This window comes from Mustela putorius, unplaced genomic scaffold (genome assembly GCF_011764305.1).
Source record: "Mustela putorius furo isolate JIRA1106 unplaced genomic scaffold, ASM1176430v1.1 tig00000580_pilon_pilon_pilon, whole genome shotgun sequence".
NCBI lineage: Eukaryota > Metazoa > Chordata > Mammalia > Carnivora > Mustelidae > Mustela > Mustela putorius.
In genome coordinates, this window is record NW_025421423.1 from 11,436,279 (window position 1) to 11,508,367 (window position 72,089).

Consider the following 72,089-nt stretch of genomic DNA (forward strand, 5'->3'; position numbering starts at 1 on the left):
GTCTGCAAGGTGTTCGACGACCAAGCTCCCTGATTCCTGACCCCGAGCCTACCTCCACCTGCAAACTCCCTTCTAGTACCACCTCCTTGCGTATTTTGCGTCTGTAACTTCCTTTCCCTAGGACGCTCTTCCCCAGACATCCAATGGTAGAGTCTCTCCATTTCAGGTCTTTGTTCAAGCACCAACTTCTTAACATAATGGGCCTTTAAAATAGTGCAATCCCAGGGTGCCCAGAGGGCTCAGTCGTTGAAGCCGCTGCCTTCGGCTCAGGTCATGATCCCAGGGTCTTGGGATCGAGCCCCACATCGGGCTCTCTGCTCTGTGAGGAGCCAGCTTCTCCCTCTAGCTGCCATTTCACCTGCTTGTGCTCTTTGTCACATAAACAAATAAAATCTTAAAAATAAAAATAACTGCAGGGCACCTGGGTGGCTTAGTGGTTAAGGACTGCCGTTGGCTCAGGTCATGATCCCAGGGTCCTGGGATCAAGTCCCACATTCCGCTCCCTGGTCAACGGGGAGCCTGCTTCTCCCTCTCCCTCTGCCTGCTATTCTACCTGCTTGCACTTAATCTCTCTTTGTTAAATTAAAAAAAATTTTTTTTTTTTTTGCAATCTCCACTTCCTAGACGTGGAAATCCCCATTCCTTTTGCTGACTATATTTTCTCCATATCACTTGTCACTATCTGACATATCATTTATTTTCCTTAGGGTTTTTTTCTTTTCTTTTAATTCCCTGACTCCCTCTCTAGAATAGAAGCTACACAACAGCTGCACTCCTGTCTGGTTCACTATTTGTCCTCCCACCTAAAACAGCTCTTGGTCCTTGGTTTAGTTACGTTTTGTTAATTGAATGAATGAATCTGCTTTTTCTGATAGCCTCTGGCTGACACTCCTTTCGTTTTTGCCCCCAGCCACTTCTGATGGGCACATTCCTTCCTTAGATTATCTTAATCCTGAATCAAATTTAACTTTGCTCTGGAGGAGCCATCCTATCTCTTCTCACTTTTGCATATCTTGTCCCTCAAGCTTCAGGGCACCTTACTCTCCCTGCTGACTCTAGCCCTGTGACTGGCCCACGTGAATTAAATGGCTTATTAGAATCAGGTCCTGCTGACACCCAGGCAGCTCTCCCTGCCTAGGGCCCTGGAAGAGGGTAAGAAAAGGTCAAGATAGATTTGAGAGCTTTAGAAAGAAGGTAGGGGGAGGGTGGGTAAAACGAGAAAGGAGGGCCCTTGGCTGGGTTAGAAATTCAGGGGCAGTAGTGGGTTGTTGAGGAATACGGGGAGGGCTGGGTTCATGACATTCATGTCCGTTAAGGTCAAAGCTCACTGAACAGAAGTGAATTCCACTTGAGGAGTTGATAGCTATCAGAGTGGGAAAGGTTGGGACCCACAGGCCTACCAGTCCTGTTAGAAGAAACTTCTCCAGTGACGGTCAGGGACCCACTGAGATGGCCACACCCAGGTTGCAGGCCTCCCCACTTGGGACTCCCTGCCTCCAGAAAACCTGCCCTCTGGGCTGGAGAAGGGAAAGTTTGAGACACCTGCAGCCACCTGTGTTACTGAGATCACTTAGCACAGGGCACTGTAACTGGTGCCTTATCTGTCTATGCCAACTAGACGGAGATCTCTGGGAGCAGGAGAGCTCGCATTTGCATCCCCCCGCCCCCTTTTTAAAGAACCATTTTAAATTTTTTTATTACTTACTTACTTATTTATTTATTTATTTTTTAAAGATTTTATTTATTTATATGACAGGCAGAGATCACAAGTAGGCAGAGAGGCAGGGAGAGAGAGAGGAGGAAGCAGGTTCCCTGCCGAGCAGAGAGCCCGATGTGGGGTTCGATCCCAGGACCCTGAGATCATGACCTGAGCCGAAGGCAGCGGATTTAACCACTGAGCCACCCAGGTGCCCCAAGAATCATTTTTTAAAGCAATTTTAGGCTCACAGTAAAATTAAAGGAGGGTATAGAGATTTCTCATATACCCCTGCCCCTACACATGTACAGCCTCCCTCCCCTATTCCCAATGTTCCCCCATTGGAGAGGCGTATTTGTAACCATTGGTCCTACATTGACACACAATCACCCAAAGTCCACAGTTTACATTACGGTTCACCCTTGGTGGTGTACGTCCCACGGATTTGGACAAAAGTATAATGACATGTATCCTCCATTGTCGTATCCTAGAGTGTATTCACTGCCCTAAAAATCCTGTGTGCTCAGCCTATTCATCCCTCCCTGCTCCCATCTCCGGCAACCACTGATCATTTCACCGTCTCCTGGGTTTTGCCTTTCCCAGAATGTTAAGTAGTTGGAATCTTGGAATCATAATAGTATGTAGCCTTTTCCCATTGGCTTCTTATGCTTACTAATATCTATTTACAATTCTTCCATGTCTTTTCATGGCTAGATAGCTTCATTTCTTTTTACTGCTTGAATTATAGTCCATTGTCTGAATGTACTATGGTTTATTTATCCAATCAGCTACTATAGAACATAAATTATTTTTTTAAGATTTTGGACGTAAATTTTTTTTTTTTTAATTTTATTTATTTATTTGACAGAGAGAAATCACAAGTAGACTGAGAGGCAGGCAGAGAGAGAGAGGGAAGCAGGCTCCCTGCTGAGCAGAGAGCCCAACGCGGGACTTGATCCCAGGACCCTGAGATCATGACCTGAGCCGAAGGCAGCAGCTTAACCCACTGAGCCACCCAGGCACCCTGTAAATTTTTTTTTAATTGTGGTAAAATACCCACAACACGAAATTCACCATCTTAAGCATTATTAATCGTACAGTTCAGAGTTATTAAGTATATTTGCACTGTTGTGTAACCGTCACTGTCCTCCATCTCCAGAACTTTTTTATTTTTCCAAATGGAAACTCTACAGCTCTTAAACACTAACCTCCCCTGGTGACTTCTATTCTCCTTTCTGTGTAAATTTGGCTACTCTGTGTACCCTGCATGGGTGGATTCATGCAATATTTGTCCTCTTGTGATAGGCTTATTATACTTAGTATAATGTCATCAAGGTTCATTCATGATGTAGCAGCTGTCAAAATTTCATTCCTTTCTAAGGCTGACTAATATTTTGTTGTATTTCTACACCCCATTGTGTTTATCTGTTATTTGTCAATGGATACTTAGGCTGTTTTCCCATTGGCCTTTGAGTTATCTTGTGTCCAGCATTTTGGGTAGGCATTCAGCGAGTGGTTAGTGGATAAACAATGATGGCACCTCGAGAAAGTCTGGGGTGGAGGAGAGCAGAAGGAAACTTCTTTCCTTGAAGTAGTGGGTGCAGTCCAAGGAAGGCTGCTATCACCAGAGCGGGAAGAAGCTGATGAGCAAATTTAGTTCTTTAAGAATTTTTTAAAAAGTTTATTTATTTATTTAAGCAATTTCTATACCCAGCGTAGCGCTTGAACTCATGACCCCAAGATCAAGAGTTGCATGCTCTTCTGAATGAACTAGCCAGGCGCCCTAGATGAGTGACTTTGTATCCTTTCTGAGAACTTCATCACTCCCCACCTTGTTCCTTTTGTCTTCTGTTTCTAGCCCTGCTTAGCAGTGACATTCGCAACACTCAGAGGGCCTTTGGATCTGTTTTACGAACCAAGGTCTGGGCCTGGTCTATTTATTCTTAGCCCGCTCCAAAAAGAAGAGGAGTTTCAAGATCAGGTGCAGGAATTCAGCATTTATTAAGCACCCTTGGGCTCCAGGCATTGTGCTGGCCCCTATCCATGAGGTTCTGTAGATTCCTAAGTCCACAGGGTTAGGATGATTCCTCCAGATGTTCGCTAAAGTCCAGAGGGAGTCAGAGCTGGCTCCAGGCCCCACGGCTCTTGGAGCCAGACTTGGGCTGCTGTGGCACCCTGGGCTTTCAACTCCAAATCCACTGCCCCCAGGTGGGCTAAGCCACAGCTATGGTTGGCATTTGGAAAATATTTGCCAGAATCTAGGACTAAGTTCCAAGGCCTGGCACCATAGAGGCCCTGGGGCCTGGTGTAAGATCAGTCAGGATGGGTTCCTGGACATTGTGGTTTCAGAGTGAGCCAGACAGCTTCTGTGGCCCTTCATCCAAGACCTTTAGCTCAGTCCTGGTGGCCTCTGGAAGGTCTCATAGCAGGCTCAGAGGCCAGTGAGTCTGGGTCCTGACCCTCTCTAACTGAGGATTCCTTGCCTACCTCAGGAGGTCTGCAATAGCAGGGAAGAGCCTGGGGACAACTGGAACTTGACCTGTCCTGGGGGGGAAAAACTTCTATCTTCTACTCCCTCATCCTAGATCCTAGACCCCGTAGCTCACCCCTGAGTCTTCTCTCAGGTGTTGAGAATGCAGGAGTCACTCCTGCTGGCGTTCTCATTCTGAAACTGTAATTTCCCAGGTGTGTGCCCTTGGGCAAGTCACTTATCTTTTCTGTCTCAATTGCCCTTTCTCTGAAATGGGGATAATTTTTGTCCCACCTTATAGTGTTTTTGTGGGGTTTGGAGAAATTAATACATATAAGGCCTTTAGGGTAGAATCTGCATGGTTCAAATAATAAATGTTAGCTCTCATTATTAGTAGTCCTCCTAGGTGTGACTTCTGGATCTGGAATGCCCTTCCTGTCATTTGTGCTACAGACCTAGCTCTCCTGTAGCCTCCTCCAGGAAGTTTTCCCAGATTCTAGGCAGAGGGACTTCACGTGCTTTTCAGCTTTTCATTCATTGTGTTTGCTGTCTGTGGGCCCAAATCCTCTCCCTTGCTGATTTGCCAAATTCTTTGGGCCAGGACCAGGTCTTTTTCACTGTGCACACTGTGAAGCACGAAGCATGTTTCCACTCCATCTCTGGGCCTTTGATCTTGAGGCCATGTGGCGATTACAAGCACTGCACAGGGTGAAGAGACCCAGGGCTTTAGGGGAGCAGTCAGTGAATAGCTGGGTGGGCCACAGCTCTTTGTTCTGGGCTTTAGGTTCTCTATCTGTGCAAGGAGGAAACTGAATTAAATGACTTCCAAAGTCCTTCCAGACTTGACCAGTTTATATATAAATAGAAGGCACTAAATCCTTCAGAAAGGAATTTCTCCCATCTGTCAAGCTGGACTTCCTACTCTCCAAAATTCCATCTTAACAGTCATGTGTTCCTTGTTGGCTTTTAGAGCCTTGGGTGTTGGAGTCACTGGGATTGAATCTTTGTCCTTGGTAATGGTGGCTACATGCAGATTACTTCCTCATTTCTAGGAAACTCCCTTTCCTGGTCTATATACTGTGGTAATAAGCTCAGAGTTATTATAGAGGGCATATTATGTGAGATAGTTTTTAAAGGGCTTACTACTGTACCTTAGATGGCGTCAATCAACTGTAGCTATTATCTTATTCTCTAAAAAATATGAGAAGAAAGATACCTGTGGCTCCCCTTCTGACTGAAGCTTTACATAGATAAATGGTTATGTTTAAAAATAGGATGGGGGGAGGGAATATAGCCCATCATTAATTAATATGCTAAGTTATTTTACTTATGGTAGTCCTTAGTTCTTAGGCTTTGTTATGTAAGTATATCTTAAAGAATAGAAACCTCCCAAAGAAAGCATTTTCTAGACCAATGCTTTCAACCATTGGACTTGGAATCCTTTCTACCATCTTGCCACTTCCACTTGCTCCTGTCACTGCTCTGTTTCATGCTCAGACCTCCAAACCCATCCAAAGGTAGGACTGAAGTTTTGTTCCATTGAAAACAGAGATGATCACAATTTCTTTTAAAATAAACTGTTAACATTACGGACCAGTAGAGATTAGCCTGTGCCAGGCAGTAGGATATGAGCCTCACAGGAATTAGCTCCTTACATCCTTCTTGATGGGCCTGGCAATCAGTGTTCCTGTTATCTCCACTATGCAGGTGGGAAAACCGAGCACCAGAAATACCAAAACACTTGCTTGAGATCTTAAGACTAATGTGAGTGGTAAAGTCAGGATTTAAATGCAGTAATCTGATTCCAGATTCTCCAAGATTAGCGCCCAGGCTTTATTCCTTCCCTTGATGGTAGATGAAGTTTACAGGTAGGGAAGGGCAGCCAGGTGAGGGATATGGGGAGCAGAGGGGGAAGAGAATGGCTATTAGTCTTCCCTCCTCACCTCTTCATGAGCCTGTTGTAATTTAGGCACTCACCCTTTCTCCTACACTGTGGCAACAACTGAACCTGGTCCACAGCCCCACCCTGGCCACCCCAGGTCAATCTGTCTTCCCAGGCCAGGGAGATATTTTTGATACCAATTTTTATTATTCAATTGCATCATTGGAACACGCACAATTGGGTAGGGAAGTGCACATTCTTCAGTTAATGGTGCTTTGAACAACTGGCTAGCATTCAGAATAAAGTTTACACACACACACACAGCCCACACTCCACTGGAGCTATCTCACACATCATGTAGAATAAACCCCAAAGCAATGTGAATATATAAAGATAACAAATGAAACCATATTAGGAAAAAATACATATAACCATTTTGATAATTCAACGTTATTGAGCTTTTCAAAGTATCTTGTAAAAATACAGAACTTACAAAAAAAAATACAGAACTTACAACAGATGGACAGATTTTACTATATAAACATTTAAAACTCATATATGTAGGGGAAAACCCATCACAAATAAAATAAAAGGGGAAAAATATTCAAGAAAATATTTGCAATGCACATACCAACTGAAAAGCTAATAACCTTGCTACACTACCCAGAGCGTTCTTTTAAAATTATAAGAAAAATCTCATGGCAAAGTGGAGAAAATGTGTGAACTGCCAATTAGAAAGTGAGATAAGGTTGCCTGGGTGGCTCAGTGGGTTAAAGCCTCTGCCTTCGGCTCAGGTCATGATCCCAGGGTCCTGGGATCGAGCCCCACATTGGGCTCTCTGCTCAGCAGGGAGCCTGCTTCCCCCCCCCCCCTGCCTGTCTCTCTGCCTACTTGTGATCTCTGTCTGTCAAATAAATAAATAAAATCTTTAAAAAAAAAAAAAGGAAAATGAGATTAAAATCACCAACAAATGCATTTTAAAAATGTAGTTTCACTGGAGTTCAAAGAGGTTAGTGAAACAAGATACTATTTTTTTTTTTTTTTTAGCAGCCAAGTTGATAAACAGAACATGTATATACACCTCTGGTGGAAGTATATGTGGTGAGTCCAACCTTCCAGGGAGGTTGGCAACTTTGCAACCGAACCTGTAGAGAAATAAAAACGAGTATCACTTCGAATTCTAGGATTTTATTTTGGGAACATACGGAGGAATGGTTAAAAAGTTAGGGTCTTCGTTTGGGATAAGGATCACGTGTTGTTTAGAGTGTGCGCCTGTTTGTTCCTCCAGGAGCTTGTGAGCGCAACCCGGTCAGAAACGGATCTTAATCCCAATCCTGTTCCTTATTTCTCCCAAGCAGAAAATACAGTCTTCCCTTTCTATCTGCAGTTTCGCTTCCCGCAGTTTCCGGGCCCACATCATCCCTGGTCCGGAAGCGGAAGCGGAAACGGAAGCCCTCCTTCCGACGAATCAGCAGATGGGGGATAGTAGCCTCCGACGATCTGACGTCACTACGCCGGCGTCATCCTCTTCCCTTGTCTCACCGCACGGGCATCTTATTGCTTCACCTTATCCCAAGAAGTAGGGTGAGTACAACACAGTAAGATAGCTTGAGAGGGAGACACACACACACACACACACACGTGTCACACTCCCATGATCTTCATTACAGTATTGTTACGGGCATTCTACCTTATTCTTCTTTTTTTTTTTTTTTTAAAGATTTTATTTATTTATTTGACAGACAGAGACCACAGGTAGGCAGAGAGGCAGGCAGAGAGAGAGGAGGAAGCAGGCTCCCTGCTGAGCAGAGAGCCCGATGTGGGGCTCGATCCCAGGACCCTGAGATCATGACCTGAGCCGAAGGCAGAGGCTTTAACCCACTGAGCCACCCAGGCGCCCCTCTGCCTTATTATTCTACTTTATTATTGTCGTCCGTCTCTTGCTGAGCCTTATTTACGCATTCACCTTTCATAGGTGTGTACCTGTAGGAAAAACCTTATGGAGGGTTTAGTACCATCCGGGGTCGCAGGCATCTCCTGAGGGTCTTGGAACGTATCCTTTGTGGATAAGGGGCGGGGGCTACTCTAAGGCTCAGGGGGTGCTTGATGCCACAGTGAATTGATGGGAGAGAAGAGAAAGAACAGGTTTGCAGGTACTTGGTGTTAACAGTTGTGGAGGCCGCCCAGCCACCCCTCCTCCCCAACGCCAGCGCATTCCCCTGGGAGCTGGGGAGAGAGAAAAATTGGAACGGATCCTGGTAAACAAAATTCAGTGGGCAGATGAATATTTACAACCAGCAGCGGTGTATGGGAGCTTATGACTCCCACTTCTTGTCAGCACTGTTACCTGACTTTTCCATTTTAGCCATTCTCTGGAGCATCCTTGGTAGTTTTAATTTGCTTTTCTTAGGCACCTTTTCATGTTTATTGGCCCTTTGGATATATGTGTGTGTGTGTGTGTGTGTACACACACATACATGTATATATACACAGACACACACACATACACATACCATATTTATATATGGGGTGTGTGTGTGTTTCTCCTCCTCTTCCTCCTTCTTCAGCACATTTTTTTTTTCTATTGGATTATCTGTCCTTCTGTAATTGATGGGTAGTTCTATATACATTTTGTTTACAATTCCTTTGTTCGGTATATTGTTGCAAATACCTTTACTCAATTTGTGCTCTGTGTTTTCAACTTTTTAATGGTGTCTTCTAATGAGCAGTTCTTATTTTCAAAGCAGTTTAATTTAAAATTAAAAAAAAAGGAAAAGACTAGAAAAAAGTAGTTAATTTATCACATTTTTCCTTTATGATTAATGCTTTTTTTTTTTTTTAAAGATTTTATTTATTTGACAGACAGAGATCACAAGTAGGCAGAGAGGCAGGCAGAGAGAGAGAGAGAGAGGAGGAAGCAGGCTCCCTGCTACGCAGAGAGCCCAATGTGGGGCTCGATCCCAGGACCCTGGGATCATGACTGGAGCCGAAGGCAGAGGCTTTAACCCATTGAGCCACCCAGGCGCCCCTATGATTAATGCTTTTTATATCCTGTGTATAAGAAATTTTTGCCTACCCCAAGTCCTATTGTTTTGTGTTTGTCTTTCTTTCTTCTTCTTCTTCTTCTTCTTTTTTTTTAACGAAGGCTTATTGTTGCTTTTAACATTTAGATCTATAATCCATCTGGAGTTGATTTTAATGTGTGGTTAAATTATTTTTTCATGTGTTTATCCAATTGATCTGGCACCATTTTTTTGAAAACATCATTCTTTCCCCTCTGCACTGCAGTGTCACCTATTTCATACATCAAGTAACCTATATTTATGAATCTGTTTCTGAATTCTCTCTTCCAGTCCATTAGTCTATTTGTGTTCAAACTATGCTGTCTTAATTACTGTGGTTTTATAATAGTAGTGTGAGACCTCCAGCTTTGTTCAAGATTGTCTTAGATATTTTTTGGCCTTTCACATTTTCATGTAAATTTTTGCATCAGTTGAGCCACCATGAAAACTGGCAGTATCCACTAAGCTGAACAATTATACTCTTAGGTAAATACTTAATAGAAAGAAGTATCCAGGAATGTTCCTTGTGACTCTGTTCATAAGAGCTCCCAATTAGAAAGAACCCAAATGTCCGTCACCAGTAGAATGGTTAAATAAATAACCGCACAGAGTGGAATGCTATGTAGTGAATGTGAACAAATGAACCAGTGCTACACAAAATAGCATGGTGTTTAATACAATAAGCCAAAACCAAGAGAGTTCATGTGATTCCATTTATACAAATTTCAACACCAAGCAAAGCTAATATACGGTGTTAGGAGTCAGGAAAGTCATGTCATTTGGGGAGGAAGGATCATGGAGCAGGCCTTTTTGGGTGCTGGATATATTCTCTTTCACTTTGTGAACATGCAAACACGATTGTGCCCCTTTTTATATGTACATTATACTTCAATAAAAAGCTTGTTTAGAAATTAATTCAATGCAACAATGAATTTTGAAGGCTTACTGTGTGCAGGGAGGTTTGTCTTGCCCAAGTTGGGGGTAAGTATCAGGACATAAATGAATACAATACTGCCCTGGAGGTAGTTCAGGGTTTGGGGGCCTGGTAAGGGATGGAGGAACAAGCCTGTAAAACTTTACAAAGCATTGTGGGGGCAGAAGGATCACTCAGTCTTGCCTGGGGGCTGGGGAAGTTTTGTCAGTTACAGAGTGCTAAGTAGGATTTCAACTACTGTAGTCAAGGAGCAGTTAGTGTTTTTGAGGCCAGGAAATAGAAACATATGAAACTAATGTGGTAAATTGTATTTTTAATTTGAAACAAGGTTAAAGTTTAATTTAAGGCTTGACTAATTTCCTTGGAACTCTAGTTTAGTAGGTATGTTGTAATCTGGATTTTGAATATAAAAGCTCTGAAATCTCTAATATGAAGGAAATTGATCCATGGATCCCTTTAACCTCTTTATTCTTGGGTACACTGAACAAGTTACTGACCAATGCCATTGGTTAAGTGCAGCTTCATCAATGAAGTTGTGAAATGTAGTTATATTTAATAGATTTTAATTTTTAATAATTTAATATTTAATTAAATGTAGTTACAGTTAACAAAAACAAGAGATCTCAAATTTCTCTGGATAGTAAAGAGTTGCCAAAGGAGTCCAAGAAGGAGATAGATTCATAGGTAAGTTATGGGGAAAATGCTGAATACTGTGAAGGAACCAGGCAGAGGGAGATGGAATTTTCTGTCTAATTGTTGGCAGTTTGGGGAACTCCCAGAGGACCAAATGTTCTGGAAGAAATTTTGTGCAGTAAGAGTGTCCCCATAAATTAGACCTCTCAATGTAATTCAGGCCTTCTGGAATCTTCTGGCTTCTCCAGGGTCGTTTGATTGCTTCCTGAGAAATGTAAACCAACTCAGTTCTACCAAGTGTGGGTGAAAGCCAGGCAAGGGAGGAGTGAAAGCCAGGCAAGGGAGGACGTCAGTACTTGTACAATGCCTACTGGTTGGGCAGACGTGGAACCAACTGCTATTTCACAGCCACTTTGTTGCAGAGGAACTCAGCCGCTGTGGAGAAGTGTGCAATGGAAAGGACTCTGGAGGCAGACACATAAGGGTTCCAACTCTGCCTTGGCTGTTCGTAGGTTCTGTGACCTTGAAATATCCTATCACAACTTCTCTGTTGCCTCAGTTTCCTTTCCTGAAGAAAGAGGATAATGCTTACTCCTTGAATCACACACACCTTGTGGAATGAACTCAAATATTTTTCCATCGCTTAGCACAGAGTTTGATACATAACAGGACTTCACTCAATGATCATGATATTATTATTTTTGCAGTGCTTTCTGGCTGACGTCATCCCGGACAATAAATGCAGCACTGAGCATCTCTTTTGCTAGGTCACTGTGTCCATAGAGTTCATACCGTGATTCCAATTAGGCAGAGTTCAAAAAACAAGCAAGGCTAGTGTAGGATGTTAAAAGTCAGGAAAGTCTTGTCTGTGAGGAGGAGGGGTCATGGTGCCCGCCTTCTTGGTGCATTCTCTTTCACTTTGGATTTGTTCTCCTTGAATATATTCATGAGCCTAATCCTCTGTTCCCCTGGAGCAGGGTTCAGTCCTCAGGCAAACAATGGGAAATTGCCAGTTAGGCAGGGAGTAGTACTCACTTACTGGTTGGTCTATCTCTGTTACTTGTTTGAAAGGGACTGTTGTCATTGGGTTCCTCAGACTGAAGATGAGGGATCTGAGGCACAGAGAGGGGAGAGGGAGTTGCTGGGGAAGGTGATTTGTGGTACGGAACTGAAGCCACAAACATGGACCCTGAAAGCTCTATTTCCATAAGCCACTGCATGAGAGTGCACTGCAAGTGTGCGAACGGCCGCGTTTCTAATATAGTAAGCTGCAAGGGGCATTTCTACTACTTCTCCTCCCCTTCCTCCCTCTCCTTCCTTTTCTCCTCCTCCTCCTCTTCCTTCTCCATCTTCCCTTTCTTCCCCTTCTCCGTCTTCTTCGTTTTAATTATTATGAAAGGCTCCAAAACTCTTAGGTACAGCCTTTTCTGGAGCAGAGTCACTGCTAAAAGGAGACCCTAGATCACCTTCTTCTGGAGCTCAGAGGTCCGCCTTCACCTGCTTCCAGGCAGTCTCTAGAACAGCCCAAGCTGGGGTCAGAAGAACTGTGTTCTTGAGGAACTGAGTAGCTCAAGAACTTGTCCTGCTTTCTGCAAATTCACAGAGCAGTTTGTCAGCTTGCCCCAGGCTTGCCCCTGTTTGCAGAGCCGGGAAAAGGATAAGAGGATGTCAGAGCGCATGTGGCATCTTTGTGGTGAAGCTGGGAGGGGTGGTGAGAGTCTCACCTACTGTTCTGTTGTGGAGTTGTCTGTGAGTCAAACTTGGCGCCTCTGCAGGTACAGAACGCCTGCCTTTATTTTAGCAGGGGCTTCTGAGTGTCTCCTCCAGGGCTCCCGGAGAATTTTGAACTTTGTGTTTTTCTTATTCGGGTCGTACTGTTCTGAGAGACATGCTCTGAATCGTGTTCATCCTGCTGTAGGACCTGGTCCGGTAAATGTGGGCTGAATCAAAGTGAGCTGTGCGTTTTCCCAAGAGTTTGTTTCTCTGGAGCTAGATTTTGTCTTCTGGGTTTTTTTTTTTTTTTTTTTTTTTTACTGTAAAGGACATGGACTATTTGGCCTTATAGTCATGGCTGCGCTGAAGCCCAGACATCGAATTGGCCATGTCTAATCAGCAGGTTTCTCCCAAAGATGCAGAATGCTGGTGTTGCTGAAGTCAAATTTAAAGGTTTCTGCTGTGGTAGGAGTCTCTTGTGCCAATTGCTACCTATTCTTCGGTCTTGGCTGCCATCCACTCTTTGGCTAAAATGCCTGAAATTCTGCCCAAATACGCGTGCGTGCACAAATCAGTCAGCTGGGAGGTGGGGCACTGCTGATTTGCCCCCTTACTAATCCTCTCCTTAGCAATTGACGTGTAATCCCTTGTTCCTTTTTCCTTAAATGCTTGAGTCCCTTGACAGTGTTTGGTTGCTAGAAATCTAGTGGCCCAAGTGAGACAGAGAGGGGCCCTGATGTTATGGTGTTTATATTTCCAGAGAAAGACATAATAAACATGTAAACAAATGAGGTAATTTTCGATATTGTGTGAGTATTAGGAGGAAGAGGAAAGAAAAAGGATAATGAAATGGAATAATATGGGCTGGTCCCAGGAAGGAGATAACAATTGACCAGATCATGTATCTGGCTGGGGTGAAGGGACTCCTCCCCCACCTACCCCCACCCCCAGGGTGTTGGGGACTGATGGGCTAGCCTAGTGCTAGAGGGGATGCTAGTGTGGGGAGAAAGCCGAGTGGACCTTGCAAACCTCCTATATTCTGGGAGGTGCTTTTAGGCTCCAAGAAGGTATATGGGTTTTGTTTCAAATTCTGTGGGAATCTGTCACTTCAATACCTTTTTGACCTCTCTTCCAGCAAGTTGCAGACTTCTGTCTCTGTCTGCCTAAGACTTGTTGCTTGAAGGCATCCTCAGAGCTTGCTGCTACTACCCTTCAGGGCAAGGCTTGTTTGTATCCTCTGTGCAAGCAACATGGTAACAGGAGAGAAAGGAGAAGCAGTCACCTTCCCAACCCTCCAGCATCATTAGCAATACAATTCTCATCTTTCATGGTCCAGTTCTTGCCAATATATGCACTTTTTGTGTATTTCGTGTGATAAGAATGACCTGTGGTACGGAGCAAAATATAAATTATTTACCTGTTAATACATTCTAATGCCTTCTGTCTTCCTTTCTCTAGCCTATCTACCTTCTGAGACTGACATTGTTAACCATTGCAAGGAGCTGGTCATTGCATGAATTGTTTTGAGCACATTATCTTGAATAATCAACATAACAACACTGTGAGGTAAGTGTTATTATTATTCTTTTTATGGAGGAAAAACTGGAGGCTCACAAAGATTAAATAAATTGCCTAAGATTATGTAAATTTCATCTCTGGTTACAGCAGGCAGGCTTTAAACCTAAAAATCCCAAAGTTGCTATGCTCTTGACCCTGATGGATACCCTCTCCATGTGGCTCCATTAATTACACGAAGACTTCACCAAACCACTTTTTTTTTTTTTTTAAAGAAACTTCTGCCTAGTTGGGCGAGAAATGGACTGTCATTAGGTTTCCTTCATATATATCTCACGTGCTTTCTGTAAATAATGCTGATCATTACCATGGTAAACAGCTTGGTAAACAGTGAAATGTTTACTGGTGTCTTTCAAATCTATGACCTCAGCTGCTGCTCATCCAGTAACCGTGTGGCAAGGGCTCTCTCATTGTACCCAGCTGACAGATGGAGAGAGAGGGAGGACAGGGAACTGAGGTGACCAGCCCAAGGTTGTCCAAGCCGGAGCCATCTTTAGCTGCCAGACCAGGAGGATGAGGGTGTGTGGGGAATGGCCATTGGCTCATGTTATGGGTAGATACGAATTTCTTTTTCCCTTGTCAGTGAATCTTTCTGTGGCAGATATTATTGCCAGAGAGGAGGTGAGGATGTTAATGTTAATGCTATTGACTGCCTCAAGACTCACCCCAGCCTCTCGACTTTTGGAAACTACCATTTCCTCTACCTCTAACTCCCAGGGAATCCTGTGAAGTAATGCAGACATCTTACGTCCAGAGTGACCCAGCTGAGTCAGGGCAAAAGTGGACTGCCGGATTCTTTGCAGTCCCAGTTTTTCTTTCTTTCTTTTGTCTAGCATAAGACATCAGTGCCGCCCGCCAAAACTACTCTCTTGCCCATTTGAGTAATAGTTTATAGCTCACAAAGGGCTTTCAGAAATCTGGTACCCTGACCATCCCTGGAGAGGCAGGCAGTAGTACTGTCATTTGTGCCCATTGTACAGGTGATGAAACTGAGTCCCAGAGAATACAAGGCTAGTAAGTGGTGCTGTCAGGACTAAAGTTCAATTTTGTCCAAGATGAATTTAAGTTTTTTTGCATTCTACGTCTTTGTTTTTACATTAAAAAAAAAAATATATATATATATATATATATGAAACATTCAGCTGCTCTAAAACTATTTACTGCAACTCTCCCCCTACCTCACATCCTATGGAGATAATGTGCATTATCGATTCATTCTCTAGGCAGCATGTAAGCATCTGGCAAATGGTAGGATCTCTTCCCATGGCAGCTGGAAACCACCAAGTGAAACATTTACCAACTTATTGACATAATAGTGCCCAGTGTTTGTGTAGGTATCAGGCAAAGTTCTAATTGCTTTTTAACATTCTGTTTAAAAATGGGGGCTCCTGGGTGACTCAATCAGTTGGGCAGCTGCCTTCGTTTCAGGTCATGATCCCAGGGTCCTGGGATCGAGTCCTTCATTGGGCTCCTTGCTCATCCGGGAGGCTCCTTCTCCCTCTGCCTCTGCGTGTATGCTCCTCTCTCAAAACAAAACAAAACAAAATAAAACCAAACCATTCTGCTTAGAAATAAAAATAAATGTGACAGTAAGCTTATTTTTGACATTCTGTCAAAAATATTTGACATTATTTGACATCATTATTTGACAGAATGTCAAGAATAATCAGAACTCCAGTATCATAAGTTTATGGGAGGGAACCCCAGTGGGGGGATGCCCATTGGTTATGTCTGTACAGGATGGGGCTTCAGCTTGTAAGGTGGGAGGGAGTTCAGGAGACCTCTGAGGAGAACTCAAGGAGGGGCCTCAGCCAGGGGTGAGGGAGAAAGGGAGCTAGAAGGGGGAAAGATCACTAACTTGATCTCATGCCAGTCACAGGATCTTTATTGGTGATAGCCAGAATAGCAGCACATTAGTGTGCTAGCTGCATGTCAATGAGGGAGACTTCTAAGTGGCCAGCTATAAACTAACAAAGCAGAGATGGGATCAGAGATATGCAGATCCAAAAAGGGATGGATGTCTGACCGGAGCTCAGCTATCTGGGATTTTAACATATCTAAAGAAGGATTGTGTCATTCTAAGCCAACTAGATTATTCCCGGAATCTTGGAAAACAGGAACTGCAGAGGTATATGGGTTCTTGGCCCCAGACCTGGGAGATTTAAGGTGAGGAGAGATGGATGCTCTGGGATGTGTTAATTCAACCTGCTAATCTTTCAGGTCACTGTACCTTCGACCCTCCCAGGTTCTACTGTACCTTTCCATGGGCAGGTTTGTTGGTAAAGAGGGCTTGTGCTGGTTATGTCTGGGGGTGAGTGGGTGATGGAGGGGTGAAGGTGAGGGTGGATGGCGGAGTGGCTGCCGAGGCCAGGAACCTATGGGAGCATTTGGGAGTTGGGGACGAAGTGTTAGGGTGGTGGAGTCGGCAGTGGCAGGAGGACAATGGGCGCTCAGACCAATCATGGGTTTGGCCAACAAAAGGCCAAGGTGACCTTGGGGAGACTGTTTCAGTAGCAGAATGGGCCTGATGCCAGCGTGGTCTGTGCAGGTCCACAGAGTAAGAGGCTTAAGCCTGGTGCAGTGAGTCCTCAGGCAGTAGCTGGAGGGGAGCTGGACAGAGTGTTCATCCTGCAGTGTGAGAGATGGGATCATGATTGAGTGCTCATGGAGGGGATTACTGTGAGGAGAGGAGCCTAGGGACAGAGTGGGCCCCTGGGGCTCGGGTGGGAGAAGAGAAGCTTCACTGGAGGGTGGTGGGAACCTGAGCATGCAGGATCCAAGTCTTCCTTGCTGGGGCTGAGTGAGCCAGTTTGGGGTGGGCACAGCTCTTCTTTGAGGAGGAGGTGGAGGCATGGAACCAGCTACTGAGGGGGTGGGCATCCTCAGCAGGGGTGGAGGAATCAATGTTTCAGACCCCCTGCCACCTGCCAAGCCCAGCAACACAGCTGGTGAGGGTCAGGGTAAGGATGCAATCTCTCTTCTGTCCCCACTGATGCAACTATGGGTGAGAGTCACCAACTCCTGTCTGCGATGTAAAAATGAAAGTGCTATTAGAAGCAGAGCCATGGGGCGCCTGGATGGCTCAGGGGGTTAAAGCCTCTGCCTTCAGCTCGGGTCATGATCTCAGGGTCCTGGGATTGAGCCCTGCATCGGTCTCTCTGCTCAGCGGGGTGCCTGCTTCCCTTCCTTTCAATATTTGCCTATTTGTGATCTCTGTCAAATAAATAAAATCTTAAAAAAACAAAAACAAAAACAAAACAGAGCCATTATGAAACCTAACACATCTTTTCTTCCCTGTTTATCACCTAGCACATGACTTTGCCAGCCCTATGTCTTTTCTCTAAGGGGGCGGCTCAGGGAGGGTCAAGGCCCCTCCTCAACTTGCCAAGGACCTCATGTCTATGCGCTCATTTGGGAGCAAAGGGAAGCAGAGTGAGCATGTGAAGCTCTAGTACCCGCAGTGGGAAATCTGGAAAGATCAATTTTCTAAGAACTCCAGTCTTGGAAGTGGCAGCTGGTAGGTGCTGATTTAAGCAAACCCAGTAGGTAGAGATGAGTTACTCTGGAATCAGCTTTCCTCTTCACTTTGGTTAATCATGGCCGACAGGGTTCCTCTAGATACCAAGGTTCCTAGTGCATTCCCAGTAGGATCGTAGTGTCTGCCAAGATAATTCCAGGAACACCTCCTGGGCAGGAAGAACATGGGCTATGTTAATGAGCCACTTCCTTGGGAGGCAGCCTAAGATGGGGGGAGGGGTTCTTACACCTGGAGGTGTGAGGGAAGGCATTTTTCTGAAGCGGGGTCTTCCTTCTCTAGCAGGCAGCTTTCGCACTTCCCATCCCCAGGGGTTGTGTGGAAGGAGAGCAGGTGCTGAGATAGTCCTGGTTTATGAAGAGAGATGAGCACCTTCCAGGAATGGAATCTCTTGGGGACAGCAAATCAGAAATAGCAGTGGGATGGCAAGGCTGTTCTGGTACGAGTACATGGTACATATTCAGTAGATTGGCCTTTTGGCGTGCATGGTGGTGGCACATGAAAAATCACATGCTGTAGCCTTGGCGATTGGCCCTTAAGGCCCAGCAGTGTGGTTGCAGAGGGAAGGCCCGGAAGGCCCAGAAGGCCCAGATGCTGGTCCTACCACTTCTCACAGGGTGGCTTTAGGCTTTAGAGCTTTAGTTTCTCCATCTGAGCTGGGTCATGGTGATTCCCATATCTCAGAGCTGCTCTGAGGATCTGGGGTGTTAATGTAATTTGAAGTTCTCTGAAGATGTTGACACCTATGACAAGCATAAATTCTCATAAGCAGAGGCTTTGGATAGGTAGAAAATGCAAGAATTGAAGTGTGGACCGCATTCATTTTATTCTGCAGACTTCTGATGTTGCCTGGTATGTGAGAGGCTCCACACGAGGCATTTGGGAGACAAAAACAATAAGGTGTCAGTCTCTGGTCTGGAAAATGCCCAGTATAGTGAGGAATGTGAGAAACAGGTATGTCAGTAGGATGCAGTAAGTACTGTGTGGGCAGAAGGAAGATGTGCTCTAGTTTTGCAGTAGGATCCGTGTGAACCGAGCTGACTTTTGAGAGGGTGGACTGCAGATTGAGGAGGTAAGAGACACTTTCAAGTCAGAGGGAAGAACATCGTAGGAGCACTCAACAGCAGTCTGTTGGGAGACCTTGCAAGAAAACCCATAAGGCCAGGGCCTGATGTGGCCTATATCCCCACATGACCTCCTGAAGTGTGACAGGGAGCTGTGAGTCTGTCTGGTTCTTTTCCACTCTTTTCAAGGTGGTGATTAAGAGGAGACAGGGAGATGAGAAACTTGAGGTGTTGAAAGAGAGACCAGGAGCCTGGGTAGAATGGAAGTGGGTCTAGGCACATGTCAGATCCCAAACTCAGTTGCCTAAGGCCAGACACATGAATGAGAGGAGAGGAGGCTCAGCTGTATTTGCTGTGAAAAAGCTTTTTAGTTTAGTTGACTGCATGTTTAGCTAAAGGGATAATACCATACACACAAAAAAGTAGTCCTTTTGGTTGAATCTAAACACCATTGTTAGTTGGTGTAGGAGCTTCCTTCTTTCTTCTTTTTTTTTTTTTTTTAAAGATTTTTATTTATTTATTTGACAGGCAGAGATTACAAGTAGGCAGAGAGGCAGTCAGAGAGAGGAGGAAGGAAGCAGGCTCCCCGCTGAGCACAGAGCCCGATGCGGGGCTCGATTCCAGGACCCTGGGATCATGACCTGGGCCAAAGGCAGAGGCTTTAACCCACTGAGCCACCCAGGCGCCCCAGGAGCTTCCTTCTTTATACGTCTTTAGGCTCAGCATCCAACTGACATCAGCTGGCATACAGGGTTGGCTCCTTTGGTTCATCTCTTCCAAAATACTCTTAACCTCTGTATATCTACACCCTCTATTTTTACCCCAAATATTTGGAATATGCCCAAATAATTATTTTTCATGGTGAAAACACCATCTAATTAGGTGGCACCAGGTTGAGGGTGTGAGGAGGTCACAGTATGCAGTGACAAAGGCATAGTGCACATTCTCTGGAACCAGCTGGGCTTTGGCCATCCACGTGCCATCACCAGAGATGGTTGTGTCATTTGATCTCCGGGGCTGAGTTTCCTTGTCTGGAAGGCAGAAGTACTACAACCTACTCTACAGGCTTTCTTTTATTCCTTTATTTTAAAGATTTTTATTCATTTATGTGACAGAAAGAGCAGAAGCAGGGGGAGCTGCAGGCAGAGGGAGAGGGAGAAGCAGACTCCCTACTGAGCAGGGAGCCTGACAAGGGGCTCAGTCCCAGGACCCTGGCATCATGACCTGAGGTGAAGGCAGGCACTTAACTGACTGACACTACCCCCACCGGCCCATTCATCCCCTTTACAGGCTTTTAGAGTTAAACAACACAACAGATGCGGAAAATCCCTTTGTATACTTGAAGGGAGGAGGCATTTGTGATTGAGGAGTTCAGCGCTTTCTGCAAAATATGTATTCACATATATCATAAATTACATATATATATATATATATATATATATATATATATATATATACACACATCCTCCCCTCTGTAGTACGTCTCCTCCTAATTTGTGGCTTTGGATAGAAGAAGCTGTCAAAGGAATCAACTGGGGAAAAAAAAGGTCATATTTAAATGAACTTTTATAAGTCTCATGTCCTGAATACATGACCACGTTGTAAAGGTGGTAGCAAATATTCAAAAACACATGTCGAAGTGCAGCATGGTGATGAAGAGCATGGACTGTAGCAGCAGGCAGACCAGAGTCCAAAACCCGACACTTCTAGTGGTGCTTAGCTGCTCTGAGCCTCCACTCCTTGACGTGTAGAATGAGTGTAATAATGCAGGCTTCCTGGATTGCTAGTACATGCTGTTTGGCACAGTGCTTTGTACCGGGGTGGTGCTCGGAAGACTGCCAGGCACGCAAGCTAATCATCATCGTCATCATCATCATCAGCTTTTTGGGGAAGATTTTTATTGTTTCACGTTTTCTATTAACTGAAGTTTCTTTAATGACCATGAATGACACTTGCCTTCGTTTACTGTGCAAATATTGATGGAGTTCTGCCCTGCGTCAGGCACTGGGCTACGCTCTGTAAAGTTTCAAATGAGAGAGTATTTGTAGATCATACCTCTAATGTGAATAAAGCACTTACTCTGTTCTCATAGTCCTCTATCACATTTCAGATGCTCAAAATTAGCATTTAATTCTGAATCCTCTGTTAAATTCAGAAGACAAATGTGATTGCATTTCAAGAAAAGGGTTGGGTACTGGTATCTTCTTTATCATTATTATTTTTTAAGATTTTATTTATTCATTTGACAGAGCGAGAGAGCACGAGCAGGCAGAGCAGCAGAGGGAGAGGGAGAAGCAGGCTCTCCACTGAGCAGGGAACCCGATGTGGGGTTTGATCCCAGGACCATGACTTGAGCCAAAGGCAGTTGCCCCACCATGAGCCACCCAGGCGCCCCATCACTAAATTATTACACTCTGCGTTTTGTTTTTAATCCCCAAAGAGATTTGAGGTGGCATTAAAAAAAAAATTCATGATAAGGAAGACAGATCAAGAGCCATGAAATGAGAGAGTTAGTTGATCCAGGTACATAGTATAAGAATATCTGTTGCAGTAAAGTGCAAAAACTGAGCTTCCTGGCAGCCAAGGGGAAAATGGAATATGATGATTACAGTTCATACTGGACAGTAAATAGAAGTGAATGCATCAGTAGTTACTTTCCTTTCCTTTTTTTTTTTTTTAAGATTTATTTATTTGACAGAGAGAGAGACATCACAAGTAGGCAGAGCAGCAGGCAGAGAGAGAGGGAGAAGCAGGCTCCCTGTTGAGCAGAGAGCCCGACATGGGGCTCAATCCCAGGACCCTGAGATTATGACCTGAGCTGAAGACAGAGGCTTAACCCACTGAGCCACCCAGGTGTCCCACTTTCCTTTTCTTTCAATGGTAAACTCTAAGTGAGGTTATGAGAGAAACTTGAAGGTACTTTGAAATGAAAAGTACCTCTCAAATAGAATTATTACTGAAGAAATAGAAGTGTTCTTCCTGTAACTGTCTCCTACACCAAGAAATGACGTATAGTTGCATTTAAGTGATGAAATAAAGTTTCACAGTCAAATTCTGAGACTTTCTGATGCTCTGGATCATATAGACACAGCTTGAGGAGACTCCAGGGAAATGAAATTTTTGCATTGTCTTAGATTGTTTTCTTTCAAGTATCCATTGTTTCAACTGGGCTTTTGGTGATGGATAGCAAGCAGAAAATGGTACATCTGATTATGGATCAGGTATCTTAATGCTGCTAAAATAGGCAAAAACGTGATAGCAGAAAAACACTGAGAAACAAAAATCAGATGAATAACTAATCTGTTGGTTGACGAAGCTTCCTTTTCTCCACTGCATGACTTTTATGGTGTTTGATAGCAGCCAGAAAATGGAAAGACTTTCATACTGCTTATTTTTATTATGATTATTTTTGGTTCTTTGTGTATAATGGATCATTACTGAGGCTTTTTCCTGATCCTAAAAGACAGTTCTTCAAAATATCAAGTTGAAGCTATAGGCACATGTTCTCCCAGAAACACTGACTTGTACTTGGAGATCAGAGGACTGAAGTGTTCTATATTATATGCAGACTTGTGTGTGATGCTACAGCCCAGATTTTACCAGTTCCAGTAGGACTTTCATGGACTTGCTACACTCCAGGAATGATTGAGTTAGTTAGGGGAAGCCTAGAAAATATTCTAAAAGATGATAGTAAATGGTTCCTGAGAACCTTCTGCATGATCCACAGTGATTTTCTGTAGTGAAATAATTCTTCCTTTATCCGCAAATGGTCATTAAGCAAGTGTTACAGCACATTTAGCATCAACTATGTACCAGGCCCAGGGTAGGGAGTGGTTGTGGTACTGGATACAAAGTCTAGTGGGAGATGCAGGGAGATAAATGCGTAGCCTTGTGCCAGATGACGTAGTGCAAGGCAGCAGCAAGGGTTCCTGGAATTGAGAGGGAGAAGCTTGACTAAGTGTCCCAGGAAGGGAAGGGAGGAAGGGCATTCTAAGCCAGAGGAATAGCAGACACCAGAGTGTTGCAACATGAAATAGTATGACACAAATAGGAAACAATAAGGGGGCCGTATGGTGTGAGCAGAAGGACCGGGTGGTAGAAAATGAGGCTGGCACTCAATCTATAAATGTACAGGTTTCATGGGACCTTTTGCAGCTATTTCATGGAGAAGGTGGCCCTTAGAACTCTGGTACAGATGGGAAGTTGGTAATATTTCCACTTGTCCGAGGGTCCCCCTTCTAGGACTGATTGCCTCTTATATTCCGACTCTTGACCAATGGTCATTTCTTGGCTATTGGCCAAAGAACTTAAGTTCTTTGTACCCAGGAAGGTTTAGCGTACCTTGAAACCCAAATGAGGGGTTTGGATAATTGTCCTTTTGGAAGCCCCTGGAGACAACTGTAGGAGTGTCATGAGCAGAATTGTGTTTTAGAGTTGTCGGTCATAGCATAGGGCAGGTGAGGAGAGACTAAGGCATGGCAGCTATTTGAGAAAACACTCCCATGTGTGGTGTGGGGATGAAGGCATGAGTGGGACAGTGCTCGAGAGGAAGGAGTGAATAGGAAAGACTGCTTGTTGGTTATGGGGAATGAAAGAAATGATAGTTTCAAAGATGAAAGTTATTTCTGGCTTGAACAAAGAAGTGGTTAGTGGTGCAGTTCTCTGAAAGTGGTGGCATGTGAAGAACAAGGATTTTGGGGAACATGATCAGTTTTTCAAAACTGTTAATTTTGTAGTGCTCAAAGTACATATCCCAATGGTGGTTGGATGTAAAGGATTGGAACTCAGAAATATGGGCTGAAAACAACCATTTGGGAATGCCTGGTTGGAAGATGGACATGGGAAGACAGGAAGTCTCTTGGAGGGCAGAGTATGAGAAACAGGTCTAGGACAAAGTCCTAGGGGAACAGGGACACTTCCTGCTGGACAGAGAAGATCCTTAAATGGCAGCTCCTCTTAACTGTGAGATGTTAGGCAAGGGCCTAAAGTCTTAGGGCCTGTTTCTTTATGTGTAAACTAGAGATAATTGTGATACAGGTTTCTCCCCTATCTAAAAGCACATCATTCCTGTGAACCCCCCTGTAAGCCAAAACACATAGAGCAAAGAAGCCAAGACCATTTCATAACAGCAGAAATCCTCTTTGGGTTTCTTTCTCTTAGGGAAAACAGGTATTAATGTAGGTCTTTCATAGAAGCAAAGTAGTGTAAAGCGAGCTCTCTGATGGTCAGGAATGCTGCAGCTCCCCAAGTGTTACGTGGGTGATGAAATGAGTTAATGCATGTAAAGTACGTACCAGGGTGTTATCAGTACGTTAGGAACTGTTTTTCTTACATGGCCGTGGGAGCCACACCTGGGAAAACATGGAGGATGATGGGTCTGAGAGTGAACTGAAGACTGGGTTTTGAAAATCACCTCTAGGGCTGTGAGACCTGGAATCAACTTACTTCCCTCCTCTGGAGGCTCCCAAGCCTTGGCAGATGGAGATACAAGAATACTTGTATTTACCTGGGCTGACTCTGGAATTAATCATGGTCTGGAGCCACCCCATCCCTGAGATTCTTAAGGGTACATGTTGGGGAATCGGACCAAGGCATCAGGATTTTAAATAGCTCTCTAGATGATTCTGTAGTGCTGCCAAAGGAGAGCGTGTCCTCTGAAGCATCTTGTGGAGATCAAAATGGAAAGGATGTGGAAGGGCTTGGTCAATGCTGAGGTACTTCTGAAACCTATTTATTTTCTTCACTAACTCTGAATTCTGTCTCTTTAACTTTAAAAGAAAAGTATGTCATGTACTAAAAAAAATCCCATTCAGTGCAGGTCATCATAGGAAGCAGACTCTTGTGGCTGTTCTACCTTTGTGTCCGAATCACACCCAGCCCCACCCTAATAATTCTGGGCTCAGCAGCATCGGTTTGGTCTCCAGGGGCTCTCTCCAGCCCTCTGGTAGCCCGGGAGGGCACAGATTTGACAAGCACTGGATAGCCTCTATGTGCGGGAGTCGGCAGGGACTGAGGTGGTGGAGTACAGGTTCCCACGGAGCAGTGCAGCATGAGGCTTGCCTGTCAGAATGCTTTGGGATTCAAGAACACCCACGAAAGGGGTGCCCGGTGAAGAATCTGAGGGAGAGGCATGCTGGTGTGTGACCTGGTGCTCTGTGTACAGAATTATATGTAAAAGCTCTGGCTGCTAGGAGAGAATTTCCACCTTTTTCAACAGCAGCTTGTGCACCCGTCCATCATCACCTGTCTACTTCGTTGTCAGCTTATCGCAGGAATCACCATTGTTTTTGTCAGCTCCCGTAAACTGAAAGGTTGGATTTGTATATCAAGATCTAACCTCTGTGGGCTTCTGTCACATATGGTCCTGTCCTTCAGTCAGCAGACATTCATGGCTGACATTATCCTCAGGAAGACACTTGGAGCAGTGGATTCTGATCTACTGAGAGAGCTTTGTGCTAATGGTCACTTGTCCACAAGCAGTGTTACTTGTCCACTTTACATTTGCTAATGAAATTCCTGATATTCTTTTAATTCCAAGCTCCATAGTCCCAAACTCACCAGTTAGATTTCTGCCCTGTCTCACTGCTTCGAGACTGGGACCCCAGATTCCTTTTGGTCAAGTTCATGCAAGACATACCATCTATCCAGCTATCCATTCATGAAGCCACTCAGCTCTCCAGTCCGCACCCCCGACTCACCTATGCTCCATCCATCCATCCATCCATCCATCCACCCACCTATCCAGCTGTCCATTCCCTTTACTCTATAAAGTTTCTAGCCTCCAGAAAGTTTATTTGGTATTTCAGTTATTATCCCATGGAGACAGGATATACTCACCGTATACTAATTATTTTATTATTATTACTAAATTAATTGAATTACTAATTTCAAAACATTAGGGGCTTCCTCTGTGTCTGGCATTGAGCTAGTTACTACTAAAGCTGTGGTAAGGAGCCTGAATTGAATCTTGAAGATTGAGTGAGCATATTCCAGGCAAAGAAAGTGGGTTGAGAAGCAGGGAAAAGCCATTCCGGCACAGGGAACAGCTAGTGCAAAGTTTTGTAGGTAGGAAAAGCAATGAAGCTTATGGGGAGCTACAGGTATCCCCTAATCCAGGGTAGCAGGGTGGGAAGCACAGAGCCTCCAGTAGTGACACTGGAAAGATAAGCAAGGGCTGGGTGATGAAGGGTCTTGGATGGCATGTTAAAATGTCTACAGCTGGTAAAGGGATTGCAGCGTTGCAGTTGCACCTGACATTGACTTGACTGTTCTGTTTAAAACCAGAGCAGAGCCACCACTCATAGCCTCCGTCTGGGAGGCAGGTCTCCTGATCCCAGGGCCACTGCTCTCTGTCCACCGCCCTGTGGGCCACCTCTTCTCCTCTGACTCATTCTCCTTCTCCCCATATCTAATCTTCATTTGTCAGCTTTTAATACAGGGCTGCAAACCCTGTCAGAGCTCAGTAAATGTTTGTTGAATGAATCACTAATGCCTCATGAAGGCATGTGTATTTGTACGTGAAAGACCTCTTGAATCTCTTTCTCCATTTTAGGCCTACTTAGAGTTGTGTTGGTAGAAAGGGACTGGATTAGTATTAAAAAAATCAGGCTGCGGGCCCTGGCTATCTCACTGACCAGCCTCACTGACTAGCCATGCCTCCGGCCTCTGCTACCACACCAGTGAGATGTGATCAGTAACTCTGACTTGCCTGGGGGCTTTCAGGCTAGTTGTGCGCTGTAAGTCCATGCCTCTGAGGTCCTTACTAACTGTTGAGTGCTGCATTTTCAGAAGGTAGTAGCCCTGCTGCTTCTATAGTTTAGGGGATTGTCATATTTTATCTAGATCATGGAAGATCTCCATGCCTACCAAATAAGTCTTGGTGCTATGCAGAACAGAGATTGTACACTTGGGGTTATTTAATAAAATGACTTTTACCAAGGGTTGGGTGGGTTTTGGGGAAACCAAAAAGCATTAGCGCCGAACTCTGAGACTAGTAATAGTGGGCATCTTGCCCACTCCCCTGGGACTTGAAGGGTCCAGGGGACAAAGGCAAAGGATCGATATATCAACCTCTCTCCCTGCTTCCTCCCATCTCCTGCCAGTGCCTCCCATATGCCAAACCTGACCAGAAGTCAGAGTCAAGATTATCACTGATGGATTCCATAAAGGTCAGCCTCCTGGGGCAGAGAGCAAGGTGAAGAAGTGTGCAGTGTGAGTCTGAGGTCAGATAGCAGGTGTTCAGTACACCTGCCGTATTTACCTTTGTTGTCTCTCCTCTCCAAGGCTGTTCTTCTTGCTTTAAAGGCTTTTGTAGCCCCTCCCCCTTATCTGGATCACTTCTGTTTGTCATCCAGCCTTTATTCAGGTCTCATCTTCCCAAGTAAGCCTTCCAGAGCCCCTGTCTCTTGATACTGGTTGTACTGTACTGGGAGATTATTTTTTCTCTGGATATTGGGACTGTGTTGTCTTTCTCTTCCATACCACCCCCACCCCCAGCTGAATCTCCCCACCCCACACCCAGTGCCTAGCACAGGACCTGTGGGAAGCAAACCAGGAGGTGTTTGTTGCCCTGAGCTGAGCCTTGAAACCTTGAAGCACAGCTCTTGATGGGTTCTGCTCTCTTACAAAACCGTGGGTGCCTCCCCATTTTCCATGAATCAGAGATATTCCATACCCCTTTCTTTGCTGTCTGACAGCCTCCTCCACCTGCCCTCAGTCTCATCTATCTGATTTCCAGTACCCATGCTGGGCAGCCTGCTGAGTTTGGTGTTCCCTTCTCCCATTGCCATACCTTGGGTTGTTTAACTCCAGTTTGTTTTTAGAAGTGTATTTCATGTGATTCGTGTTACTTGAGTAACTCCAGCAGCCTCAACAAAATCATGGAAGAACTAGAATTTATAACGCAACGAACTTTACACACGCATTTTCCTCTCCGTCCAAACACATTTACCAGCTCTGGGCTGCTAAAGTGCAGGGGGTGGTAGAAATGGCAGGAGAGTTCTCTGGATCTACTGGTTCTTTATTTCACTGGCTGTGACCTTGAATGAGAACCTTTGTTTTCTTTTAAGAAAAAAGGCATATCACCATCTTTCTGGGCAATCCTGGGGACCCATTGAAAATTTATGTGTAAGCACTGTAAATGAAAAAACCTTAAGGAAATGTCCATAGGTGGGATCTATGCCATTCATTTGCAATGCCATTAGCCTTTTTTTTTTTTTTAAGATTTTTATTATTTGAGATACAAAGAGAGTGTGGGCATATGAGTGAGTGCAGGAAAGTGGGGGAGGCAGAGGGAGAGGGACAAGCAGACTCCCCACTGAGTGGGGAGCCAATTTGGAGCTCTGTCCCAGGACCCTGAGATCATGACATGAGCAGAAGGCAGATACCTAACCAACTGAGCCACACAGGTGCCCACCATTAGCCTTCTTTTTTTTTTTTTTTTTTTTAAAGAATTTATTTATTTATTTGGCAGACAGAGATCACAAGTAGGCAGAGGCAGGCAGAGAGAGAGGAGGAAGCAGGTTCCCTGCTGAGCAGAGGGCACGGTGTGGGGCTCGATCCCAGGACCCTGAGACCATGACCTGAGCCGAAGGCAGAGGCTTTAACCCACTGAGCCACCCAGGCGCCCCCACCATTAGCCTTCTTGAAGGCAGTAGATTCCACTCCATTTGACCTTTGCTGATGTGTGATGATCGTGTGTGTCTGTGTGGGTGTGCGTCTGTCTGTCTGTCTATTCTGTCTAGAAACTACAGGTATTTTCAGATCAAATGATTGTTACTGATGTCTCAAATATCATTTATGCTCACTGCTTTTTAGAAATTATGAGTCATTATGGGCGCCTGGGTGGCTCAGTGGGTTAAGCCGCTGCCTTCGGCTCGGGTCATGATCTCAGGGTCCTGGGATCGAGTCCCGCATCGGGCTCTCTGCTCAGCGGAGAGCCTGCTTCCTCCTCTCTCTCTCTCTGCCTACTTGTGATTTCTCTCTGTCAAATAAATAAATAAAATCTTAAAAAAAAAAAAAAAAAAAAAAAAAAAAAAAAAAAAAAAAAAAAAAAAAGAAATTATGAGTCATTAGATCTTATTTAATACATTAATAAAGATGCCCATATTATTTTATCACAATTTTGCTTTTTAATATTTTGATAACTGGGATTTTTATATAACTGCTTTTTTTGGGTTGTAATCCTATATATTTTATTGTGTGCATGTAAGTACGTTATTTTGAGATGTCAGAGACTGCTAAATAGGTCCCTGGTACAAATGTGCACCCACATATGCAGATACACACACGGATACACACACACAAAACCCACAGCCTCTAAAAAATCCAGTCTCCGATTCCAGGAAGTACCCTCAGGGGACCTAGCCACAACCCTAGGCTGCTGGTGGCTGTTGTCTGCAGAAGCTCCAGGAAAACAGAGGAGGGACTTGGGAATGCAAAGCAGGGGGCATAAGGTGTGAAGAAACAAACTCAGAGGCAGGAGGAGGGGCAGGGAGGGCTTTGGGCTTAAATCCTAGCTCTACCATGGACTTGCTCCATGATTCTGGGCAAATTCCCTCAACCTCTGGGCTTCAGTTTCCGGACCTATGAAGTAGTGATGATAGAAACTACCTTGCCAGGGTCATGATGGTGATAAAAAAGAAGTAATATACACAATGTACCTTCCACTGAGCTTGAGGCACCCTAGGCATGCAGCCATGGCAGCCCGTGAGAAATGAAAAGAGGGAGGTCAGCGAGCCAGCTTTGTGCCCTCTGGGAAGTAGGGGGGTTGGCTAGCAGCTTGAAAAGTGAGCCTTTGCCTGCCCTCGTGCACGCGCAACCTGGGGACAGTTCTCACAAGCCTGATGGGGCACTGACCACCAGGATTGCTCAGGGCCAGCATTCAGGGTCTGAAGAAGAGAGGAAATCTTGCTTGCTTGGGTGCCAGGGAATAGGTTCTTCAAAGGACCCTGCTGCCCTGAGGTGGTCAGACTTCGTGGGGCATGAGGTTAGGATCAGTCCACCTCTTCCCCACTTAAGGGAAGACAGACGTTAATGGGGCTGTAGTGGTGGGGCCTGGAATTCCAAGGCCCTGAGGACACCCTGTCCTCAGCTCACCTGGGCCTGCCTGTGGCTGAGGTCTGGGAGCTCCCCCATGCAGCAGGCTCCAGCCAGGTTCTCAGGATGGCTGGCACGGAGTGCCGTGCAGCAGCAGCCGGGTGCAGATGAGTGAACACACTGGACCCGGGCCTGCTTTGCTGGGGTGGTCAAGGCAGGACCAGCACTGAGGGATGCCAAGAGAGGTACCTGAGGGGACGGTTTTTAAGGTGGTCCTCTCTCAGGTGGCAGACCCTGCACTTGCACAACCATGAGAGTGAGAGGGCCCCAGTACTTCTCTTCCCTTACCCTAGTCTAGGCCCTGGGTCGAGTATGAGGTGAGTCTCACAGGCCAGCTGCTTCCAGATCAGGCTTCATACTGAAGCCACCTGAAAATGCAGAATTCCTCCAGAATCAGAACGTCTGCAGGTGGGGCCTTGGAATCTGTTGTGCATCAGTATCCCTTCAGGTCATTATCACAGGGCCATCCCCAGGCAGATCCAGGAATGGCCCTTGGGAAGTGCTGGGGCTAATCTGAATCCCACAGATCTTTGTGGTTTACAAGTACTTTTCCAGTGCAAAACTTATCTGATTTTCATGATGTCCCCATGAGATAAGACATTTTTCAAAGAAAAAAAAATCACAATTGTGATTCCTCAACAGAACCAAAGGTAGTGCTGTTCATATGTTCGTTCATTCGTTCGTTCATTCGTTCGTTCACTTTCCTCTAGCAAACATGGATTAAATATCTGTAGAAGCACCCACAGGAGTCAGGTATACACACATATATGCACATGGACTACTTAACGTATGAGGGCTCTGGTGATCAGAAAGAGAAGTAGAGGGGAATGTGTTGGGAGGAGTCCTGGCAGGCTTCCTGGAGGAGGTCTTGGGCCAGGTTTGGCAGGTTGAGTGTGATTTCACCTTATGTAGAAGGGCCTTCTTGAAGAGGGTGCTGCACATGCAAAACTGTGCTTTGTTGAGCTTGAGAAAGCCTGGTGTACTTAGAGAATGTTAAATACATGGGGATCAATTGAGGAGAGGCTAGGTAGCTAGGCTGGGATGAGATTGATGAGTTTGGATGGTTTCCTTCAGGTTGCGGGGAGCCACTGCCGGTGTCTGGGCAGAAGAACGACATCAGCCATGTTTTTTAACCCAGTGCTTCTCAGATGTGCTGTGCATGTGAATTCACCTGGGTGTCATGTTAAAATGCAGATTTTAACTCCATATATCTGGGGTGAGGCCTGGCATTCTGTATTTCTAACAAGTTGCCAAGGCTATGCTGCTGCTACTATTTCCTGGAATATAGTTGGAGTTTAAGTAGCTGTACTTCAAATCGGCATGTACCAATAAGGGAAGAGACCAGAGAGAGGAAGGCACCAGTACAGGCATGGGGCAGGAGGCAGTGTTGCTCAAGGAGGCTGTTGCTTTTCTCATCAGCTTTGAGGATGAGACCCCCTAAGTCCTGGGTTATGTTGTCCTCTGCATTTATCTCACCCAGAATAGGGCAAAGACAGGAGGGGTCAGAATTCAGCTTTCCCAGGATACCTGGGTGGCTTAAGGGTCTGCCTTCAGTCCAGGTCATGATCCCAGGATCCTGGGATTGAGTCCTGTGTCTGAGTTCTTGCTCTTCGGGGATCCTGCTTCTCCCTCTGCTTGCTGCTCCCTCTGCTTGTGCTCTCTCTCTTTCTGACAAATAAGTAAAATCATTAAAAAAAAAAAAATGGATTCAGTTTTACCCAAGTCTCTTCAGATGTTGAATTTCAGCAGTTGACATCACGGTGCTTTTGGGGGATCATCCTAAAGCACAGGACTTGGAACAGTCTTGCTAACAGAAAGCATGACTGTCGTCCATGCTGGGTAAAATAGTACAACCATGAGTGCAGATCTGTAGAATGTGTCCAGCTGCTTCAGTGGTTTTCTGTTACTATTTGTGAAGTCTTCATTCTTGTCATCTGCTTGCAGAAGAGTGGTGACAGTTGCCAGAGGTTTGAGGAAAAAAAAAATCATGGGAGAATTTACATTTGAGAAAATTCCATTCATTGACTTAATTATTTCTGGGAATTCAGAGAAGACCACCATGATCCTTTAGCCACGAAAATGCTTGGGCCAGCCTTGGAAATGCTAGAATTCTGCAGTAGCAGCTTTTGAAAAATCCTTTAGTATGCAATTTTGTAGCCTGAAAATTTTGCCCATGTTTAAAGTTTTTGTAATTAAAAATATGCTGTGGAGAGAGAAGGTGAAATTAACAGAGAGAATGAAAATGGTTAAAACCAGAAGGGCAGTGATAAACTTGGAGTCCTCACCCTGACACACTTCACCATGCATGTATATCAATGCTTGCTTTTTTTTTTCTTTTCAATTCCTCATCATTATGCAGACTTACTATTATTTTTTATTTGCAGTGGCAATTACGTTCAATTCTGTTTTCTGCTTGACATTACTGCATGACTATTTTTCCATGTTGTTATGCAGGTCTCATAATCAAGTTCATGGGCCATATAATTCACTGTTGAGTTGTATGATCATTTATTCAGACTTTGCTATTGGCCATTTCAGTCACATGATGCTATTAAAGATGGAATGAGCAACACTGTTAGTGGGAGTGTGAAATGGTACAACCCTTTTGGGAAAGCTTTTTGGCAATACGTATCACAGGCCTGAAAAATGTTCATTGCCTTAGAGCTAGTCATTCTACTTCTGGGAATCTCTCCTAAGGAAATAATCTAAAGTGCAGACCTGGATTTATGCATCAAGCCCAAAACTTTATGGATGATAGAGAAAAAATGGAAACAACCTAAATGTTTAAACACAGGGTAAGTATTATGTAAAAGATGACATAGCTGCTCAATGGAATATTATACAGACATTAAAAATGTTTATGAAGAGTTCATATGTGGAAAATGCTTACATTGTGATTGAAATAAGCAGCATGTAAAATTGTATTTATGCTAAGATCCCAGCTGTGTAAAAAACAGCCTACTAACTATGCATAGAAAATGGTTTTAAGGAAACATACCAAGGTGTTAACAGTGGCTGGTGGGAATAGAAGGGATTTCATTTTTCTTTTGATTTCTCATGTCTTCAAAAAAGTTAATCTTGTTCTGATAAAAAATTAGTGTACTTGATTGAATTAAATGGCAAGCATTAAAGAAATACGTGTAGAAAGTTCACCTTTGTTAATTGTTCCCTTTGCAGATATATAAAACATGTATTTCCAAAGTCAGTTGAGTGTGAGAATGTCAGACCAAATGATTTTTGAAGCAGTTGTACATATTTTTCTTTGTTTGTAGAATTTGTTTGCTTTTTACTAAAAAAACCAAAACAAAACAACATATATCCTTAGATAGTTTAAATTCTGTATAATGCAATTTGTGGATTACCAGCATTATAGTATCTGGATTTTTCTTTATAAGAAAAAAGAGGGGGCACTTGGGTGGCTCAGTGGTTAAGCCTCTGCCTTCGGCTCAGGTCATGGTCTCAGGGTCTTGGGATCGAGCCCTGCATTGGGCTCCCTGCTCAGCGGGGAACCTGCTTCCCCTCCTCTCTCTGCCTGTGTGCCTACTTGTGATCTCTCTCTCTGTCAAATAAATAAATAAAATCTTTAAAAAAAAGAAAAAGAGCAGGATGAAGTCAGCTATCAGGAGAACTTAGCACTGATTACATACATTATCAGAAAGACATTGCTGTCACGTTTCGAATTTCTTGGATGTCTTCGATGTGGAGAGAAATCAGTTTGTTGACAGATAATTTATATTGATGTAAATATTTGTTATCCTGGATAATTTATATTGATTCAAAATTATTATCATTTTAAAGATTTTATTTATTTATTTGAGAGAGAGAGTGAGCACAAGAGCAGGGGCAGCAGGTGAGGGAGAAGCAGGTTCCCCGCTGAGCAGGGAGCCCAGAACAGGGCTCTCTTCTACAACCTTGGGATCACGACCTGAGCTGAAGACAGACACTTAATGACTGAGCCATCTAGGTGCTCCAGCAACTTAAACTTTTTAAAAACGTTTTATTTATTTATTTGAGAGAGCAAGAGAACGCACACGCATGGGGAGGGTCAGAGGGAGATGGAGAAGCAGGTTCCCTGCAGGAAGCCCAATGTGGGGCTCTGTCCCAGGACCCTGGGATCATGACCTGAGCCGAAGGCAGACACTTAACTGACTGAACCACCCAGGCTTCCCTTAAAATTACTTTTTATGAGCAAGTTAAAATAGAAAATCTCTACATTTCTGTATTTTTCAAATGTTCTATCTGACTAAATATTTATTTTACAATAATCAGAACAGTGCTTAAAACAAGAGGAACATTAGGGGAGCCTGGGTGGTTCAGTCAGTTGAGCATCTGACTCATGATTTCAGTTCAAGTCATGATCTCTGGGTTGTGAGTTCAAGCCCCATGCTGGGCTCCCCGCTGAGTGTGGAGCCTACTTAAAACAACAACAACAACAACAACACACACACACACATACACACAGGCACATTATAAAATGAATAAGTTGTGGGAATGTAATATACAGCATGGTGTATATAGTGTATAATACTGTACTGGATATTTGAAAGTAGATAAGAGAGTGGATCTTGAAAATTCTCATCACAAGAAAAGAAATTTTTGTAACCATATATGGGCTTATTGTGGTGATCATTTTGCAGTATATAGAAGGGGACTCACCAAAATATTAATAGTGGTTATTGCTAGGGAACATGAATATGGGTGATTTGAATGGCCTTCTCATTTGTCTAGATTTTCTAAGTTTGCTAATTGAACTTTCAATATTTAATATAGAAAATAAATTAAAAAACTCCAGCTTCATAAAAGAAAAAAAGGAGGGCAGAAGCAAGATTGGGTTTTGCATGGGAGGTGTTGAAAGAAATTTAACTTGATATATTTCACTGCATGATTTTCCACGGAGGCCCTCAGAATTCAGAAATACGCTTTTGTGAACACCAAGCTGTTCACTTTTTCTCCCAGCCACCTCCTTTGTTACCTCATCTATACTTACCTGAATTTAGGTTTTACTCAAAGCCTAGATGGAGCATCACTTCTTCCAGGAAGTCTTCTCAGATTTTCTGACCACCACCAACACGCAAATAGTATCTTCAGCATAATTTATGCAGTCCTAGACTTGATTCCTTAAATCTCTTCTTACTCTGTTGCACTAGGGATATATAAGGTACTTAGACATTATTATTTAAGGTATGAAGTTATGATCAATGACCCTACGGAGAGTTCCTTCAGAATAAGGTTGTATGAGATGTATAACCCTGGGCTTGGTCAGTGGTAGAAGCACAGTAAAATGTTAAAGGGCTGAAAGGATGACACAAGGCCCCTTCTTCTCCAGGAAAAGTGGTTGCTGAGAGATGATATTCACAAATAAACGTGTGCTCGCAAAATAAGACACTAACATCAGAGAACCTTCCTGAACAATCCAATATGTGCCAGGGATTGACACTTCATTTCCCTCAATCCTGTCAATAATCCTTGAAGTAGGTACTATTTTTTGGGGGGGGTACTATTTTTAAAAAAAAGATTTTAATTATTTGACAGGGAGAGACAATGAGGGAGGGAACGCAGGCAGGAGGAGGGGGAGAGGGAGAGGGAAAAGCAGGCTCCCCATTAAGCAGGGAGCTCGATGTGGGGCTTGATCCCAGGACCCTGGGATCATGACCTGAGCCGAAGGCAGATGCTTAATGACTTAGCCACCCATGTGCCCCCGAAATAGGTACTAATAATTACAACTTACAGATGAGGAAACTGAGGCTGAAGTTTTAACCTCCTTCTCTTTGACTCTACAATCCTGACCTTTCCATGGGGCAGGAGAGGCGCCAGATGAGTGACTCAGGAATTAGGGTCAAAGGTTTCCCTCTTCTGAGGCAGGTAGGCTTTCATGCCAGGTAGCTAATAAAGGCTGCCCATTTCATTTATTATTGTCTGGGTATCTTCTGTGCTGGGTTCCATGTGCCAGTAAACTGGTGAAGGGTGTGGCATTAAAAATTTTAATAACAGGAGATTTGGAACCTGTCTGTCCAATTAAGGGTTTGATTTCTATTTCTTAGCCCACATGCTGATGCCTGTGCCTGAGTAACATAACCCCTCCTTAGAATAATGTGAAACAAATCAGGATGCTTTCCTACTAATGAACATCAAGAAATGACCAGTTCTTCCTTCTCTTGTCTTTCCTGAGTATATCTGCTGAACTTCACTGGGCTGTATGCTGGCAATTCCCAATTCAAAAATGAGAAGAGCGGCAGGCTCAGGGAGGTTGGTGCACGGGGAAAGCAAGGCAGCAAAGAGCAGAACTCCCAACTTATTTATTTAAAAACATTTACAGTGGACTTATAAAATATGTTTTTAAAAAAATTATTGACATGTAATTGGCATATAACATTGTATTAGTTTTAGGTATACAACACAACAGTGATTTGACATATTTATTGCAGAAGGATCACCACAAAAGTCTAGTTAATGTCCATCACCATACTTGGTTACAGTTTTTTTCTCTTGTAATGGGAACTTCTAAGATCTCCTCTTAGCAACTTTCAAGTGTACAATACAGTGTTGCTAACAGTAGTCATCTTGGGGCGCCTTGGTGGCTCAGTGGTTAAGCATCTGCCTTTGGCTCAGATCACGATCCTGGGATCAAGCTTGCATTAGGTTCCCTGCTCAGCAGGGAAGCCTGCTTCTCCCTCTCCCACTCTACCTGCTTGTGTTCCCTCTCTCACTGTCTCTCTCTGTCAAATAAATAAATAAATAAATCTTTAAAAAATTCTTTAAACAGTAGTCATCTTGTAGTACATTATATCTTACAAATGGAAGTTTATACCTTTAACTTCACTGGTTTCTTTCATCCACCACCGCCTCCTCTGGCAAACAGCAATCTGTTCTCTTTTTCATGAGTTTTTTTTTTTTTTTTTTTTTTTTAAGATTCCACATATAAATGAGATCATAAGTTTGTCTTTCTCTGTCTGACTTATTTTACTTAGCAAAGCCCTCAAGGTTCATCTGTGTTGTCACAAATGCCAAGATTTCCTTCTTTTTTGTGGCTCTATTCCATTTTGTGTGCACATGCGCGCGTGTGTGTGACATTTTCTTTATCCATTCATCTGTTGATGGTCACTTAGGTTGTCTCCACATCTTTGCTATTGTAAATAGTCCTGCAACGAACATGGAGTGCAGATAACTTTTTGAGATAGTGATTTTATTTCCTTTGTACAAATACTTAGAAGTGGAATTGCTGGGCCCAGTGGATTTTCATTATATGCTGCAGTTATGGTCTATAAAATCACCATGAAAAGTGAATTAGTGGGACGCCTGGGTGGCTCAGTGGGTTAAAGCCTCTGCCCTCGGCTCAGATCATGATCCCAGGGTTCTGGGATCGAGTCCCGCAGTGGGCTCCCTGCTCAGCGGGAGCCTGTTTCTCTTCCTCTCTCTCTGCCTGCTTCTCTGCCTACATGTGACCTGTCTGTCAAATAAATAAATCTTAAAAAAAAAAGAAAAGAAAAGTGAATTAGTGAATATTGCACCATTGTTCCTAGGGGAATACAGGATTAGGTTCCTGAAAGCCTTTGGTCACAGTGTTTTCATCAATTCATCAACCCATAACCTTGTTGTAGGTGTGTTTCTGTTTAGAGATATCTTATTTAATATGTAATCTTGATTCATCAACATTGAACCTGCAGCCAGCAGCTGTAACTCAGCTTATCTGACACATATTTTCTCCATAAGGCATATCACTGCCTTCTTCAGGACTGCTCTTGGGAGCCATTTTTAATAGGAAATCACCAACAAAAAGTACAAAAATATGAAAAACATGGCACTGAATAGATCACAAAGAGGATACTTGTTCGCAGTATGAACGCTGAAACAGGAAGTCAGAATTGACTTATTCAGCCCTCAAGGGAACATGTGCCCTAATGAAACACCACAGATGGTGTGGCCTAAACAACAGCAATTAGTTTTCTCACAGCTCTGAAGTCTGGAAGTCTGAGATGAAGTTGTCGGCAGGTTTGGTCACTCCTTAAGGCCTGTCTTCTTGGTTTGTAGATGGTCACTTTTTCTGTGTGTCTGTATGTGTTCTTCCCTGGTGTCTCTGTGTGTCCTCATCTCGTCCTATAAGGACATCAGTCAGATTGGATTAGGGCCCATTCTTATGGACTCATTTTAATATAATTACCTCCTTGAAGACCCAGTTTCCAAATTTAGTTGCATTCTGAGGTGCTCGGACTTAGGGCTTCAACATGTGAATTTTGGGGGCCACACCATTCAGGGGATTCAAATGTCTACTGCTTTGTGCATGTCTACAAATGACCTCAAAGGTAACGTGAAGACAATATTTCTCATTTACCCAGTTTTACTTTCACAGTTTGTTATTCACAGTCATCTTTGGTCTGGAAGCAGATGATCCCCCATCTGATACAGCCTTGGAAGGTCAATAGTAGCCCCATACTAGTCACAACGCCTGAGTCACCCACCTCACTTCATCTCAGTCACACAAGCATTTTATTATGTCTATGAGAAGGGTGACTAGATATTTTCAGAGAGAGAATATATTCACATAACTTTTATTACCATACAGTCTTATGATTGTTTTATTATCACTTTTATTGTTCATTTCTGACTGTGCCTAATGTATAAATTAAACTTTATCATAGGTATGTATGTGTAGGAAAAAGCATAGTGTATGTAGGGTTCAGTACTGTCGAAAGTTTCAGGCATCCGCTGGGAGTCTTGAAAAATATTGTCCTTGGGTAAGGGATGGCTACTGTACTGATTTGGGATTATAAATAAACTTTAGCAAGCAGGTGATTCTAAATATGGCATAATAATTTGGGAACAGTGAGGGTTGACCATAATTACATCAATGGTAGCTGGTGGGCTGTTGAATTTTTGATTCTTGCAAGGCTGGGCTAAGATAAACACCCACCTCTAAGAAGATAACTTACTTCCAGTTCCCTGAACATCGATGGAGATGCATCATCTGGGTAACTAAGAGAGAAGAGCTTTCTTACTCTTCGTCACCTCCAATTCTCTTTTTTCTCCCAATTCTGCTCTTTCAGGGAGATCCTATTTAGCTTAAAGACAAGGGAAACAATAGTGCAGGTAAAGTTTCTGGCCTCACCCAAAGCATTATGAAAATGAGTTATAAATTCTGGGACCACAATGTCTGCACACACTGTAGCTTTCTAGAAAATCTAAGCCAGACAACTGGAGGGGATGGAGTGGGAGAAAGGAGGATCATTTCTCACACCCCTTCCAGTGCTAATTGTCTTAGCAATAGGCTCCTATTATTTTCTCATTCAGCTCCCAGCAGAGCCTCTAGGGTGGGCATGGCAGCTGTTACTGGAGAAGGAGATTGAGTTGCATGAAATCATCTGGCTGTTGAGGGGTCAGCATCAGAACAGGGGACTTTAAAACCTTCCCTCCCCCAAACTTGTCCTCTTTCTTTGGCTTTTGAGTTGGGACAAGCTGAATTGGTCCCTGATGTTGATATTAATGCATCCATATTTAAGAAGATCAATACTTTTTTAAAAAAAGATTTTATTTATTTATTTGACAGAGAGAGAGCACAAGTAGGCAGAGAGGCAGGCAGAGGGGGAGGGAAAAGCAGGCTCCCCGCTGAGCAGAGAGCCCGACCTTGGGATCATGACCCGAGCGGAAGGCAGAGGCTTTAACCCACTGAGCCACCCAGGCGCCCCAAGAAGATCAACACTTCTTTATAGGCCTTGAGGAATTTGTGAATTTTCTTACTTTTCCACACTTATTTCTTGAGTACCTATTAAGAGGGGATGCAGTCAGGATCCAAAAGTGAGTGAGTCCTCTCCTCTACCCCAGTGGGTTTCTGAATGTCTAGAGAGTGTTGCTCAGTAGAACTATAATGTTAGCCTCATGTGCAATTTTTAAAAAAGTCTTCTAGTTATTTAAGAGAGAGAGAGAGAGAGAGAAAGCCTCATAAGCAATTCTAAGTTGTCTAGTAGTCTAATACCCACAACAGAAAACTTGAAACAAGTGAAATTTATTTGATAATATATTTATTTAATATAATATATCCCAAATGTTATCATTTCAATGTCTAAGCATTATGAATATTGGTAATGAAATATTTTACATTATTTTATGCATATTACATTTTTTTCGGAACCTAGTGTGGATTTTATGCTTACAACATACCTTAATTTTTCCTAGCCTCGTCGGTACTACTCAGTAGCCACATGTGGCTAGTGGTGACTATATTTGATGGTATGTGTCTAGGGGGAGATATTTCTAAATTAATTTGTACACCACAGATGGACTGTGGTTCATAAGGAGAGCCTATACTCTGAGGAGGAAGCATTTCATTTGGAATTGCTCCTGAAGGCTTTCCAGAGGAGGGGATTTTTACAGACTTGACTGTACTTAGAAGAGAAGGGCATCCTTGGCAAAGGTAGGGGCCCTTACCTGGAGCTAGTGAAAGGGGAATGCCCTGACCCTGAGCCAGGTTGGTCCTGGTCCTGCTGTTCTCCCGTTTCGCTTGAGTTTTGCAGTCAGACTTGAGTTCTGGAAGGGGCAGGAAGATTTCATTCCTCATGAGTTTGCTCAGGGCTGTGTGCCTAGAACCAAGTTAGCCAATCCCTGTGCTATAGTTGCTCATCTCTAGACCAGTGCTGCTGCTGCTGCTTTTTTTTTTTTTTTAAATATTGTATTTATTTATTTGACAGAGACAAAGAGGACAAGCAGGGGGAGTGGCAGGCAGAGGGAGAGGGAGAAGCAGGTTGCCTGCAGAGTAAGGACCCCTATGCAGGACTCGATCCCAGGATCCTGGATCATGACCTGAGCTGAAGGCAGACACTTAACCAACTGAGCCACCCAGGCACCCCAGACCAGTGCTCTTTAAACTGTAGTGGGCATCAGCATCCCTGGAGGGCTTGCGAAAACACGAGTTCCTTGCCCTGCCTCAGAGTCTCTGATTTAGTGGGCCTGGGGTGGGCCTGTGACTTTGTGTTTCCAGCACGCTCTGGGCTGCTGCTGCTTGGAGAATCAGTCTTCGAGGACCATTGGTCTGCTGGATGAGGAAAGCTGCAGACATTCATTCAACAAACATTTCAAGCTTAGCATTTTGTGGCAGGGACTGCTTTAGCACTAGGGATAGTTGTGAGCAGGATAAGTGAAGTCTCCTTCTCCAGTGGAGCTTGAAGCATAGACGCAAATAGCAGATGATGGTGACCTTGGGGATCTGGAGTTGACGTTGTCCTACCATAACATGCCTGAAAACTCTGACACCTATAAAAATGACCATGTTTTGACAGCCAAGATTATTTCTACTCGCTGAGGAAAGTTTTCTGTAAGAAAGGATATGTGATTTAATGAAAACCTACTATGTGACATACTTTGTGCCAGGGGATTTGTGAATATGGTGGGATGATATGCCTATATTCCCACAGCTGGTTTATGGTGGGGCTGGGCTTTGCTTCTGTTCTGTTTGTTGGTTCATGGTGCTCCATCCATCTGCACCTGTTAGCAACACTCGCCCCTCCTCCAGTTTTCTTATTAATGTCTCTCACTCATTTTGCAGATCCCCGAGCAACCACCGATTCTTTAGAAAAGCCTCTCTTGATCTCCTTGCCAAATTTCAATTGTGTATTTATTATTTAATTCATGAGGCCTGTCACTTTAAGTAACATTTATAGCTTGAAAGAATGAGATTAATGAATTTAATGAAACTGGGGAAGGATTCTTGCAGGAAGTGGACCTTGACTTACAGGGGTGAAAAGAAGACATTCTGGGACCCTGGCACAAGGAGTGGAGCAGTCTGGCAGTTAAAACCGGAGACAACCTTGAACCTGGAGGGGTGGAGACCTGGGGGTGTCTGGGCATTCTGCACAAACTTGGTACTTGGGTGGGTGTGTGAGGGGTCCTGATGAGAAGAGATTGCAGAGATAGAGGTGGAATTCTGAAAATAGGGAACCCTTGAATGTTTGTGGACAGTTGAGCCACATCTAGCTTTTTTAATTTTTAAATTTTAGAGGTAAAATTCAATTCCTCAGGGTCCTGATGGGAGCTTGAGGGACTCTACAGGAGGAATCATATTGAGATTCAAGCGCCAGAGCCATATGATAGGGATCAAGTCCTAGTTCCAGTTCTTAATAGCACATGACTGTGGACCATTTGCTTAACCACTTTGAAACTCAGTTTCATTCTCTGAAGAATAGGCAAAACAAACAGAAAAACCCATCGAATTCATTGTATTATTTTGAGGGTCAAATGATGTAATATAGTATGAATTGTCTGGGGTGATGGCAGGGCACCACCGACATGCTAGCTATTACTGTGAGTGTCCCTTTCCTCTGGTCTCACCTTTCTTTCTTCCTTCTCTCTTGATAATTGCCCACAGAAAGATTTTTAAGGGCTTCTGGCTGGAACCCTCAAGCTGGCTCTTGGCATCCAGGCAGGTAGGACATTACTACCTAAAAGACAGGGTCTGAGGGTGGTAGGGCAAGGCACAAGACAGAACTGGCCAGCCTGGGAGCACTGAGTCCCTTACCTGGTTTCCCACTGTGGACAAAGGCAGGTCATCACCTTCTGGCAGCTCAGTTTTGACATCTGCATTCGGGGGACCATGATCCCGGCTGACCATCATAGTTCTTAACTACCCTGTCACTGCCCCATATTCCTGATCCCTTCTCTGGACATCACTTAGCAGCTACTGTGGCCAGCAAGGGGCTGAGGCCAAATCAGACGAATGCCATGGAACAAGCTAATCAAAGGGAAGTCTTTGCCTGTAGGATGACTGCTCTGTGCTCACCGCCACAACACACAGTAACAAGTGACTCTTTAAGAAGGAAAAAAGAAATCTTCTGAGTGCACTTGGCTGCAGAGCCTTTAGGAAACCCAGTTACAGTAAATCTAAAAATAAGGCCCAGGGAGGACCAGGGTACATTTAAGTTTTTCCTTAAATGCACAAAAGGTTTCTTTTTTTTTAAACCTGACTAGGGAACAATATAAGTCAACAGCCTTATTTTGCCTTACTTTGTTGTGTAGGACCCAGAAAAGCTCAAGGGAAAGCATTCCTGAGATTGTAGCTTGTTGCCTGAAGATCCAACCCAGGGAAAGTTATTTTTATACCTTGTGGGTTTTTTCTTTCTTTTTTTCTTCTCCTTTCAGCTGCCTGGTGTTTATCCTCACAATTAGGGGGTTTGTCTTGTGAAACAAAGCATTTTTTTCTTGCTTTCCTTGATTAAAAAAGAAATACGTGTTCATTGTAGAAAATTAGAAACTACCAAAAAAAAAAAAAGGGAAAAAAGACATCTGTCATTCAAAGATAACCATGATTAATGCTTCGATAATGTTTTCTTCTGGTCTTTTTCTGTGCTTTTGAATAGCTAAGTCCATAGGACCCATACAGTGTCATATCTCACAGTTGTAATGGGATGTTTCAGTGCATGGCAGAAGATAGCGCGTGCCCCTTTCCCATCATGTCTCTTGCCCTCTCTCCCCAGAGGTAAGTCTGTTCATTGTTCTCTTGCTTTTCTTCATTGTTTTCCACATAGTTAGGTGTCACTAAACAATATGTTGTTTAATTTTACAAGTTTCTGATCTGTGTAAATGCCAGCATAGTGTACGTTAGGGCTCAGCAGTGTCCAAAAATCTTATGGAGACCGGTTATCTAGTGACTCTGGGTGGATCACCTGGTGTGTGGTGTAGATAGTACAAGTATTATACCTTTCTGTTTGAGTCAAGACATAAAGAAAGGTTAGGAAGATATTTTTGATTCCTCCTATGCTTGTGAAATGACAATGTCCTTCTTTCTTTCTTTTTTTTAAAGATTTTATTTATTTATTTGACAGAGAGAGATCACAAGTAGGCAGAACAGCAGGCAGAGAGAGAGGGGGAAGCAGGTTCCCCCCTGAGCAGAGAGCCCGATGCTGGGCTCGATCCTAGGACCCTGGGATCATACCTGAGCTGAAGGCAGAGGCTTAACCCACTGAGACACCCAGGCGCCCCTGTGCTTATTTCTAATTATTCATTTTTACTGCTGTGTAGTGTTTCATTGGATGAATTTATCCTAAGTTAGAGTACTTAACCATTATCCTGTGGATAGACATTTGGGTCGTTTCTGGTACCTGGCTATTTCAAACAAAACATTTATGAACATTCTTAGGCATATGTAAGAGTTTTTCATTTACAGCCTATTTCTACGCTGGGTATTAGGGTATGTGCATCCCCAAATGTGCTAGAAAATGGCAAATTGTTTTTTAAAATGATCACACATTTAATTTAAACTCTGTGGCAAGTATTATAAGGGTTCCTGCTACTCCAGATCCTTGGCAATGCTAGGTGTTGCTGGACTCTTCTATTTTTGGCATCCTGGGAGGTGAAAACGATCAGATTTTAATTTGGGTTTTCTTGATTTCTAATTAGATTGACTATCTTCAAAGTTTTCTTCTTGTTTGAGGTGGCTAGTAATAGATTTGACTCACTTTTCCCTTTCTTTTCTTTGCTTCTTTCTTTCTTTCCTTTCTTTGTGAGAATTCTTTATATACTCTGTTATTCCTTGATCAGTATTATAAATATTTTCCCCCAGTTTTTGCCTTTTCACTTTTGTATTGTTTTTTTGATGAACAGACGTTTTTGAACTTATCAATTTGATAAAGGTTTATTTTTTTTTTTTGGTGTGTCTTAACTCCTCTACCTTGAAATCATCAGTATATTCCATACATTTTTTCTTTATAAAGATTTTATTTATTTCTTTGTCAGAGAGAGAGAGAGCAAGCACGTGCAAGCACATAAGCACAAGCAGGGGGAGGGGCAGAGAGAGGGAGAAGCAGGCTCCCCAGTGAGCAAAGAGCCCTATGGGGGACTTGATCCCATAGGCCTGGGATCATGACTTGAGCTGAAGGCAGACTCTTTTTTTTTTTTTTTCCTGAAGGCAGACTCTTAACTGACAGAGCCACCTGGGCATCCCTCGATACATTTTTTTCAAAAACTTTTTAAAGTTTGGGGCACCTGGGTGGCTCAGTGGGTTAAGCCGCTGCCTTCAGCTCAGATCATGACCTCGGGGACCTGGGATTGAGTCCCGCATTGGGTTCTCTGCTCAGCAGAGAGCCTGCTTCCCTCTCTCTCTCTGCCTGCCTCTCTGCCTCCTTGTGATCTCTGCCTGTCAAATAAATAAATAAATAAAATCTTAGAAAAAAAAACCTTTTTAAGTTTGTTTTTCATTTCAGTCACTGCAATACCTGAAAGTGAGTTGTTTTTTGTATGGGTAAAATAGGGATCAAAATTATTATGATATCTTCCATATGCGTAAGTGATTGTTCCATAAGCATTTATGGAATAGTCCATCTGACTTGGGAATAGTCAGTGGGAATAGTCCCACTGACTTGCACTAAAACTCTTTCCTATTTTAGTTATCTAAGTGCATAGGTTGGTTTCTCGGCTTAATCTTCTCCCATTTGGTATATATCTTTTCATATATTGGTAGAACTGTATCTTAATTTTTTATGATTTTATACTAAGTTCTGGTATTTGGCAGGGCAAGTTTTGTCATTTGTTCTTTGTTATTCATCAAAATTGTCTGAATTACTTTGGTCCTTGGCTCTTGCTTATGCATTTCAAATTAGAAATTCGCATTTCTTGATCATTTTCACTGAAAGTTTATCAGTTTCTTGGATAACCCTGCTGATGTTTTGATTTCAATTAGCAATAATCGCGCCTCGGATAAACCTCATTGGCTACGATACTGCCACTGCGCAAAGCTTGATGATGTTTTGATTTCAGTTGTATTGGATCTGCAGACCAATTTGGGGAAAGTTGACATGTGTTGATTGAAACTTCCTATTCATGAACATAGTCCCACTCTCTGCTTCCATTTAAATATTTTAAAGTATCATTTAGCAATTTTTATAGCTTTCTTCATAAAGGTCCTGAACAGTTTTTATTAGAGTTATTTTTGTTAGCAGAGTAAATTGTATTTTTAAAAATTGCATTTTAAACTGATCGTTGTTGGATTATAAAAATGTAATTTAAAAAAATATATTTTATTTTTATTTATTTGAAACAGAGAGAGAGAGAGAGAGATCACAAGTATGCAGAGAGGCAGGCATAGAGAAAGAGAGGAGAAAGAGAGCTGAGAGCTGGATGCGGGCCTCAATCCAGGACCCTGAGATCATGACCTGAGCTGAAGGCAGAGGCTAACCCACTGAGCCACCCAGGCGCCCTAAAAATGTAATGTTTTGTAAATGCAGTTTTTTTTTAAAAGATTTTATTTTTCTGGATTTTATTTTTTTATTTGATCGAGAAACAATGAGAGAGGGAGCACAAGCAGGGGGAGGGGCAGAGGGAAAAGCAGTCTGCCTGCTCAGCAGGGAGCCCAATGGGGAGTGGGGAGGGGGAAGGGGAGGGTAACCATCCCAGGATCCTGGGACCATGACCTGAGCTGAAGACAGATGCTTAACATGTGAGCCACCCAGGTGCCCCTTGAGTTTTGTTTATTGATACGATTTTGTTAATTTTATTATTCTTTCTAATAATTTATAGTTTTTATTGGGAGTAAAGATAATATTTATACCTTTCTTTTATTTGTATTGTCTAATTGCATGAAGTAGGACCTCCACAAAAAGTCAAATTTAGGGGTGCCTGGGTGGCTCAGTGGGTTAAAGCCTCTGCCTTCAGCTCAGGTCATGATCCCAGGGTCCTGGGATTGAGCTCCATATCAGGCTCTCTGCCCAGCGGGGAGCCTGCTTCCTCCTCTCTCTCTTTGCCTGCCTCTCTGCCTACTTGTGATCTCTGTCAGATAAATAAATAAAATCTTAAAAAAAAAGTCAAATTTAAACTAGCAAGTCTTTTTTCTGACTATAAAGGAAATTCTTCTAATAATTCATCATTAAGTATGATATTTACTTTGGATTTTTATAAATGTCTTTCAAGTTAAGGAAATTTCTTTCTATTTTTAGTTTGCTATGCCTTTTTAAAAATCACTTATTAATGTTGAATTTTTTTAAATTTAAATTTAATTTTAATTTTTTTTAAAGATTTTATTTATTTATTTGACAGGCAGAGATCACAAGTAGGCAGAGAGGCAGGCAGAGACCGAGGGGGAAGCAGGCTCCCTGCTCAGCAGAGACCAATTCGATGCAGGGCTTGATCCCAGGACCCTGGGATCTTGACTTGAGCTGAAGGCAGAGGCTTTAACCACTGAGCCACCCAGGTGCCCCATTAATGTTGAATTTTTAAGGATCTTTTTGTGTGACTACTCAGGATCTTGTGATTCATCTCACTTAATATGTTATGATGATGAATAGCAAAATTAAATATCTAATTTAAGCCAACATGGCATTTCTTGGATAAATCAAATTCTGGTCATGTGTAATATCTTTATAATTTCTGGATTTGATTTGCTAACTTTAGTTTGGGGGACTTTGCATCTAGGTTCATGCGGCTAGTGATTTTATTGGCTAGTGATTTTCCTTTTTTATATTATATTTTCCTCATTTTGATATCAAAGGTGTACTTTCCTCATCAAATAAGTGGGGAAGTCATTTTCCTCTTCTGGTTCTCTGCAAGAGTTGGAATTATCTATAATTACCTGTTCTTGACATTTAGTTAGAACTTGCTTTTATAACCACTGGGTCTGTGAGGGTTTTTTTTTTTTTTTTTATGGGATGGTTTTAAATTATAGATTTAATTTTTCTTAACCATTAAAGAAAAAGCTAGTTTTTCTAATTCTTTTTTAGTTTTGGTAGATTATATTTTTCTAGTAATTTTTCCATTTTATTTAGGTTTTAAAACTTATTGGCATAAAGCTGTTCATGGTATTTTTTACTCTTTTTAATCTCTGACCTATCTGTAGTTGTTCATTCCTTTTATTTATTTATTTAAAAAATTTACTTATTTATTTGAGAAAGATATAGACAGAGAGTGCACGTTTTACCTGTGTGTGCTCACATGATGTGGGGGAGGGGCAGAGGACGAGCGAGAGAAAGAATCTCGAATAGACTCCACACTCAGCATGGAACCCTGTTGGGGCTAAATCACCCCACCCTGAGATCATGTCATAAACTGAAATCAAGAGTCAGATGCCCAAGCGACTGAGCTACCCAGATATCTGTTCATCCCTTTTATTATTTCTTATTACGTATTTGAGCCTTCTGCCATTTTTTTCTTGATCATTTGCACTGTAAGTTTATCAGTTTTATTAGTCTTCATAAAGAACCAACTTTTGATGTTCTTAAAGATACCATATTTCCATTTTCTGTTTTCCTAATTTCTGCTTATTTTTAGTTTTTTTTTTTTTTTTTAAGATTTTTATTTATTTATTTACAGATAGAGATCACAAGTAGGCAGAGAGGCAGGCAGAGAGAGGGGGGAAGCAGTCTCCCTGCTGAGCAGAGGGTCTGATGGGGGGCTCGATCCCAGGACCCTGGGTTCATGACCTGAGCTGAAGGCAGAGGCTTTAATCCACTGAGCCACCCAGGTGCCCCTTATTTTTAGTTCTTATGTCTACTCTCCTGGATTTATTCCGTGGTTATTTTCTAATTCTTTTTTATTTTTTTTTAAAGATTTTATTTATTCATTTTACAGACAGAGATCACCAGTAGGCAGAGAAGCAGGCAGAGAGAGAGGAGGAAGCAGGCTCCCTGCTGAGCAGAAAGCCCGATGTGGGGCTGGATACCAGGACCCTGAGACCATGACCTGAGGCGAAGCTTTAACCCACTGAGCCACCCAGGCGCGTCATTTTCTAATTCTTTAAGTTAGATATTTAGCTCACCATATTAAAAACTTTCTTCTTTTCTAATCTAAGCATTTAAAGTTATCTATTCCTCTTATGGGTGCCTGATTGGCTGCGTCGTTTAAGCATCTGACCCTTGGTTTTGGCTCAGGTCATGATCTCAGGGTTGTGAGATTGAATCCTGGATCCAGCTCCATACTCAGGGGGAAGTCGTCTTGAGAGTATCTTTCCCTCTTCATCTGCTCCTCTCCTTGTTTGGGTGCACGTGTGTGTGCTCTCTCTAAAATAAATAAAATCTTAAGAAGAAAGCTATCTGTTCTCGAGTTTTGACTTGGCTGTGTTCAGTAATTTTGATGTATAGCATTTTCCCTGACATTCAGCTTTATGTACATTTTAATTTCTACTTTAGTTCTTTCTTTGATCTTTGGCTTATTTAGAAGTAGGCTCATAAATTTTCAAAACCGTAAGATTTTCTTTGTTGTCTTTTTTTGTTGTTTATTTCCAACTGAATTGCTTTGTGGTCAGAGAATGCTGTATAAATGCTTTGCTTCTGAATCTTGCTGGACTCGCTTTATGTCTGAAAGACGAGGTTTTTGTATGATTAAGTGAAAGCCACAGGGATGGCACTGTATATATGTTATCTTGACTTCTCCCAACAGAGATTCCAACACAAGATAATATTTATTTAACAAATGAGGGAACTGAGGCTCAGAGAGGTAAGTGGAAGAGTTAAGAGCTAATTCAGGTTAGTTTAACTCAAAATAGTTTTCTCTACTCATATAATAGCTTAGTCATTTGTTTGGAAAATAAGATTAATAATAAATTTGGGTTATTATTATATGGATATAATATTACTGGTATTAGGAAAATATAAATTTATTTTTATTTAATTATGTTATGTTAGTCACCATACAGTACATCATTAGTTTTTGCTGTAGTGTTCCATGATTCATTGTTTTCATATTTAAAGGCTATCTGGGTATTTCCCCTTCTGATCTTAGTGCTAGCTCTTTATTAATTTCTCTATCCATTCACAAATCTGTGGAGGCTACCCTGGGTCAGGCTCTGTATCTTGCCTGGGTTCTGGGTCCGTATCTTGCTGTTAAGAATTTCATATTCTCATTGGAAAGTGAAGAAAACTTGGGTTGTTTTCCCCTAACGTAATTCTTAGCATTGTGGGATCATTTGTTCTTTTAGTGTAATATAAAAATATCTCTTAGAGAACACTTGAAGGAAAATGTTGAATAAATAGAGTTGCTATTTCTGAGCTGATTGCTGTGGTGATGATTCTGTAATCATTGTGTATTTTAGGTACCTGCCCTTTCCAAGTCTCTTTCTCTGCCTCCTGATCTTTTGTTGTTGTTGTTTTCTTTCTTTCTTTCTTTCTTTTTTTAAGATTTTATTTATTTATTTGACAGAGAGAGGGAGAGAGATCACAAGTAGGCTGAGAGGCAGGCAGAGACAGAGAGGAGGAAGCAGGCTCCCTGATGAGCAGAGAGCCCGATGCGGGGCTCGATCCCAGGACCCTGGGATCATGACCTGAGCTGAAGGCAGAGGCTTAACCCACTGAGCCACCCAGGCGCCCCTGTTGTTGTTGTTTTCTAAGTGGGTTCTATGCCCAATGTGGACATTGTAACTCAGGGCCCTGATATCAAGAGTGGCATAATTGATGGACTGAGCCATCCCGGCGTCCCCTGCCCTACCCTGCCTCACTTTCTGGTCTTGGGTGCATGTCTGGCTTCCATCCTAAGCTCTCTCCCTGGGAAATTTCTCTTAATCGCATCATTGCAACTTCCTCATGAATTCAGACTCCCCCCAGGTCCGTGTCTCCCACCCCAAACTTGCCTCTGCTTCCCGTCTTAACTGACCTTTGCCTGTCTGCCAAAGACACCAGTTGCCCCTGGACTTGGGGGATGAAGGCTGTGAAGGTCCCTGAGCCCAGGGTAGAGGCAGAAGTCCCTTCTTCCACTTTCCCATGCCACTTCAAATTCTTCCTCCCTGCCTCAGCCCTGCCTCAGTGCAGCGCACTCCCACTGCTCTCCTCTTTGCCCTTCATTTCCAAGGCCAGGCAGTGGCTGGGCATTTCTTCATACAGTGGATGTTTCAACTCATCTTCCCAAACTACCTTGTGAGAAAGTCATTCTTATCTCTGCTTTATAGATGAAGAAGCTGGGAGCTTAGAGATGTGAAAATTTGCCCCAGGTCTTGGCTGGGGATGCACTTCCAAATGTTGGGCCTTTCACCCCATTCTGTGGTCTGGGAAGGCGCAGGATCCCACTCCTGTTGCTGCTAAGTGGTAACCATGGGAAAGTCATTGGTCTTCAGTGGACATAGTTCTTTCATTCTAAAACCAGGAGACTCAGATCTACCATCACTTTTCAAAAGATTCTTGGATGTTTAAAAGCAACCAGAGTGCTCTTTTTAGAAGACACATAAACTGAGAAAGGCTGGCTGGAGGATCCACTTCTGAGCCGCATACAGGCATGTTCTCTGTCCAAACCGGCATAGGCCTTGCTTCTCTGTGTGCGCACGCTCGGGTCCTGGAAGACAGAGAAAGCCACCTGTGCAGAGAGCTGAGGTGGAGAGGGAATGGAGCATTTGGGAAATTGCAAGGACTTTGTGGCTGGATTGGGGGTGGGGGTTGGGGTGAGAGCAAGTAAAGCCCAGGTGTCCTGCACCATGGTAGAGAGCCTGGCTTTGAAATTCGAGGACAGTGGGAAGTCAGTGAAGGTATTTTAAGCAATGATGATGATGTTGACAATGATAAACGTGCTGCTGCTAATAGCTCATGTTTATTAAGTGCCCGGCACTTCTTCACTAACTCATAATGCATGCAGCATCTGTAGCTTCTGTTATTAGCCTCATTTTATAGATGAGGAAGCCAAAGTTCAGACATGGTGAGTAACCACACAGGTGGTCTGTGGTTGACCCAGACTTCAAACCCAGGCTGTCTGATTCTAGCAGCCGCTGTCTTAACCATGACTTTCTCCTCAGTGGCCAGAGCTAAAGTGTTACCTTGATCCCTTTTGCAGTTTGTTTTTTTAGGAAGATAAGTCTGTTTAGAGGATGAGAGGGAGAGGATTGGAAACAGAGAGAACAATAGGAGGCTCTGGTCTAGGCAAAAGATGGCACCAGCCTTACTCAGAGGAGGAGGTTACCATGGAGTTTCACAAATTGGAGAGGCCTTAAGACCCTGAATGAATTAGTGCATTGATTCATTCCTCGAGCAGCTATTGATTGATGCCTAAGATGTGCTAGGCACAGAAATGGCCAGGCCTTGGTTGGGGAGTGGCCTGGAAGGGTTGTGAGTCTGTATATGGGAAGGGAGAGTCCAGAGTGACCTCACCAGACAAAGAGGGTTCTTCCTAAAAGTGAAAGTGTAGCTTCCACTGCTCCCCTGGGGAAGGTTCCGGAACCTTCCAGTATTCTCCTTTGAGCTCCTACTGGTGGGAGGTGTGAGCCCCGTGGAAAAGGGGCCTCCTGCCATTCCCACCCTGCTGTGACTGGCTCCCTTTTGGCTGGGGATGAGGTTTGCCTTGGCTTTGATTCCTCATTAATTATCCTCGAAGGTTAATTCTATAAGTACGTAATGACCAAGAGTTAATTTCTCTCTCTCCTGCCTACCTCACTTTTTCATTTTTTTTTCTCTTTAATGGGCCATCCAAGCTTGTTGGAATGTTTACCAAAGCAGGATAGTTAGAGATGTACATAGATGAACCTTGTCAGAAGGATCTGGAGGTAGAATTAACGTGAGAGGAGTAATTGTCAGGTGAATAATTACCTGGAAACCTCAGCAGGGAGACTGCTGGGGTTCTCTAATTATTTATCTTCTCCCAATTTTCTCTTCTTTGAACTGTCGGCATGGGGGTGTATGGGGGTGGCATGTAGAACAGGAGGTGTTATTTTGGATTTCCCCTCTCGATTGTGAAATACTTTCTGAGGGGGCCTCAGCCAGGATGCATGTTGGCCAGTCAGGCCCTTTGTGATTTGCAGGCCACTTTCACACTCATGACTTCATTTGGATCCTCTTGAGTACTCTCGGATGTGGATGGTGCTGTTAGCCCCATTTGCAGGTGGGAAAACCGAGGTTCCTATGGGTGAGTTTACTCCCCACAAGCCACACAACGAATACATGGTGTAACTGTGGGTCAGAGCCAGGCCTCTCATTCTCCCCGGCCCTCGGGCTGCCTTCTACCTTCCCTAGGCGGCTCCTGCCCCCTCCCCAAAACCCTGGCTGGCTGTGTTCCTCCCGCACGAAGCTCAAATGCTCTGCTGCGAGCAACCTGCTTCCTTGTAGGCTGGTGGCCGCACCCCTTCCTCAGGCAGCTCATTTTCCATTTTAAGATTTCCTGTTTGAACCAAAGGGCAAAGATCTCGGCAGTATCAGCCCAGAGTTAGGCTTCTGTGTGTATAAAGGGGAGCCTCAGCCCCTGCCCTCTGTTTGTCCATGGGCCTTATCGACGGAGCCCAAGTCCCAAGTTCAGAGGTTCCAGTTCCTTCCCGATTTGCTGGGTAAAGTCCGGCCTTCCATGCAGGCGGCCAGGGCCAGCGGCCAGCCTGGAGCCAGCATTCATTTATGGCCGGGCAGTGCTTCCGTCCTGCCTGGCGAGCCACTGGCTGCAGCAGATAGACAGATGGACGGATGGATGGACGTGCGGACTGCAAGGTGTCTTCTCTTCTTTCCTCCCTTTTGCCCTCTGCCATGGGCTGACTGATCTGGTACCCTCCTGGCCTGGGCAGCCATGTGTCCCTGCAGTCTCCTTGAACATACAGAGTGTCTTTGAAGGGCCAGTCTGGCCCTGCAGGCCAGCACGTGCACCCACGCTCACTCCTGTGTTCCTGCACAAGCATAGGAGCCCAGCTAACACCAGGGATCTCCATGGCTGACTCCTTTCCCAGAGAGAGGCACTTAACTGGTGCCATTTTTATGGGGCATAATAAGGATTATCGCTGGAAGAACAGCTTGCTGGTTGGAAGGCCCTTTCATCTCATAGTCTCATCTGATCTGTGGGACCATCAGGAGTCACCTGGATAGTTATCGCCTCCATTGTACAGATGAGCAAACGGAGCTCAGAATCAATGGCTTTGTTCCATCAGCCCTTTATTCAATTAGAGGAGACAGAGATGCTGTCCCTATTTAGGTTGCTCAGAAATCAGAGAACAAGATCAGTGATTGTAAGGCAGGGCACAGAATGCCGCCCTGGGGTGCTGTGGGAGCAAAGAGCTGGGATGTGGGGGTGGGCTCAGGAGATGCTTCCGCAAGATTTGTCCAAAACCCTCTTTGAAGCACAGGTAGGCCCGGAGCAGGATTGTGGCTCTCAACTGGCCTTGACAGGACGTTCCCCACCTGTCACAGTCCCCGCACGAATGATCCACGAGGGTCCTTTTACATAGACTCCCACAAGGCCATACGTAGGTCCCTCCACTGGAAAGTCAGTCCTACAAGAGGAGGGGCTTTATCTGTTTTGGGAACTGCTTTGTCTCCAGGGCCTAAAATGGAGCCTGGCCCGAGGCACTCGATAAATATTTGCTGTTGAATGAACAGACACACACACACACACATACACTCTCTCTCTCTCTCTCTCTCTCTCACACATATGATGTATATGTGCCACTCTGTATCTCAGCACTGTAGAGTCCACAAGCTGAAGGAAGCTCCTAGAATAGTACAGATTGCTGTGGGGGGGAGATCCAGAGGCAGAGCCATAGAGACACGATCTGAGCCTCCTATGTGTCCCCAAAAGACCATGGGACCAGGTGTTGGTGTTGGGGCACGCACCTTCTTGTCCCATTTGCATCTTTCAACTTTGGGTGACCTTATTTTGCCAACTACAGAATAAGAAGGCCCTGTTGGCTGACCTTGGGAAGCCCCTTTCCTGCCCCAGCATTTGGCGAGTCTGGGAATGGGAGAGTGGCATTGGTCAGGAATTTCTCGAAGCTAAAGGGACTCCTTTTTTCAGTCTGAGAAGGCAGTCTAGTCTCTCTTTGCCAACCTTTGTGGCCAGAGAGATGCCTGTCCTGTGGTCACAGCTGCCAGCCCTCTGGGCTCCTGCCTGCCTCTCCACTGGCCTGTCCTACTCCCTGCTGGAATGGATCCTGCCCACCCACCAGTGTGGCTCTGCACATTTGAGCCCAGCCTCCTCATTTTCTTTGTCAGAATGTGGCATCTGGAACCTGAGCAGCCTGGGGATGATGGGTGTCACTGTGCTTTCCTAGCCTGTGGTCATTTCTAGAGCCCCATGGTCCGTGCAGAGTTCTGACCCAGAGATGCCAGTTTGGCCTGCCCTTTCTCCTTCTTCCTTCATAGCTGCTGAGCTGTGGTCTACAGCAGGATTTCTCTTGAGGCTCAGAGATTGCAACACTGCTGGGAAATACCTTAGCCCCCAACAGGCCCTTAGGCTGCAGCTAGCATCTTCCCTGTAAAACACCATTTCATGGGCAGAAAAGATGTCCCATCTGTCTGCCCTAGTAGTCAGCCTCTTTTCTTTGAGCCTTTCCCACTGGCACTGTCTTCCTTTCTTCCCTGGCCCCACGATGTCATGCTTTTCTGTCCCCTGTCTCTGGAGGGAACCTGCTTCAGTGGAACTTGAGGTTAGAAAGAATAGAGAGAGCCTTTTAATCCCGGCCCTGTTATAAATCAGCAGTGTGACTTGAGCCTCAGGTTTTCTTCTGGAAAACAATTATTTTTTCCCAGGCTTCTTATGAGGATTCTGTGAGATAACAACGTATGTCAGCCTCTGGTTCAGTAATAGCAGTGAACAGTACCCTAGAATTAGCTCTGTGCTAGGCATTGTTCTGAGCATTCTGTGACCCTAGGAGACTGCTACTATTTACTCCTATTTTACAGGTAGGTTAAGTTGTGGCCCAAGGTCAGACAGGACATTAGGTAGCAGAGCTGGGGTCATGAAGCCAGCAGTCTGATTCTTTTTTTTTTTTTTTTTAAAGATTTTATTTATTTATTTGACAGAGAGAAATCACAAGTAGATGGAGAGGCAGGCAGAGAGAGAGAGGGAAGCAGGCTCCCTGCTGAGCAGAGAGCCCGATGTGGGGCTCGATCCCAGGACCCTGGGATCATGACCCGAGCCGAAGGCAGCGGCTTAACCCACTGAGCCACCCAGGCGCCCCCAGCAGTCTGATTCTTAACTAGTACCCCTCTACTTTGGGAAGATGTGTGTTTCCTGTGAACTGGTGGGCTCAGAGGTTCTCAGCTGATTTGGGAGCTGCTTGCCATTGGCCTCGATGAGACTCATCCTTGAACCATCTTGGGGTCTTCATCCACCCCCTTATTCTGCCTTCCTTTTCCTCCACACACCTTCTCCTATACCTCTAGCTGGCTCTGTTTTCTTGTTCTGCACCTGGGGGTGGAGGCAGAACACCTTAGGCCAAAGATTTGTTAAGGAAGCTTAAACTGAAGTTGTATCTGTCTTTGTTGTCTGCCATTTTATTTTATTTTATATTATTTATTATTATTTTTTTAAAGATTTTATTTATTTATTTGACAGATCACAAGTAGGCAGAGAGGCAGGCAGAGAGAGGAAGGGAAGCAGGCTCCCTGCTGAGCAGAGAGCCCAATGCGGGGCTCGATCCCAGGACCCTGGGACCATAACCTGAGCCAAAAGCAGAGGCTTTAACCCACTGAGCCACCCAGGTGCCCCTGTTGTCTGCCATTTTAAAGGAGGATAGAGATTGGCTTCTGAGTGATTCAGTACAACAGACAGTAACAAGGCAGGCCAGAGGCCACCTCCCAGAGAGCTCAGAGCTCAGAGCTTCACTAGCAGGATTCTCCCATAAGCCTGCCAGGAGCAGTCGGGGCCAGGCTGAGAGGGGACTGGGAAGTAAGTTCAGAGATAGGAAAGTGTTGTGCCCATTTCACAGACTGGAAGGGTGAGGGTCTGGGCCTGAAGCCAGCATTCATGATTCCTGATTGGGCATTTTTCTCTTGACTCTTTTGTTCCTTTTACATTTTAACTCTATTTTTAAAACTTCAGGAGAGAGAAGGAGGCCCTTGATGGCTTATGATGACTGTTAATCCTACATTTAAGAAGGGAAGCCTTTAAAGGAAGCCCATTTTTAATCCTGAGAAGGAGTCTGGGGCGGAATGAGTTGGAGTTGGAGCTGCAGGAGGGGAGATGAAGTGACTTACCCAGGGGCACATAGCCTGTGCTTCTTCCAAGAAGGCAGTGTCACCTCTCGTTAGCTAGCTGAGGGCTCCTTCCAGGCAGAGAGTTTGGGAGAACAAACTGGAGGCAGCAGAGTGAGAACCATACCTTCCAGGAAGTCAGCGCTTTGGGTTTGCAACCAGGCTCTGCCATGGAGTTGCTGAGTCGTCTGCCCTGAACTTCTTCCTGTCTGGACTCACATGTCCTGCTGCACAAGGACATGCTCTCTGCTGACCCTGGACACAGGGATCCAGGCTTAGTCACCTATTCCCATGTCCTTGCATTAGAGATCAGAGAATAGAGGTAGTCCTGGGGTGGGGGAGAGAAGATCTCTTTTCCCTCCATCACTTAATTCTTCCCCAAGTCCTATAAGAGAGCGCTGGCTATCTCTTACCTCCTAGTAAGATGGGCAGGCTTTTCCTCTTCTGACTTGAAAGAGGGAAAGGAGGGCAGGGGTAGGGGTGGGGGCTTTACCTAGGACAGAAGTAAGAAGCAGGGACCTCAGTTCTAAGGCAAAATCCCTTGTTCTCACACATTCTCAATTCAATACCAACCTCTAGGGGTTTGAGGTGGTAAGAAAGAGATACTGAATATATGTCATGTACATCCATGATAAGTTACACCTGGACTTCAGAAGTGACCAAATGCGAACAAAAATAGGTGTGTTTTAGGATCGAGGAAATACGATATTTACTTAGAAATGAAAATCTATTGCCTTTAACTTATGATAAGATAATTGTGCTCCTCTGAGTCATTGTCATGCCTTTGTGTTCATAAACCTCCCTCATTAAGTAGTAAGGGTACGTATTTTATCTTAATTCATTTTTTATAGGGCTGTGAATTCCTGCATTTATCTACCTTTGTTTTCCTGTGTAGACATAAGGCTGCCTGGCCTCACAGAGGTGAGATAACTTATTATCCAGCAGCTATTTCCCTGGAACCCAGCCTAGGGCTGAAGTGGGCTCTAATTCTCCTTCTTACTGCCTGACCATAACCTTGGATGATTCATTCCATCTCTGTCTCTGTTTTCTTGTCTTCACGATGAAGTTAATCTATTCTGTCTCTCATGGGGCTGTTGTAAGGATTTAAGGAGATACTGCCACACCACCTCTGTGAAGAAGGAGCTAGTGTTGTGTAAAGCCCATGCATGGTCTTAGCCATTTCTCTACACTGTCCCAGTTACCATGAATGACCCCATAAACATGGGTCAGAGTTGGGTTGGCAGTATGCACTCCTGAGAAAGGGCAGGGGAAAGCCTGTGGAGATTGGAACCAACTTAGTGGAGTCTCTGAGGTTTCACTGCCTGGATTTAAAGCCTTGCCTGACCACCCGTGAGCAATATGACCCATTCACAAGCTGTATGACCCTGGATATGTGATCTTGTAACCCTTTGGCCTCAGTTTTCTCATCTGGGAAATGGGACTATTAATAAAATCTATCTCAGGGGCGCCTGGGTGGCTCAGTGGGTTGGGCCACTGCCTTTGGCTCAGGTCATGATCTCAGGGTCCTGGGATCGAGCCCCGCATCGGGCTCTCTGCTCGGCAGGGAGCCTGCTTCCTCCTCTCTCTCTGCCTGCCTCTCTGCCTACTTGTGATCTCTCTCTGTCAAATAAATAAAAAAAAATAAAAAATAAAAAATAAAATCTATCTCATAGGGTGGTTGCAGGGATTCAATGAGAATTTCAAATGCATGTATAAAGTTAACACAGTAAAAAAGAGCCTTTATTATTATTTTTTTAATTAAATTTTAAATTTTATTTGACAGAGAAAGACAGCAAGAGAGGAAACACAAGCAGGGGCAGTGAGAGAGGGAGAAGCAGGGTTCTCATTGAGCAGGAAGCCTGATGCAGGGCTCAAACCCAGCCACATTGGGATCATGACTGGAGCCGAAGGCAGACGCTGAATGACTGAGCCACCGGGGTACCCCTATTATTATTTTTAAATAAAAATTTGTGCCAGCCCCTTTGCTAGATGCTTGCTACACACACACACACACACACACACACACTCATTCTGATGACCCTCTGTAAGGTAGGTGTTATTGGCTTCATCTTGCAGATGGAGAAACAGTCTTTGGAAAGGTTAGAAACTCCCTTTTAGTAAGTCAGAAATGAAATTAGGCTCCTTCCACTTCGCTCCACTACTTTCTTGACTCTGTAGTGGAGAAAAATGCAGCTTTCCTTGTGATTTGCTGTGGTGTGCTCTCATTCATTGCCAAACTGGGGGTCCCAGACTCCTTTGAAAGTTCCTCATTGAAAGTCTCCTTCTGCCTCAGCGACTCTGGAGTCCTTCGGTGTTGACTTTGATAGCCCTTGACACTGACAGAGTCAAGAAGACTGGATCCCCCAGCCCATGTTCCGGTAACCCTACCAGTTCCTCCAGTTAGCTACTGAAACCTTCTGCTCAGAGCTTTAGTCAGTCTCCAGCTTCCCTGCCGCTGACACCAGCAGGTTCCCTTGTAAACTCAAATCCCTTCTCCTGGGTCTGCATGGAAACCTCAGTGACTGGTAGAGAGCTCCCCGGAAGGGATTCGGCATTGTCAGTTTCTCTCCGGCTACACCTTACCTGGAAGTTTGATCCCTTCCAACAGCAGAATCCCCCTTAAACTCTAGGGTCATTAGGGCAGGAGGCTAGGTACAGTTCACTGTATGCTGTCTATGATCCAGGCACCAAGGTGCTTTATCTTTCATCAGCTCAGTCCCTCCTCAGGACAGCCTCACCATGCAGGTGTTACTGTCCTGGTTCACAGCTGAGGGATGTTACAGTCTGTGGTGGTACAGATCATACATTCTGGAGTCAGGTTTCCTGGGTTCAAATCCAGTAACTTCATCAACTAATTGTATGACCTTGGGTACTTGACTTCAGCTGTCAGAGCGTCAGTGTACCCTTCTGTGAAATGGGAATTACAGTAGTGCTAAATTTCATGGGTGATGGGGAGGATTCAAGTAGATACTTGAATGTTGTAATGGTAGCAGAGGTTGATACTGCTGGAGAAGAATGACCAGAGAGGGGAGTCCCCTACCTCAGGGCACATAGCCAGGAAGAAGTTGAGCTAAGTTTGTCTGGAATCTGCCCTTATCAACACCATCACATTTTCTCCCTTTGCTGAGCTTCTGACTCAGAGCAGTTTCAGACCAACCCTAGAGGCTGCCAACAGGCTGTTGAGGGGCAAAGGCAACCATAGTAGCCGCTCTAGGGATACTGGTCAACAAGGACCTAACAGCTCATGTTGTTCAAGGATAAACAGTTCACAAACCATCACAGCTTGATTCTTTTGGCCCATGTAGTACAGGCATGCAGGGAATATGTCAGGCTCTACCATTCCAAGAGGACTGGGTAGCTCATGCGCTAGTTTTGTTGACTCTTCCAGTGAATGTCTATGCTTCTAAAGGGGGAGAGAGGAAGAATACCCAAATCCAGCCTGGAGGCATAGACTAGCCAGCACCTGAGTTGGGGCTGGAGGAAAGAAATATTTGGGTCCTGCCTTCTTTCTGCCCAGCACACAGCCAGGCGCCCCCATGTGTGAAGAGGTGCTGTTTTTCTCCCGAACCTACCATAGAAGAACTCAGAGTGGAAGGGCCTGGTCTAAGGTCTGCATGAAGAAGTGGGAATGTGGCTGAGCCCTTCCGGTCTTCTTCAGTGCCTCTAACACACCAACTCCTTTTCTGCCCCATGCCCTTTGTGCTAGCCTCTCTGCCCAGAGCTTTTCCTATGCATACTTTCACATTCTAAGGGATTCTTTCTTTAAGCTCTTTACTTGCCCACTTGCATTTATTTGCTCATTTACCTTTCTTTTTTTTTAATTGACAGACAGAAATCACAAGTAGGCAGAGAGGCAGGCAGAGAGAGAAGAGGAAACAGGCTCCCTGCTGAGCAGGGAGGCAGATGTGGGACTCAGGACCCTGGGATCATGACCTGAGCTGAAGGCAGAGGCTTTAACCCCCTGAGCCACCCAGGTGCCTGCTCATTTACCTTTTTATTTATTTATTTATTTTTATTTATTTATTTGACAGACAGAGATCACAAGTAGGCCCAGAGGCAGGCAGAGACAGAGAGAGGAGGAAGCAGGCTCCCTGCTGAGCAGAGAGCCCAACTCGGGGCTCGATCCCAGGACCCTGAGATCATAACCTGAGCCGAAGGCAGAGGCCCAACCCACTGAGCCACCCAGGCGCCCCTCATTTACCTTTTTAAATTAAAAATTGTTTTGGGTAGATTTCTCCTGTAAAAACATAAGTGCCAAGGAGCGGGGCATTGTTTGTCTTATTCCTTGTTGCGGACTGAGCACCTAGAACAGTGCTTGGCATTTAGTAAGTGCTCAGAGTTTTCTCAGTGAAAATATAAGAACTAAGGATCTGATTGAAAGTTCGGGCATGAACAGCTATTCCACACTATTTTTTAAAAAAATGATAACATCTTTATTAAGCTATAATTCCTACACCACACAATTTACTTGCTGAAAGTGTACTAATCAATGGATTTTCGTGTATTTACAGAGTAGAACGTTTTCATCACCTCAAAAGAAACCCCCTCCCCATTCATTAGCAGTCATTCCCTATTCTGTTGTCCCCAGCCCCTGGCAACCTTAGTCTATTTTCTCTCTCTGTGGATTTACTCATTCTGGACATGTCATATAAATGGAATCATACATGGTCTTTTGTGACAGGCTTTTGTTTGTTTGTTTGTTTGTTTTGACACACAGAGAGATCACAAGTAGGCAGAGAGGCAGGCAAAGAGAGAGGGGGAAGCAGGTTCCCCACTCAGCAGAGAGCCTGATGTGGGGCTCAATCCCAGGACCCTGAGACCAGGACCTGAGCTGAAGGCAGAGGCTTAACCCACTGAGCCACCCAGGTGCCCTGTGACAGCCTTCTTACACTTAATATAACATTTTTCAAGCTCCATCCTTAGGTATATCAGTACTTTGTTCCTTTTTGTGCCAAATAATTGTCCATTGTATGACTATAGTGCATTTGGTTTATCCCATCATCAGTTGATGGGCATTTGGTTGTGTACACCTTTGGGCTGTTATGAATAATGCTGCTTGGAATATTCATGTATAAGTTTCATTTCTTTTCTTTTCTTTTTTTTTTTATTTGACAGTCACAGAGAGAAAGGCAGGTTAGGGGGAGAGGGAGAAGCAGGCTCCACACTGAGCAGAGAGCCTGACATAGGGCTAGATCCTAGAATCCTGGGATCATGACTGGAGCCAAAGGCAGATGTTTAACCAACTGAGCCACGTAGGCACCCCATATAAAAGTTTCTATATGGAGATAAAATTTTATTTCTTTTTGGATAGACCTTAACTTTGATTTTTAATTCTCTTTTGCCAGCCAGATACAGAAGTCTCCCCCTTTAATGGGGAGAGCCTGGCTTCCCTGGAGGAGGTGATCTGCCTTGTTCCCCTTCCATCTCCATCTGCTCAGGCTTTGCCCTCCAGGGACTGCCAGGCTGGGTCCTGGGAGAGCGGAAGCCTTTCTGTCTAGGTGGCCAAGCAAGCCTGACATCCTCTTGGCTTAGAGTTGCTACCTTTGGTAGCACCCCTACCTTTCATCTTTATAGAGGGAGAACAAAGATCAAAATGTCTTGTCTCTAGACAAAAACAGACACAGTATTTTAATGATTAACATCATAACATTGTTGTTGGTCTGCACAGGCCTCCTGATGTCAGTGGTCAGTGGCTTCTCTGCTGTTGGCCACCTCAGGCTTTCCCCTGGGTGAAGAATAATTTCATATGGATTCAGTGCTTCCCTGTGAAAGTCCCTGTTCACCCCACCTTCATGCCAGCCTGCCTGGCGTGCTCTGGGCAGTTCTAAAACGATTCCCCATACTCCATGAGCTTCTTTCATCTGTCCCTGGATGCTCCAATGGGCACTTTCATTGGTTACCTATTTTTGTTTTCTCAGCCACCCAGCAAAGCTGCAAGTACTATCTCCATTTTACAGATGGAGAAACTGAGTCCAGGCTTTGATCCTTTATTCTCATGGGCTCTAGCAAGCAATCCAGACACACCAAAAGAAATGCCTGGAAGTAAATAATGCTACAGCAAAGCCAGAACTTTCCCTACTTCATCTTTTTTCTTTTTTGGGGCTATTTTTTTTTTCTTTTTCTTTTTCTTTGTAGGAACCTTTTGCTTCAGTTCCTCCTCCTCTCCCTGTCTCGCAGCACTCTCCTTGGTATATCTGGAGAGGACGCAGAGGAACTTAACTTGGTCAAATTGGATAGCATGAGGTGCTGCTCAGCCTTTCATTCAGTTGTTCATTTCCTGCTCATTTATAGAGCTCCTTCTGTGCTCAACACCAGGCTCCATGCTACACATTTTAAATACAAAGGTGACTGTGGTGTTTTCCTAGTCTTCACAGTCCTCACTGTCTAATGGAGAGGTAGAGATGCAAGCAAGCAGTTTCAAGTCAACATAGAGGAGAACATTCCTGTAGAGGGATTCATACTGCACTACAAGAATACCAGGAATAAAAGCCATCCTGGAGAAATCATGGAAGACCTTCCAGAGAAGGTGGCACCAGAATTGGGAACTGAAGATTATAGAGGAGTTTATTTGTTTCATATATTGCTGGGCAGACTATGTTAATGGTATCAGCCTGCCTGTTTACAGTCTCCTTGATTAAAGCAGACATTCACCATATTGCATGCCTGGCCTTTTCTGGCAGTAGCTGCTGAGATCAAAGATTGACCTTGGACCTGAGCAGAGCTGATTCTTAGGTAGGCTGGTGATGACTGATTAGTGGCTGGCTTACAAAGATGACCTTAGCTAATCAGTTTTCCTTTTTCAGGAACACAGACCTGGGATTGGGGAGGTGGTTCTAGTTGGTGCTGTTGCTGCATGTGCTAAGTTGCAAGGTGAGAGTTGAGGTTGGGAAGCTACAATGAGTGTGTGTGAGTCAAGGTACAGAGGTGGTAAAGCAACAGGAGAAGTTGGAGTGGGGAAGGTAAATAGGGGTGGGTCAGCAGAGAGAAGAAGCTGAGATGTCAGGAGGATGACAGAGAGCGGTGGCTTCTCAGAGAGAGGAAGCAAGAGGTTCCTCAGGTGGCGGTGGTTTTTGCAGATCCTAATGTCTTCCTTCGCTTTGTCTCCTGTCTTGGGATGACTGTGGGAGGCCACTGAACAGTTCTGTTCTACTATGTATCCTCCCTTTTAAAATGGGCTTGAATGCGTTTTGGTTCTTGAATCGCATTCTTGGCTATAACAGTATTCTATTCCAAAAATATTTTCAGGCAGAACAGGGCTTTTCCAGTTGGGGAAGGGGGAGAGGTCATAGTAGAACATTCTAGAAAGAGTCAAGCTCTGAGGAGGTGGGACATTCAGTGTGGCTGGGCCTAGAGTCAATGGTGGGACTGGTGAGTTCTAGAGTCAGACTGGGAAGGCTTTCAAAAGAGGTAGGTGAAATGGCAGTAAAAATTACTAAGTCAATCTGTAAATCAGGTTGTGAAAAACTGGCCTTTGTCAGGAGTGAATCCATCCATCTCACTTTTATTCCTGGCTTCTCTTTGTAGATTGTTCTCACATGAGACATCTTTTCTCAGCTGAACTTTTGGCAACAGCAGAGTCAGAGGAAATGTTTCTATTTTATTTTGTTATGTTATATTATGTTTTGTTTTGTTTTACTTTACTTTTTACAAGCTTGTACCCTTTTAGAGCCCCTTCTGGCTAACACTCTTTCTGGTTACCAGGAACTGAGAGATTTCTTACCTAGGATGTTGACCTTGATCAAGTGCCTCAGTCTCTTTTTTTTTTTTTTTTAAAGATTTTATTTATTTATTTGAAAGAGATCACAAGTAGACAGAGAGGGAGAGAGAGAGAGAGGGAAGCAGGCTCCCTGCTGAGCAGAGAGCCCGATGCGGGACTCGATCCCAGGACGCTAAGATCATGACTTGAGCCGAAGGCAGCGGTTTAACCCACTGAGCCACCCAGGCACCCTCAGTCTCTTTGAGTCTCATTCTTTTCACCTGTAAAATGGGAGTGATTATATATAACCAACCAAACTCCAGAGTGGTCCTTTCCAACTTTCTGTGACTACAAGGTTAAAAAAATATATTAATTTCTCTTAACTTTAAAATCTTCCAATCTGTTGTAGACCAATACTAGAATGCAGCTAGTGCCATATGTAGCCTGAATTCAGCAACACCTTATTCCTTGAGACAAGTCCTCTACTTATAAGCTTGAATGTCACATTAATGTCAAAGTGTTAAATGGGTTTCCAGCCACTCACTTTCATGTCTGTGTTTATTGTGAACTGGAAATTGTTTGCAGATAAGCATTGGTCCTTGGACCATACTTTGAGGGGTCTTATGAGATCAAACCGTAGCAACCCAGGGGTAGGACTTCAGGAGCAGAGGATGCTTTATCTGTGGGATGTGTATTTATGGGATTTGCGTGGAATCTGTATTTATGGGGTCAAACTGCGATGTGGATTTCTGGCTTCCTGAATATTATTTTTCTTCAGCTTTTCTGACCACATTCCTACACTGACTTAATGTTTTCTGGAGTGTCCCTTTCTTGCTACTTGTAGCTTAGCACTCTATTCTGCACTGGAAGGTAACGTGTTTGCAGATAGGAGCTGATGGTGTTAGAGTCAGACAGCTTTGAGTTTGGGTCTTGGCTCTGTCACTTTCTAGCAACTTTCTAGCTGTGGGATGTTGGGCAAATTGTTTAATGATGGCTCAGCATCTTTGTTTATGACAGAATGCCAATGATACTTAGCTGGCAGTTATCATGAGAACAAAATGATCTAGTATATATAAAAAAAGTCTTGTGTCTAGTAGGTATCCAATAAAGTGGTTTCCTTTGTCCTTGTACCCTGACTCTATTTTTTTCCTGTTGTATCCTCTGAGATTTGTGAGTCTCCGGAAGTGGCATGGGCAGACAGATCACCAGTGGTGGCAGCAGTGCCCCAAATCACCATGTCAGCACATTCCCTACATGCTTAGCTGAGGCCCCAAGAGGAGCCAGAAGAAAAACCCATGGATGACCCAAGTGCCAAAGCCCTTCTCTTCCATGGCCTCTCTGCCTGAAGGGACTCCTGGCAGCCACACAGTGTAGAACCCTGAAGGGTCCCTGTTGATGGCGAGCTACTTTGTCCAGGTGCTGTTAGTTGCCTGCCCTTTGCCCTCCTCCTTTCTTGTCTGCTTTCAAAACTCCAGTTTGGTCAGGGAAGGTGTCTCCGTTTCCAGTTCAAAGGTGAAGTGTGAGTAGTTAACTGTAGTAATCCTGTTTTCCCTTGTCAGCAATGGACCTTCGGGTGCGTGTGTCCTCTGCCATGGCCTAGGAGATGCAGAGGGGGAGCTGATGGGAGGCATGTGGAAATGTTTTCTTCAGCTCTTCAAAAGAGGAAACTAGAAGATTCAGTTTCTTTTTTGCTTGTGGATGTTTTCCTGTCCAGTTGGGATGCCTGAAATGGTGGCAGCCCTCTCATGACCATGAAGGTAACAAAGACGATATACTGAGACATGGAAAAAAATCTGGATACTTGACAAAGCTGTCAAATCAACTGTGAAGTCATCTACCTCAAGCTTTTGTGTTACCTGAATTAGGGAAAATGGATTTGTAATCATTGTGCTAGCATTCTGCATCGAAATTCTCAAGTAAAATGTGAGGAAATGAGTTTTCTCCTGCCCTGCAAAGCTAAAACAGCAGAGTGATGTTTGATTTCTGGGCATGGACTCTGCTTTCTTCCTATAGGTGAGGAGATGTACTCACTCTTGCTATGTTTAAATACTCTTGTAAACAGAAGCCTTAGATGTTAGGGTAAATTCTTGGTAGTTTAGTGATGTAATAAGCCCTGTGTGAGAAAGGACAGTGACATAGCCCTTTGAATGTCATCAGAAACTTTGGAGAAACCTTGTTAAGACACGTGTTCTAATCAGCACATGCCTTGTGTGGCCACTCTGAGATCTACAAGATTCTCTTCTTTTGGGACTTACTATAAAGGGTGTGTATGTAGGTGTGTGAAGGGCCTTCTGTGTAACTCATCTGAAACCCCTTTACTTGCTGTGTTTGAGATAATAGATTTCTTAATTCTTTAAGCCACTTTTAATTGGATGACTTCTTCTTTTCTGTTGAAAACACTTTAATGTACTTATAACTGTGAGTGCTTGACATGGGGGTACAACACCAGGGTTGGGAACATAGAGAAGTTATGTGATTTCCGAATTTGGCTCTAAGTTTTCATAGTGAATCTGAGAGATAAGCAAGCTTGTATTTGAAAAATGATGCAGTCTACCTCCTCATTCACTCATTTGAATCTCTTCAGCCTCCCATATGCCAGCCACTGGGAACACAATGGAGAGGGGAGGCTGTCTTTGAGGAAGTCATGTCTTAACTGACTAGCACTTAGGGTGCTCACGTCACACTCCCTTGTAGGATAATTCTGGTAGTCTCTCAGAGACTACCTGTGTGCCACTTCAATATTGTTTTTCCTGCCACTTTTGGATTTTTAATTCACCTGAAATGTATCAGGGAAAGAGAGATTCATTTCAGCTATCATTAGAAAATCTGGGTTTGTGTATGCACTGATTTCAGTAAATGACCTAGCCAGCAAGTGCATCGTAGTGGGAAATGTCATAGCCACGTTTTCTTTACATTTTTAAGAAATTATGAATCCTCCCTTTGAGGAGTGTAGTACCATACATGATATATCTGGGTTTCAGGTCATCATTGGTCTTCAACTGGGCAGCTGTTCAGTTTTATGATCCATTCTAGTGATGATGGGGTTAATCCTCAATTCTGTAAATGTCCCAGTGTACTGGCTCTTACATCTTCTCTACACAGCATTTTAGGTGGGAACAAATAAATCCAACCTGAAGGGCAGTGTCTTTGCAGGTGGACAGGGGTATCATGTCAAACCGCCAGGGCTTTGAGCTTGGGAGATGACGAGCTCATGATCTCCAGGGGGAAATGAAGATGAGTTTGGGGGGGGAATCAGTCTGATTTTATATAGTGAACTAGCAACTAGCATCATCATGAAAGCATAGCATCCCAGGACATGGGTCTTCATTTCCATCTCTCCGGAACTTGTGTTTTTGCTTCTCAGAGAGGAGCTGCAATTAGGGTTTAGTCCTTACTTCCCATCCCTCACCTCCATGCCTGCACGTTGAGCCTCAGAAAGAGAGGTTGAACCAGGAGGGAGCAAGAAAGGCTCTTGGGGCATGGGGCATGGTAATTCTGGCCATGTGCACATACACTGTTCATTTGACTTTCCTTAAAGCCCCGTGAGGAAAACCAGGTAGGTAGAGTGACAACATGAGGTGTGAATTTGCCCATTGTGGGGGCACCCGTGGAGTGAAAGCAGGAGACTTGACCCTTCCTACAAGGTAGAGCTGGGCTTAGTTGTAATAAGCAGGGCTTCTTGGTGAGTATGGAGCTCATGTTCCAGGCCCCTTGACAATTGCTCAGCCCCTTCTTTGTACCTTTTACCAGTATTGTTTCTATAGCATAATGAACAGTTTATTGTATTTCCATTCAATACAATATATGTTTATTGAGCTGGGATTAGCAAGAGATACAAGGGACACTGAAGCCAGTCAGACACTAGTCTGCATCGACTCATGAACTCCTCGAGGACACTGAAAGATAAATGTATCCCGAAAGCTCAGTAGTGAAGTGTCCCCCTAGCAAGACCCCCAGGTACCTGGAGCACAGAGATGGGGCCCCTCGTTCAGTCACGAAACGCCATGATGTTTGGGGGAGCTGCTAGGCGTTCAGTGTCAGTGGAGCAGAGTGTCCAAGTGATAAGAGTAGCTAGAGGGAGGCTGGAGAGTAGCTCAGGTCGCACCATGGGGAACCTTGCTTGGTTGTGTCCAGAGGATGGACTTTATAAATGAAAGGAATCAATTGACAGGTTTTAGGCTGGGGATGCACCTGGTCACATTCCTCCTGCTCTCCCTCCTTTCTTTTGTTCTCTCTCTCTCTCTCTCTCTTTTTTTTTTTAAATAACTTCCTAACTGGCCTCTGATGATACTCTCCGCCCAATTAGTAGTAATAATAGTAGTAGTAATAATAATAACTAGCACTTTCTGAACACACGCTATGTATGTTTCAGGCTTTGTGCTAATAAGCACCATCCCCAAATCTCTCTTAATCCTCACAATAGGCTCATCAGGAAGCAACCTCAGAGTGTTTAAATAACTTGCCCAAAGTCACACAGCTAGAAGAGGTAGAGCTAGAATTTGAATATAGATACAGTGTGAGGATAAACCTGTTCCTCTCACTGGCATGTCCGGGGCCCACTCTGGGATGATTGGTGAAGGGATGAAAGGCAATCGACGGACGTAAGCCACCCCGAGATGGAGGAGCCACTGGAACATGAAGGGTTAGAGCAGAGCTTTCTGCTTCTCTGCTGCATGACATTCATGTACTCCTGCTCCTTCAGTTCCTGACTCTTCTCTGAAACTTGAGAGGCAGCTTCTTGTGGGCTACTCCACTCGATCCCAGAGCTCAGGAACACAGCCGACCTTCACAAGGGAATAAAGATGACTCAGGCTTCCCCGACACGGTGACCAGCAAGTAGCCAATATGTGGTTGCATATGTTTTGTAGCTAGTAAGTGCCCTCTTGATCTGGCATAGGAATAATAAAAAACTTCCTCTGTTGAAGGGTCAGTGATTGGTTTCCTTCTGTACTTCTTTGCCCATTGAAGCCCTTTTCCTTGCACTCAGCAACAGTAAAGACATAGTCACCACCAACCAGGTCATGGGACAGAATAATAGGCGGACTGACTGAAACTTTGTTTCCTGCAATTCTTATTGCTGGATAATGGTAGTGGTGGTGGTGGTGGTATCGTCTGAGTGCTTGCTATATTCAAGGAAGCTTCATAAGAACTGTGTAAGGTAGATACTTTTCATCATCTCCCTTTGCATATTGGGAAACTGAGGCTTTAGGCATGTTCAGTAGTTCCTCCAAGGTCACATTGGTAGTGGTGGAGTCCATCCTTCTATCCTCAGAATATGGTATTTACCAGCATTACGCTTTTATGATAGTAGTTATGTCATTATTACTACATTTGTTGAAGCAAGTATTTATGCCAGACCTATGCTGGGCACTTGGAAATCCAGGATACCATTTAAATTTCACAATAGCTCTCTGAGGTTGGCATTACTCCTATAGCCCAACATTCTATAACAATTTTTTCTGAATCTGGTCATCGTGCACAACTCTGTGTTGCCTATTTATGGCTAAATCCACTTGTAAGGGAATAAAATACATTGTAAAGAAACTCTAAACACCTGGATGTGTGCACTTTCCACATCACCTATTTATTTTGCACCCTCCCTTCCTGTACTAAACATGTGTGTTTAGATTTTGATTATAGGTACATATTTGTTCCTAATATGGGTGCAATCCATGCAATGTTTTATCCTTCCATTATCAGTTGACCTTGTTGGAGGACATTTTTGTAAATCTCTGTAATTATGATTTCCTTTGGTAACCACCTTGTGGCTATGTTGTTATTGACTGAAAGTGAATTTTTGGACAGTCTAGTTTGCAACAACTATTGGTGTCTAAATCATTTAAAAGGTTAATTTTTGAGCTGCCTTATGGCATCATCAACGAAGGGTTATTGGGGTCAAAGGGTAGTCAGTGTGTGCTTATTGAGCACTGTTGTGTTCTGGCTGTGCTTAGGGGCTAGAGACACAGCTATGACTAGAACAGACACAGTTCCTATCCTCACCAAGCTTATATCCACTGGCAGTGGGGAGAGCAAAGAAATAAGCAAATAAATTAGCAAGATAACTATGACAGTGACAGTGACAGTGCTATGAAGTGATAAGCCAAGGGATGGAATGACTTGGTTGGTGGGGGGAGGAAAGTTGGGGGGAGTCTGCTTGACCAGATTTCCTGGACGCTGCTCTGAGAAATGGTCATTTGAGCTGAGACCCAGAGAGAGTGATCCAAGCAGAGGGATGGGGCACAGGCAGGTGTGGGTGCCTCTGCAGGTCTGGTGAGCTTGACATGGGAGCAGTATACAGTATATAGATAGCACACGTTTAGTGCCGTGACTTACTCCAAAAATCTGGATCCTGTTTGGGGAAACTCTTTAGTCCAACTCTCTGACTCCTCTAGTAGCCTCCTAATGGATTTCTATTTCTGATTTTGTTCTTCCTCAATCAGTCTGCCACTCAGCCACTAGCATAACTCTAAGTATGGATTATGTATGACTTTCAAGTTATAGAAACTCCCATCTCAAACGTGGTCGAGCCAAAAAAAAACCCCAAAACATTTAGTGGCTCACATAGATGCAAAGTCTAAGTTCAGCTGGATCCTGGGGCTCAAACAATAGCCACAGGACTGGTTCTCAATTCTGCTTTACTCTGGGCTGGCTTTGTTCTTAGGCATGTTCTTCTCTTGGTTATGGGAAGATGTTCCCCACCAGCAGGGTACACTTACATCTTTACCAACATTTCTGGCTAAAGTTTTGTTTACTGGCCTGTTTGAATTACATGGTGGCCAGGTGGCAGGCCGGGAAGGGGGGGTGGGGGGCGGGTGGGTGAGTTGGTTGGAATGCTGAAGGATACACTGAGGCAGGGAATGATTGTCTTAAGTGTGGCTTATGTACCCAATTCTGGCACTGGGAAGTTGGGTCAGTACCACCCAAATCTCATGGGATGAAGACAGTGCAAGGGTAATTAATTATTCAGAGGCAAATGATGCTCCGCCACCAGGAGGAAGTGAGATGTTGGGCAGACAGGCAAAAGCAAAATGATTTACATCTTTGTGTCTCTTTATACATTTACTTTTGCATCCATTGGAAGGTCCTTCTCCCTTACTCATTATATTGCAGTGGCATTGGCCTCCTTCCTCAGCCTGGAACCCCTGAATTTTTTACTGTCTCCAGCACTTGGCACATGTTCCCTTCCTCTGCCTGGACCACTTCCAGAAGTCATACTGGGTCATCCTCATCCTTTAGCTCTTAGCTCCAATAACCCTTTTTCTGAAGCCTCTCTCTGGCTATCCATCCAAGTGTACTCCCCCAATTATTTTCTAGTCCATCACCTCATTTCTCTCTTGCATAGCACTCCTCACAGTCTATAATTAATTATCTTGTTTGTCTTATTGTTTACCCCTTGGTCTTGATCTCTCCCACTAGTATGTAAAGTTGGGCGGGGATAGGGACTATGTCTGTATTCTTTTTTGCTGTCTCTAGCTCCTCAAATGCAGCCCGGAACGTAAGAGGTATCCACTACCCATGTGTTGAGTAAAGACATGAATGGATGGATGTTGTTAGTTTCTCCACTGTTCCTGGATTGTGATTGAGTCACTGGCTTAAATAGTGTACATTTAGACCAGTGGTCCTAAACCTATAGACTAGTATCCACCAGAGTTTAAGCTTTGATTTCAAAAGCTGCAGTTCCTGGCTCTGCTTCTTTCTGCCTTAGACAGGGCTGTGGACCTTTATAGGCTTTAGTCTTTTCTTTTATAACTTTAGCACAAAGTTCCTTCCTAACCTCTTGGAGGAGAGGGGCAGGTGAGAATTAAAAGTGACACAGAATGTGGAGGGGTTTTGTAATCTGAAGAGTGTTATGCAGATGTCAGGGCTTGTTATTGTCAATAGATCTTTGAGCTCTCTGGGTGCAGGGT

At 44.0% G+C, this 72,089-nt stretch overlaps 1 non-coding gene across 1 annotated transcript; it reads right to left on the reverse strand.

Moving 5' to 3' along the window:
- Positions 1 to 45,229: 45,229 nt before the first annotated feature.
- LOC123392497 lies at positions 45,230 to 45,376 on the reverse strand. Its single transcript, XR_006607223.1, has one exon. It is a non-coding gene; the product is annotated as a U4 spliceosomal RNA (small nuclear RNA).
- Positions 45,377 to 72,089: the final 26,713 nt, after the last annotated feature.